Source organism: Bidens hawaiensis, unplaced genomic scaffold, assembly GCF_021521415.1.
Source record: "Bidens hawaiensis isolate Kalapana, Puna unplaced genomic scaffold, B.hawaiensis_p1.1 tig00001035_1, whole genome shotgun sequence".
Classification (NCBI taxonomy): domain Eukaryota; kingdom Viridiplantae; phylum Streptophyta; class Magnoliopsida; order Asterales; family Asteraceae; genus Bidens; species Bidens hawaiensis.
Window position 1 is genome coordinate 393,010 of NW_027491061.1, and position 72,089 is coordinate 465,098.

The 72,089-nt window shown below is 39.5% G+C and overlaps 2 protein-coding genes across 4 annotated transcripts; both read right to left on the minus strand.

Annotated features, from left to right (window-relative positions):
* Positions 1–4,755: 4,755 nt before the first annotated feature.
* On the minus strand, positions 4,756–24,405 carry LOC143556706 (uncharacterized). Of its 3 annotated transcripts, XM_077045969.1 has the most exons (25): positions 24,014–24,405; positions 21,817–22,001; positions 20,018–21,730; positions 19,267–19,342; positions 18,801–18,923; positions 18,414–18,669; positions 16,974–17,405; positions 16,700–16,885; positions 15,878–16,171; positions 15,122–15,766; positions 14,172–14,568; positions 13,942–14,084; positions 13,600–13,767; positions 13,283–13,498; positions 12,637–13,185; positions 12,492–12,551; positions 11,221–11,546; positions 10,718–11,147; positions 9,573–10,037; positions 9,385–9,501; positions 8,736–8,857; positions 7,988–8,657; positions 7,153–7,407; positions 6,239–6,421; positions 4,756–6,157 (listed from the first exon to the last, which is right to left on the minus strand). In XM_077045969.1, the coding sequence occupies exons 2-25, from the start codon at positions 21,989–21,991 to the stop codon at positions 5,066–5,068; spliced, it is 9,093 nt and encodes a 3,030-aa protein (XP_076902084.1). In that variant the 5' UTR covers positions 21,992–22,001; positions 24,014–24,405; the 3' UTR covers positions 4,756–5,065. The 3 variants fall into 3 exon arrangements, with proteins under 3 accessions (XP_076902084.1, XP_076902087.1, XP_076902096.1); XM_077045972.1 differs by lacking the exon at positions 24,014–24,405 and having other exon boundaries at positions 21,817–24,001; XM_077045981.1 differs by lacking the exons at positions 19,267–19,342; positions 21,817–22,001; positions 24,014–24,405 and having other exon boundaries at positions 20,018–20,222.
* Positions 24,406–40,291: 15,886 nt separating this feature from the next.
* Positions 40,292–45,268, minus strand: LOC143556359 (3-phosphoinositide-dependent protein kinase 2-like). The gene is made up of 11 exons (XM_077045696.1): positions 44,840–45,268; positions 43,695–43,875; positions 43,490–43,542; positions 42,845–42,946; positions 42,338–42,446; positions 42,179–42,257; positions 41,901–42,066; positions 41,653–41,784; positions 41,294–41,466; positions 40,938–41,166; positions 40,292–40,413 (listed from the first exon to the last, which is right to left on the minus strand). Exons 1-11 carry the CDS (start codon positions 45,005–45,007, stop codon positions 40,330–40,332), a joined length of 1,476 nt encoding a protein of 491 aa, XP_076901811.1. The 5' UTR covers positions 45,008–45,268; the 3' UTR covers positions 40,292–40,329.
* Between the last annotated feature and the right edge of the window lie 26,821 nt (positions 45,269–72,089).

Below are 72,089 nucleotides of genomic sequence, written 5' to 3' on the forward strand. Positions count from 1 at the left end.
TACCAACTCATTGATTTCAGAGACAATTTTATCAAATTCCTCTAACTTGTTGTCCATTTCTTTATTCCAATTCTGCAATAAATATTTTTGTTAATTTTTTTACAAAAATATGTTTTTGTATGTTTATAACTGTTAACCTTCGTCTTTGGTGAAACGTTCTTTTGGCATATATGCAGACAATCCAGACAACTCAGGTTGGGTATTGTAGTAGTCTATTATTTCTTGAGTTGATGTTCCTATAGGCATCTGGAAATAATCTTCATAATTTTTTTCATTTCGTTCTTTTTCTTTGGCATTTTCATTTTCTTCTTTTTCATTATCCTTGCCATCGCTAGTGTTCAACATACCATTATCCTCTTCAGTCACATTTTTCCCACCTTTTTGAACACTGCTTGTCGCACGTTCACTTACTTGATCATATATTATTTCTTTTTCATTGCAAGCTCCAGTGATCATCAGAACCTTACCTTTTTCAGTTGGTTCAATATTTGATGGAATATCGTTCACTATTTTTGGTTTTTTCAATGATAAAATTAATATAGCATCAGTAGTAATATTTTTAACATTATAAAGTTATAGTTACTTACCATGATCAATTTCAACTATTTCATTCTCGTTTGCAGCAACAGTGTTCATCATAGCATTATCCACTTCAGTCACATTTTTTTGCACTAATTGAGCATGGCTTGTTCTATGTTCACTCACTTTTTCATTGCAAGATACCTTACCCTTTTCAGTTGGTTCAATATTTGAAGGACCATGATTCACTGTTTAGGTATTTTCAAAGATTAAATTATTATAGCATTAGTAGTCATATTTTTAAAATTAGAAAGCTATAGTTACTTACTTGAGTCTTCGTTGTTCTCCTCGGTATCAGTTAATGGACCGTTATTATACACGTAGCTATCCATGCTCACAAGAGTTGCTGTGGTAATGTAACTAATTGCTGGTGTTCTGATTGGCTTCTCAAACGCTCCATGACGTTTCTGATACTCATGTGTGTAAATCATTGCAATCAATGTTGTTGGACCATTGAATTGTTCTTGTTTTCCATTTTCTTTTATACCTTTCCATTCATTTTTTGATCTCTTTAAATTATGAATCATGTAGCTACACCAATTCATATTTGAGATTTTTGAAAAGTCATCAATCGATCCGACGAACATTAAATTGACTGTTATTGATTTTGTTATCAACTCAATGCATGTGTTGAACAACACAATGAAATTCAATTTAAACTCATCCCTTTTTACATTATGTTTTTTTCATTCTATCCAAGACATTTTGAATACTTATCCTTAAATGGTCAAATTGTTTTAAAAACATGTCTGCACAAATGCTTGAGTCTAATCTTGGTCTGTTTTTTTCTACCACTGTTTCTTCACCAATTGGTATCCCAAAAGCCTCATAAACTAATTGTGGTGTTATCTTAATAATATGGTTTCCCATATTTAATTCATTCAGATCAGTATCATAGTTAATAACCAACCAATATGCCAATCGACCAGGTATTGAGGTAATCTTCATTGTTAACAGTGACCCAAATCCTATTTCTTCAATCCATTTTTTTTATTTTTCATTCATCACTTTAATTGTTTCATGAATATTACCTGGTGCACACCTCATCCAAAGCTTTTTATCTACAAATTTTTGAAAAGGTTTTCTACAGCGTGTTGGTTGAAGGTTTGGCCTTTTGGCTTTTTTCTTTGGTGTTTCAAAGTCTGAATCAGAATTGTGAAACTCGGCTTCTGATTTTCCTTTCTTTTTTTCTTTTTATCATGTTGCTTGTGTTCCGCCTTTCTGTGTTTGAATTTCAATGATTTGATTGGTGTTTCAAAGTCGGAGTCGGAATTTCTTTCTTCGGCTTGTTTTGTTTTAACTTTCTTATTTGCACGTTCATGCTCATTTTCATCACTTGGTTCTGCATTTCTTTTTTTTTCTTTTCAACATCTTCATTACAAAAAAATATGATCAGTGTTTCTAATCAAAAAGATCTTAGTAACATCTTATGCTAATTTGTTTGTTGTTACAAATCAAAACAACAAACACAATTCACACCTAATTAGTAACAGCTTAACACGTTCTCATGATTTCAACCTCTATTATTCCAAGCTTAAAACACCTATACATTTTTTAAACGTTCTAACACGTTCTGCTGATAATTCACATTAACCACCCTCGTTTTTTTTACTAAACAAAATTGAACATTAAACACGTTCAGTTTCAAAGTCAAAAAAATTTATTAACAGCTCATGCTAATTTGTTTATTGTTACAAATCAAAACAACAAACAAATTCACAACTAATTCAATATACGTTGTAGGGTAACAATTTAGAAATGTATTACCTGATTTTTGTACGTTTAGATGTCTGTCGTTGTTCGCTTTGGACCTTCGTTCTTTATTCTTAACAACAAGCTTCGTTGAATTAGGATTTCCGGCCGAGCTCGCATTCAACTCCATGGTTTTTCGAGGTACTCCGTTTACTTCAAAAACGTATTAACGAACAAATTGGGGGTGTTTGATAACTAATTTGGGGGAAACTGGAGAACTGATTCGCGTAGTGGGAGGTTAAATTGAAATATTATCTGGACGGAATTGCCCTTTTGATAACCGGTTTGTTGTCAATTTCCTTTTAATTGCAACTTTTCCACCGCGTTCTATTGTACGCACCAGATCCTCTCGTACGTCTTGTATGATAGTATATTAGTGTACATTAACCACCCCCTATATATATATATATATATATATATATATATATATATATATATATATATATATATATATATATATATATATAAAACTCATATACATATAAAAAATAATGATAACCAAAAATAATAATAATAAGAGTGAACTGCGATTTTTGTCCCTGTGATTTGTCCAAATACGTGGTTTTAGTCCAATAGTTTCAAATTTGCGATTTTAGTCCCTGTGGTTTCATTTCACTTGCAGTTAAACCCAAATTCACTAATCCCTTTAAGTCTGGTCGTTAAACCCAACAACGTGCCCATCACTTGAGAGACAGTTTTGTCCTTTTTTTTCCCAAATACATCCCAAACCTGTAGGGGGCTTGTGAATTAAGACTGAGGTTTATTTTGGGAGAAAAAGGACAAAATTGTCCCTCACGTGAGGGGCACGCTAATGGGTTTAATGACCAAACTTAACGGGGTTAGTGAATTCGGATTTAATTGCAAGTGAAATGAAACCATAGGGACGAAAATCGCAAATTTAAAACTATTGGACTAAAACCGTAGATTTGGACAAACCACAGGGACGAAAACCACATTTTACTCTAATAATAATAATAACAAACTTTAATGTTAATCTATGCTTTATACATTGTTTTTTAAATATGCATGATTTATGTTTGATCAATAAAGACATCAATGAGCTTGTTTGGTTGGCTCGTAGGTAATTATTAAAGTTTCTATCTCCGAAATGACCCAAGTTCGAATCCTGGCATACGCATTTCATTTTGGATTTAATGAAAAAATGGGCTTTACCGGGTCAACCGGTCCGGGCCCACCGCTCACCCGCAAAATCGGCCGGGTTTTTCGAAAACGGCCCAAATACACTGACCCGAACCGGTATAGGGACCGGGTCCCGGTCCGACCGGCCGGGCCGGGTTTTAAAACACTGCAAAATTATCATTTCATACCAATTTATGTGAAAAAGTTTATTGAGAGTTCTAAGAATTCAAATATTATTATGGGCAATGATGTCATATGGTAAAATATAAATATTTTAGGCGTTATAGGTTATTCTATAAAAAAAAAGGTATTATATACATTTTCTGTTTCTTTTATCTCTTAAGTCATCAACTTAGAGAGTGTTTGGGATTCCTTATTTTCTTTTAACTTATGAAGGATGGATATGTTTTTCTTATGTTTAGTTGGTGTTTGGGAACCAATAAGTCTTTATAACTTTCTCCTTATTGATAAGGCTAAAAAATGAGTTTTGAATAAGTTAGGATATATCTCCATATAGGTTTAAGATACCCTTTCCACCCTTCCATTCCACCAGCTCCCTTTAACACATCCGCCCACCCCCTGTCATGGATCATTATTCCACCCAGCTAGCTCTCCCAGCTCTCTTCAAACATAAACTCTACTTTGATCATTGAATTCGCTCCCCTAAAACACACCCAACTCATCAATTAATAAAATTCAAGTATCTGTCACTCTCAACTACCCCTGGTAACATTGAATTCACTCCTATAATCTCCTTATTAATATGAACCTTCTTCATCTCCTTCCATCATAAAAACACACACAGTGGTTTCCAATTTCAAAAACACTTCCACTAATCAATGCAACTATCTTGCTGGAATGTCAGCTGCAACTATCTTTATTATAACGTTTTAACTTAACGGTAAGCTATTAGATCTACCAATCATCAATACCTAAGTTTGAACCATGAAACAGAATTTCAGCCGCTCATTATTGGTTTGGCGCTTCAAAGATTGAAACCGAAGACCTCCCATGGAAAAAAGTCCCCAAGGGGCGCCTGCAACTATCTAACCATCAAAGTTATGGGGCTCCCACACAAGACCAATGATATCTGCCCATTAATCCAAGACTTTATGGCCTAATAAGCTGGTTATTTGTCCTTGATTCCTTAGGATACTAGAGAGCTGAGTTGACCTCAAACTTAGATCCGACCTGGCCCGAAAGCTTGAAATCTACTTGATAGCTTTGAATTTGTCTTGATTTATTTTCACTTATATAACCAAAATAAAAGGAAAGTGATTCATACACCATCAAATAGGCTATCTTGGTATTGCACTATATGTTGTAATTTAGCAAGTACCAAGGCAAAATGGTGTCTATGGAAGCATCAAAAATGGTATATTCAACATTACTACTGTGATGTACAAGAGCAACTTATGTTTTTAAAGTCCTACAAACACAAAAAATACAGAATATGCTACATTTCAACCGTTACAAAAAGAATTACACCAACCAAACACAGCCACTTAACCATATAACCACACGAAAACCAATTATCACAAACATTCCGATCTATCTCCTACATCTGTCTGTGTTTTCCGTCCCGTTTACATCTTTACATTAAAGGAAGGTAGGCCCCACCATGCCCTTTCCTCAACACAAGCGGCCCACCATTATCAGGAACCCGATCCAACGCCTTCACGCAGCCCGCAATGACATCAGCAAAGCCTGTTGCAATTGTCGCCAACTGCAACCTCAGCCGCAAATCCCTTGTCCTCCTTAACAGACACCTAAACGACCGTTCCAAATACTTGGCCCATTCAGCAGGTAATCCACCACCAGTCAACCAAACCGAAAACTGAGACTGGTCCCCACGTGCCGCAACCTCAGCTCGGTAAAACCGCGCGATTTCCGCCAGCATAGTTGGGTGGAGAGGTAGGACTGCCACAAACTCCGCCACAAACTGTTCGGTGAGCTCAGGTTTCAACATTTGATTCCAAAGCACCAGGGCCCATTCGCCAGGCTGGTTGAGACCATATGCTTCAGCAACAATTAGGGCTTCTTGAAACCGGGATTGTTCAACAAGGGCCCGTCGGGCGTTCGTGGCGGATAAACTAAGCCATTGGAAATCAGGCATTCGGATTTGAAGTGAAACGAGAGACGCGCTCGCACACGCAGCACGCGTTTTGTTACCAGCATCGATTGAAGAATGAACTTCAGCAGCTTCTATGAAGTATCTCATAGCTTCTAGAAGGTCTTCGGTATGATCCTTGTTGTAACGAAGGAACCACATGTGATATGATTGTTCAGCACGTGACTCCAGAAGTGAAGCTGTTTCATGCTTCATATCAAAATGGTTATACACCATGGCAAATGCATCAAGGTCATTTGGGTTGAATTGTTTTAGTGATGTAAGAACCGCCATACGGAATCCTCTAACAGCCTGTGCAGTGCCCGTGTGAGTGTCGGTGACGGCTGAGTATTTTTGAAGAAGCAGTTCCAACTGCCCGTTTTCGATAAGAATCCCAAGTATGAAATTAAGGGCGTGGAAGTTTCCGACACCGGTTATTAAACGAGCTAAACATGGGAAATCGCCTTCGGAAACGTACGCCTCTACTCGGGTTGCTGCTAGGGCCACGAGAACATCAACACCATCAAGGCAAGCGGATGATTTGTAGAAGTGGTGTGAGAGAATAAGAAGCTCAACCTGAAAAGGAATGTATTTGTTTTTTAAATAGATTAATCAATTATTGGGCGACTTTTTTCATGATTAAGATGATAATGGTACCTCACAGGCATGTGGGATTTCCTGTCCGGTAATTACTAAACGCATTAACGCGTGCCCGATTTCTGATTCTGATGGACAGAGCTCAGCCCACTTTAGGAAGTCTGAAAATCTCCATAATAAAGGAGCAGGGCCTTCTTCTTTCTGAGAATCAATATAGCCGCCACGATGTGCTGCTAATAAGCCCTGAAATTGATTACAAAAAATTGTGGGTCAATCTCATTTATGAAAACCAACTAAACAACTTTATTTTGAAAATTATATTATCATTGTAATAAAATTAGTTTATAAAATGTATTTAATACATTTATTACTTATAAGGTAAAAAAATACTAAAGGGTGTCAGCCCGACCCGCACTGCCGTTTTACCACCTCTGTTAATAAGGAGTTTTAATCGTGTCGGGTTGTGGGCTAACGAGTTGGTGAGTTGAATCGCTCAACCTAAACATGACCCCTGTTATCATCCGAGTAAAAAAGATCATCCCTAACTTGCACACACTTAAAAATCATATAACCCAAACACGGCCTGTTAACGCCTTTCTCTAAATTTGTCAAACAGGTTGCCAGATAATAATGTGTTAATCAAGTTGGTGGGTTGTAAATAATTGGTTGACCGGGTTAATGGGTCAACCTGTTTAACTAAAATGTTTGGTGGGTCGACATGTTTAACTAAAGGACTAAACAGGTCACCCAAACACAATCCATTTAATTAAACTGGTCAACCCAAACACGACCCGTTTAATTAACAGGTCAACCTGAACATGACCCGTTTTATAATTGTGTTAAATATGCTAACCCAAAACCTGATTATTCTCGTGCCGTGTCGTTAATTGCCACCCCTACCTCAGTATCAGGTTACAATCTAATATTGACTAATTTAAGACTGAAAATAAAAGACTAATATATGAAATGTGCACCTTTAAAAAGGATTCTGCAAGAATCTGAGCAATACTAGCAGCTGGCATGGAATGAGTTTGAATTAAAAGATGTGCTTCCTCAAATGAATCTTGAGCTTTGAGAGATAGCAGCTGTAGCAATTCAACTGGCTGTTTATCAAATGCCTCTGAAAATGTAAGACCCAATACATTTGCAGCTTTCACAACAGATATCAATCTGTTACACATTCCACGCCCTCTACCATCGATGAAAAAGGTCGTTAAACTCTCCAATACCTAAAATTTAATAAAATTATTTGTAAATATTAATGCCAAAGTGAATCACATATTTGTATGTATCCATTATCAGTCAAACAGCCTAAGAAACACATGCACACACTCACAGAAAGGGGAAAACAGATAAATATTAATAACATAAACGTACTTTTTTGCAAAATTAAATCCTTGGACTTCTCACAATTGAAAAAAAAGGGTTCATATCATAAGAAATAACATACTTTATCATTGAACACGAAAAGTCCCTCAACAAAATTTTTGTATAAAAGAGGATTTGTTATTGTTAATTTTATAAGGCAAGAGATTTAATCATGCAAAAATAGTCAGGGACTTGCGTGTGAATTCAACAAAAGTCTATTGAACTTTTCCTCTTTTTCACAATTTCCCTAAAAGAAAAGTAAAGAACTGAAGATCTCCCAATCTCTAATCTCATGTTGCCACCTAATACCCTATAACTGTATCACCACTACAGATGATGTTAATAAGTAAACATTTTCGAATAGCTTCAGTATAATTGATTATTAATTCAAATTTGAAACATTATCTCATTGGTTATGAAAACACAGACGAAAATTGATACCTGCATTGGATCCACAAAATGGTGGTCAGTTGGCAGGTTGTGTGTCTGAATCACTGAACGCACTTCATCATCTAACACAGAAATGGCTACTTTACTGCTAGGAGTTGAAATGGCAGCAAGCTTCAAAGCTGCATCCACAAGAGTGAATTCAGATGGAACATGAGACGGAGACAGCTTATGCTGGAGCTGCCTCGCAGCAGATATTTGCCCAAACTCCAACAGAGAAAGAACAGCCCTCTCCAGCTCAGTAGGTCCAATGCTTTCTTCCCACCTTGAAAATGATAAATTCACACGAGAACTTTCTTCTGTTGACTTTGAGTCAACTTCCAGATTATTAGAAACAGAAACATCTTCAGATTCAAAAGGCTTTCTTGATGTCACTATGGCTTTAGCTCTGCGTTTTGACTTCGTGGTATTTGACGCCGTTGCATCTATGACATGTGGCGTTCTGTGATGCTCGTTCTTTGTTCTCATTGTGTTAATATGAGTGTCCATTTTTGTTATAATACTTGCAGTATGGTCAACAATACTTGATCCCTTTCCATATCCGGCTTCTCTACTGGTATTGTTTAGGGTTAAATCCCCTTCGTTTTTAACCTGAGCTTCTGATTCTACTGCCAGAAGCCACACTCTAGTTTCAAGTTCCCTCAGAAGATGCAACGGGTACACACTAAAAGTAGTTACAAAAAATATTTAAAAAGTTAAAAACAAACAAGATGTTAAGAACTTATGAAATGACTGTACTTACGGAGCAGACTGAGTTATCATCCCACTTAGCCACTGGAGAGAAAGAAGCAACATTTCATGGAGTTCCTTTGGTGGAAGATCTTTGTCCACAGCTTCTGCATGTTTCAGGAAGAATAATCCAGCCTACAACGCAAAAGACAACCTTTATTAGACCACAAAAATAAGAAAAAATAACGTGTCAAGCAGGTCTCTCTAGGATTTAAGTTCTATCGTTTACGTTCATTTATGTTTGTTGTTCATGTCAGTTCGTTTGTATATTCATTTAAATTATCTTAAACTTGTTTCAATTAGTTTAGTTTTACGAAGTTACAATAACACTCACTACAATTTAGGTTAGTTTTATCAATAGATTGATGTTCACATTTACTTTTAATTGATGTTTGCTAAGTTATGTCCGTTTATATTCACTCACCCATGTTATTAATGGTAATTTGTTTACGTTTGTGAACCATCTGTTAACGAACAAACACGAACAGAAGGGGTCTGTTTAATTGTTCGTGTTTGATCGTTTGTTCAGTTAAAGTTAAACGAACCCGCTCGTTTAATTGTTCAAGTTTGATAGTTTGTTCAGTTAAAGTTTAATGAATGAACATAAACATGTCTAGTTCATGTTCTTTTAATTTGTTTACAGGCCTACTGGACAGAGATACCTGTAATGGAGGAAAAGCATATCTGACAAAAAGCATCTGGCAGTGGCCCCACAAAGCAACTCTCTCTTCAGGGACATCCCAAAGAAATTCTTTCCACTCAGCCACCATTGATTCAGCCTATAAAATGGAGATTTACTTTTAGATAACATTAAATTATACATATAAAATAAAACTAACTGTAAAAATACCTGTGTTTCAGTTACATGATGTACAGCTGACTTCCAAGGTCCACCACTAGTTTCCAACTGTCTGGCCCAATTGCGAGCCTGTTCCCAGTACCCATTCGTTTCCAAGGCGGTTAAAAGTGAAGCATCATCCAAAGATTCATTTCCTAGATGTAAAACATCATCTTTGCGTAACAAAGGCTCTGCTAAACTGATTTTGTAATACAGTCTTCGGTAGTGTGACATGGCAGATCCACCATCACCAAAATCAGTAGCGGATAATAATTGCAATAAGCATCTTTTTTCATAAGGTGATGGACATGTCATCAGCATTGCATCAGAAGCTTTTTGTGCAACCGAAACCAGTGAACTCCCAATTGGCCCATCTTTCACTGGAGTTGTTTGTATATTGATATGTTCTTCCTTGATTCCAACAGAAAATGAACCTAGATGAGCAGAAGCTTCTGATAAACGCATCTGAGAGAAGGCCTGCATACCACATATTGTTTTTTTAATCAGAAGAATTAGAGTGAGAAAAAAGGCGCACAACAAGCAATTCATGAGTAAAAACTAAAATCAAAGTGATAACTTAATGTAGATGTGGCAATTTTGACCCATTTACTTACAAATGGGTTCGGGTATGTTCTTATCTCTAATGAATCAATGGGTAAACGTAAAAGAATTATAAGATAAAGGGCTAAACGGCTAATAGTTTCCCAACGTGTACGTTCGTCACATAAAACCTTCTAAATCATGTCACTAAAAAATACGATACCTTTTAAAACTAGTAAGGCGTGTTGCCGCAGAAAAGCACACTTTGTAACCAAAAGATCCAAACTGACTTTGTCGTGGAAAACTAACCGTATTGATTATGGTGGTAAAACACTGGTTCGGTACCCGTGCAAGAATACCGAATAATACAGAAACTGGCTCATATTGAAATCGAAAACAATAAAACTGAACACCGGTACCAGAATGTTGTTCGGTCGGTACCGTAATGGCAATTAGTTTGCGATACGAAAAAAATACTTTATTTTGAATACAACTCCGTTTGACACACTAACTGCAGATAAAAATCAATCATTTTGGACAAAAGGCGTGATGGTTTAACCCATACGGCCTGCCCATCTTTTCACCTCTAAAATTGAAGTTCAAGATTTAGAACTAACCTGAAGAGCACGGATGAAAGGCAATAGTGAGCATGATGGAAGAAACATTTCAAAAGCTCTCAGCAAAGGAAGAAATAGACGTTGCTCACAAAGAACAGCAACCATTTTAGACAATGAATCAAACACTTTATCAGATTCTGTGGAAACTTTATTCTCATCAGTGATCTCTTTACTTTCTCCTCCAAGAATAATTCCTTGATCAAAGAATATGCTAGTGTTACTGGAAGCAGTAGATGCATCAGACCCCTTTGAAGTTAATGTATCAATGGGCCCAGACTCCATAAGCCGCCTTCGTTTAGGGTTCCTCCGGTTGTAATGAAGTGTTTGGGATCTAGCAGTCACTGGCAATAAATTATTAGCATCCACAGCTGCTGCAACATTACTAGATATTTGAGAGGCAATATCGTTCACTTTGATGGATGTTATCTCCCTGTGAAAGAAAATAAAACAATATACATTTATCTTATATGAACGCTATAAAAATTTAAAAGTAGGTGGCTAACCTTGCTGCTGTTATCTCAAGCCAAACTGTTAGGCAGCATAATGGAGATACATCTGGAAAGCATGCAGCAACCATTGCTAAAACTGACCAACATAAATCCTTTGCTTTTAACAAAAGGGTCTCTCCGGGATTTTTCTGTTTTTCACAATCAGCTATTATACCAAAGAGTTCCACAGGGATGTAATTGTTATCCTCCAAAAACGAAGATTCATTCTTTTTATTTGTGGTGTTGAAGTTTGAGGAAGGGGTGTTTTTCCTTGACTGCATTCCTTTGAGAACTGTTGTAATATGAACCTTTAGACAAGGATCACTGAACTCCTTTGAAGCCTGCAATACAGCATATATGGTTAAAAGGTTGGCAACATGGCTCATTGTTGTGGCATATAATAACAACAAACCACAATAGTCATAGTAATAGTAACAAACTAACATATAACAGGTTGTAGAGAGATGGCAATTTCGACTAATTTGCCTATGATCAGGTCAATTTGGTTAATGTTTTAACTATAACTAGGCTTCTAAACAAACCGAACGAACACGAAAGGAGCATGTTTTGAGTTCATTCGTTTACCTTTAATGGAACAAATTATCAAAAACAAACATGTTCATGTTCTTTCGTTAACAGTATAAAAGAACAAACATAACTGAACACAGACTAACGAACATAACTGAGCTACAACCAACTAATGTAATGTGAAGAACAATGTTTTGGGCCTAAAAAGTTATTAAAACTTGACTAAGTTGTAATGTGTCTAAAAATTTTAAATGAATATATAAAAAGAGGTGAACTAACAAATGTAAAAGAAGATAAACGAACGAACATAAACAAATTTAAAGGAACGAACGTAAACGGACCTTCATGAACATAATTGAAAGTTCATGTTCGTTCTTCTAACTAAATGAACAAAAATGTTTTCTTCATGATCGTTCGTTTATTAAATAAGCAAACTTCCCACATAACGGTTCACTAACTGTCCAGGTTTAATTACAGGCCTAATTCTAACAGGTCAATCAAGTTGAAAGTTGACCAAACTGTAATAAAAATGCCAAAAACCTCCTTAAATCATTTCATTTAGAAAGTCAGATTATCACTGCAAGGAGACAAAGTGCGTAATCTTTTACCCAATCTGACCCGACCCCATAAAGAAATTACTCGTTTGACCCCCCCCCCCCTTTCACCCACCCACCCAAATACTTGTAGCGAAAACTACAGTTAAAAATACAAATGCTAAAACGGTAAAGCAACAAAAGAGAAATGAACAAGAAGCCTACCACTTGGATCACCGTGTCAAAAGGATGCCCTTCAACCTGAGCCTCTGACAGAAATCCAACCTAAAAACAATAATGTCGGTTTATATGTTGAGGGACATAGGTTAGATAACAATTTTAAAACATGTTAGCATAGATAATAATGTACCCAGTCATTGTCCTTAGCTAAAACCGCCAAATACTTGGTGCTCAAGGGTATCTGATGCATTTTACAGAACTCTGTTACCAAACTCCAATGCTGACTTGCAGCTTTCTGCTGTGCCCTCAAATCTGCCCCATCACCATTTCCACTCATCAACCAAGATCCACATGTTTCTCCACTAACCAATGACGGGAGACTTGCTTTTTCCAGATTCTGAAGAACAAGCACAAGTGCTCGACTGGCTTGTTTACCATTAGTGCTACTATATTTATCTTTTTCCCTCGTAACACCAGTGTTGTAGTTTTTTAAATAGTATTCGGCCAATGCTCGAGCCATTGAACCAGTAATATCACCTTCAAGAAACGCAGAGCCCTTAAATGAAGTTTGCACAGAGTTATCTGTGTGATCAATAGATTTAAAGAAAGAAGATATTCGCCTCAGAGCAGCTATATCCACTTGAAGCATACTAGGAGATAATCCACATAGCTCTAAAAGGAAAGCACATGAAGCCACTAACACTGAATCCTCAAAATGCATGACTGCAAGGGGCATGACCTGCATGCAAATCACCACCAGAAGATTATGTAAGTAATTAAGTGAGAATAATCAATAATGGACTTGTTATACAGATAATAAGAGCAGTGAATCTCACAGATGAAAGAAGAGATTCTTCGTCTGGCGTTATTGGAGAAAGCAGAGTATGAACATCGGATTGAATATTTGATTGACCATTTACTGATGTGTCTGAATGCATTCTGCGTGTTTCATATTCCAATTTTAGCTTTTTAACTCTTAAAGATAGAAGATGTATAAAAGCTGCCAAGGCACGTCCACGATGCAAGTGATGCTCAAGCCCGAGTCTAGATCCCTGAAACCAATTATTAAAAAGTGTGAACATAAGAAACTGATTCTCAAGTGTCGAGTGACAAGGCAGGTCATAATTGAGATTCACGTAACAATATCACTAACCTCTAATGAAGGACCATATAATTCTTCAACATGTCTTTGGATGGCAGCTTCCCAAGATAATGCGGTGATCTTAACTTGCTCATTACCATTATCTACATAATCAACATCCCTAATGAGAAAAGATTCCTCCACTGGCATCCCTGGAATGGATTGCCAACCAAGAGGACCCTGCAGTGAATGCAAGAAAACAAACTATTATCATCTATTGTCAAAACTGAAGATATCAGTGTGATGTTAATATGTGAGTTATGAGCAAAAAAAGTAACGTCTCTGGAAACTTTGTAAAAAAATGCAATGTTGTGTTTATTGTCAGATGAAAGGAGTAATAACAATCAGTAAAACCTGCACATAAAGTTGAACCAGTCTCCGAACAGCCTTAGAGAACCATCCCGGGAGCATTTGTTCAAGTGAAGTATCAAGTCCAGCAGAGTAAAAGATATTGTCACGCCAGTTCAAATAGTCGGATAAATAAGAATTTCCAAAGACTGTGTTTACAAATAATTGGAGTCAGAAACATTTCACATATAATAAATAAAGAAGCAAACAAAACGAATAAATATAGAAACACTTACCTTTTGATCTGGAACTAAAATAATTGCAAGTTGGATCTTGCCCAAAACATGCTGCAACTAACGTGCGCCATAGTGTAGGAAACCGTTGTACAGCTGGCCTAAGGTTTTCTAATGTGCACTGAGCTGAGGAGCTTCGGTTCCTATCTACACTACCGGTACTCAAGCAATCTTGAATAGGAACTGGTGCATACATTAATGTGGCTATAGCTGCCATTTCACCTGCTCCTTCAGCAATGTCATCAACTGTATGAATTATATCATCGATTTCAACCGCGCCAAGGGTATTTCCGGGAGAGAAATTGTGCGATGCAATTGCACGAGCGTTTGAGAATGATGCCTCATATTCACTCCCTTTGACTCTTGATAAAAGTAACCATTTTGCCCATTGACAATCTCCCTGTGCAGACAGGAATCACAATGCATAAACATAATACTGAGCACAGGCCAGTAAACGAACCGAACGTTCAGTGAACTGTTCGTAAAATGTTCGGTGGGAATTTCGTTTATGTTGTTTCTATATTAAAACGAACGAACATGAACAACAACTTTGATCAATTAGTTAAACAAACAAACATGAACATATGTCCCATTCATTTATGTTCGTTAGTTTACGCGTGTTTAAGTCCATTAGTCTACAAATTAGTGTAGTTTAAATAGCTTTTTAGGCCCAACATTCATTTATGTTCGTTAGTTTACGTGTGTTTAAGTCCATTAGTCTAGAAATAAATGTAGTTTAAATAGCTTTTTAGGCCCAAGAAATTGTTGTTCACATTTACTTTTGATTGGTTGTAGCTCAGTTATGTTTGTTCATCTATGTTCATTTGTTTACGTACATGAACAAACATAAACGAACACGAACATGCCCGTTCGTGTTCGTTCAATACGTTTACAAGCGTAATTGAGAATAGAATAGAAATGAAAACTGGAAAGAACATATAATGTTAACTTACAGCAGCTTCAAGCAAGGGAGAAAGATGTTCACGACCTATAGCCAACTTATGGTGATCGAGGTAAAGATCAAGTAGGAATGGCAAGTTAAGTTGAATACACTGCTGCAGAAAAAGCTTGTGCAGACCCAGGAAAGAAGCATTGCTGATGTCATTATCAACATTTACTAAATACAGATCAGTTGACTCGTTTGTTGACTCCTCAGGAAGAGATACATCACTGTAATTGGTAACAAAGCCTGACCGTGCTAAAAGACATACTAATTCCTCAGTACCCTCCCAGAATTCTTTAAGGAATATGAATTTCTTAGCGAGTTGAGATTCCACAAGTGATTTCAACCACGCGGAGGATGTATTAATGGATGGGAATCTTAGTATTTTGATATCTGGGACATCCATGTACACAGCATCCAAATCTTGTATAGAATACATGTAGTTTCCATAATCGCCAAACTCACTTTTGGTTCCAACAGATGTACTTGGTAAACCATCCAAACTCACTCTAAGATTTCCATGTGATGATGAAAATGATGGAATTATATCTATGAGTTTGGAAGCTTCCTCCCAGTTACTGTGGGATATGTGGTACTCAAATTGTGATTCCCATGACACATTAAGATCCATAAGAGAAAGTCTGTCTAGCACTATCTGCAAATAAGAAACATATAAACTATTTTAGTTGGATTAATAAATATGTATTGTTGTGTCAGTTTATAACATCAAGAAAGAATTATACTTGCATGCTAGATACAAACTTACACGATCAATAATTCTCTGATCCCAAGTATCAGACCAGACGGCGGCTGCAGCCCAGTAAGAATCATGGGTGTCATCATCATCATCAATCACAGAAACATCTGGATATTTGCTGACATGTCTCCATAAACCTAGCACAACTCCATCAACTTCACCACACTCAATTGCAAGTTTATTAGATAGTGAATTCAACAAAGAAAGCTTGATTTCTTCTGGTGAATTAACATCACAAACTGCCATCAACTCCTTTTGCCTGGCACGGAATGTTCCAGAAAAACTACTGCAAGGGTACACCCTCTATCACAAAACAATCAAGTATCAGGATCAGAATGAGGCAACTGGATAAAAAAGAAAGGGAATATCTCTGAGAATAGTAATCAAGTTTCAAAAGTGTTTCAATTAGATCACTCATGCATATTTTTCTCAAATCTGGTCACTAAATCTTCAAATAGAGTCTCACCGATTTTTTTGTGCGTCGAGAAAGAAATGAAGGATAAGATGTGGGGGTCGAAATTTCCAATATATGTAGGTAAATTTAGAAAAATTTTAAAAACGTTAATTATATTCAAATTTAAAAATAAAAAATAAAATTTACGTCGCCACTCAACGTCAACATAAAAAAAAAGATAAAAAGATTTCCTATGTGAGACAAAAAAGAAAAAGGCTAAAAATACATGTTAAAACCTTTAATTTAATAAAATATGAAAGTTGAGTAACTTAAATGGAACACTTTTTAAAGTTGAGTGACCTAATTGGAACACTTTTGAAACTTGGTTACTATTCTATGAAATTGCCCCTAAAAGAAAACATAAACATGACAAATACCTCAATAAATGATATCCCTTCAAGTATCTTTGACTCATATGGTCCAAGATATCTATAAATCTTCATCACTTCAGTTATTTGCTTTCTGAGAGATCTCCTTACAGTGCCAAAAACCAGCTGTCTCAGACAACTTTCCAGATCCTCTCCTAGCTTTTGAAGTGTGGCTACACCAGCTTCAGTTTCACCCTTTTGAGTATAACAGGTAATGAATGCATTAGAGTTAAAAAAAAGCATTAAAAAAAAGTTTACATTTAAAATGTGGTATAACAAGCACCTTAAGAAACAGATCATAAGCAATAGCCCTTCCAATATCACGAACTTTCTCAAAGGTATCGTTAAGCTCTTGGTTAGCATCTCTTCCTTCTTGATTATGAAGATGCAATTTAAGGACGGCTAATGGAAGACGACCAGAAAGTAAGGCATCTTTCACAACATCTTTTTGGTCCAAATGATCTGCATCCCAACGACTAATCATCTCTTTAGGATTTTCATATAAAACGCCTCTCCTTCCGAGGAAACTTGTCTCTGTTTGAGAAATAGATGCTCCACCTAAACTCTCCAAATCTGAATATGATCTAGAGTCAAATGATTCCATTCCTTTCAAAGCATGTCTTTCCTGCTCATTTGTTGTTTCCATTGATGAGACGTTTGGATCATCTTGTGATAACTCTGATTCCACAAATTCCAACGACTTTAAACCATCCCCCTGTGACACCACCCATTTGATTTCATAATTGAGTATTAAAAAAAATAGTAATAACGATAAGAGCAAATTACAGTCTCGACCTTTACGCATACAGCAAATTTCAACTTTTCGTCCTTAAACTAAGGAAGTAACAGAAATCGTCCTTTCCACTAACTGGCGTTAGTTTTCTGTTATATAGTCTTTTTAACTCATTTACTCAACAAAACATTTCCAAAATAAAATTTATAATAATTCTGATTAAAAATAAACATGCACACACACACACACACACAAAGATGAGGTTGTATCTTAGCTCTCCCCTAGCCATATTTGTTTTTGGTAGAAGCTGGGGGGGGGTAAGATACAGTAGAGATACAACCCTAGTTATTATTATTATTGTCTGTGCGTAAATTAATTTATTTTGGATTTTTATTTGTTGGGTAAATGAGCTAACAGAAATCGTCCTTTCCACTAACTGGCGTTAGTTTTCTGTTATATAGTCTTTTTAACTCATTTACTCAACAAAACATTTCCAAAATAAAATTTATAATAATTCTGATTAAAAATAAACATGCACACACACACACAAAGATGAGGTTGTATCTTAGCTCTCTCCTAGCCATATTTGTTTTTGGTAGAAGCTGGGGTGTGTGTGTGTGGGGGGGGGGGGTAAGATACAGTAGAGATACAACCCTAGTTATTATTATTATTATTGTCTGTGCGTAAATTAATTTATTTTTTTTTTATTTTGGATTTTTATTTGTTGGGTAAATGAGCTAAAAAGACCATATTACTCACACATGCAAGGCACATGACTAGACGTCTAGACTTAACAGAAAAAACTAAAGCCCATTAGTGGAAATGACGTAAACTGTGACAATATACAAATATAATGGACGACTTCTGTTATTTCCATAGTTTTAAGGATGAAAGAGAAATTTGCTATATATCTAAGGAAAGGAAAATGTAATTTGTTAAATGTAATTTGTTATAATAAATAATAATCATAATAATAATAATAGAACATACCAATCGTGTAACAGATTTTTTAAATTTGGTAGCAAGACGACATTGCATGTTTCTTATAATCTCCAGCAAGCTAGCCATTTCCTGAAGCCTTCTTGAATTTTCAGTTTCATTATGCTCTTTATCTGCTAAAAGAAACAGAAGAGAAGAATCTTTTATTCCTGGGTTACTTGTAGACATAACCCCATTTTGAATATGCTGCAATGATCCATAGCTACGTATCATTTTGGTAGAAAAGCGAGTGCCCAAAGACAGAAGCCTGATCACAAATGTAAACAGCGCAAGACAAGAAGATAAGAGAAGAAAATGATATGACACTACAACCTACTTATAACAAAATGGACATCAACATAAATAATATATCAATTAAAATTAAAAAAAGAATCATACCTTGATGCAGCAGATACATCATTATCATTTCCACCTTTGTTCAACATTAAATAAACAGCAGCAAAGACCAATCTTATAACGCCTTCTTCTGCTAAACTCACACCAGCAAGCATCTCTAATGAACTGATTATCCATGAAAAAGCACAAGACAATTACATATTTATACCTTTATGCATCCTGTAAATTAACAATCAAGTATTTTCTATTATACTAAATTATTTTTTCAATATCGGTCTGTTAGTTACAGACTTGGAGAAAAATGTGATACTGATGAAATAAAAGGCCCACTATGCATTACTTTATAGTAGGTACTCCCATTTATAGAAGATTATAAATTGAATTTATTAGTTCCTTATTGGTACTAAAATGTATTTCTATTTTGTAAATGCTTGACTGCTTGAGTCAATCAAATGACCCAAAGAGAAACTAATAGCAAAAGGTTGCAAAGAAATGTTACAAATCTTACATCTCTATTTCTTGAAAGTTCAAGTAATCCAGTGCCAGTTGCAAGCGGCGTATCCGAGAAATTTTCAAGTCCCACCCTGACAGATACAGATATGAATCTTATGTTAAAGTGATATGTTATATTTGGATGTCCTAGAAATTATATTTGTGTATCACGTCTGCAACATAAGCTAAGCATACGGCTAAATAATCTTAAACTGGAGCATGGAAGATTTCTTAACCAGGTAGAAAATGAGTCTTGAATTTGGGTCAACAATTGTCAGGGTACTTAACTGATGCTTAGATTAATAATCCAATTAACAAGGTGAAGTCAACTAAGCCCATGCATAGTTCTGTTTTAGATGCTAATATGGTCAACGTTAAACTGGGTCAACAATTATCAGGTTTGATTTTTCTTCTCCCAGGCCATGGAGAAATTCAAGGTAACATGAAGTTTCTATGATTACTTGATTATTCAAGCAACATAAGAGAGGATTGTTCTGGTACTATATTTTGACAGGAGCATTATTATAATAAATGATTCACAGAATTGCAGCATTGGGACTCTTCATAAGAAAAAAATGAATGTAAATGGGTGAAAGAAAATCTAAGTACAAAAAACACTTGATACAAAATTACTACAGAGGCAAATACTTAAAGAGTGTGCGTACCGATAACACATAAGCATTCAAATAACTCAGCTACAGTGAAGCACCTAAAGATTTATAGGCACTTATATTAATAATAAAAATTAAAATAAATAAAAAGCTTACCATTTTCCGAGCATAAATGATCTGCCTCTTCATGACCTTCATATAAAAGAACTCTATCTAAAACCTCCAATTTCCAAGTTAGCCAGGGCTGTTTCAACCCTTTTACTTCAATGAGATTTACACTTTGATCCATTAAACTACAATTAACCTGGCGAAATCCAATGGCTTCAACAGGAATACAACCAGAAGCTACTGAAATAGAAGGGAGAACTACTGAAAGAGAATCGTCTGTGACCAAATAAAAACATCCATGAAACATGCAACCAACTGCATCAGCGATAGTAACTTCCCGACCTCCATTTGAGCCTTTATCATCATTACTACCCGAGTTTAAATGCAAGCTGAAATGGATAATTCGGGAAATCTTATTATTTCTACGAAGCCGGGTGATTCCAAATGGAGAAAGGCATATAACATCATCTTTGCTATATTTATCTGGTGGAAGAAATATACTTCTCGAAGCACTGTGGGTGGATTTATGTCTTGTTATCTGTGAAGCAGCAGAGAAACCGGCAATAACTGACTCTTTACTTTCCATTTTATCCTTAAATGTTGTATTTGGAGAAAGATAATCATATAGCCTTTGGTGGCTGATGTCAGCTCCACCAACCTCCCAACCAACCAATGTCCTGTACTTTAACTGTTCAAATTGTGGCAGTGATTTTTCAACTGTGTTATTTATGTCTGAAAGAAGATCACTGACACGAGTTACATAAACTATACCATAGTCATCAACTGCAGCCAACAATGAGGCACGTGAAGCAACAAGAAGTGTCCTAAACACACTTTTACCAACAAAATCATTGTTTTGATCAGATACCTTTTTCAATCCATATATCTCTAAAAGATTAACACACCCCATGTATTCACCAGTTACATCACCAAAAAAATGTATCTGGCCAGTAGAATTAAGGCATATAAGATATTTATCTAAGAACTTGAAGTCCGTCCATTGATCTACAGGAACCATATATACATCCTCATCAAGATTCACTGAGCAGACCCATTGTATGCCCCAGCTAACTATCTTACCAACAAGTACATGTTTTCTCTTCTTTCTTTCAGATTCATCATTAACCCATGTTAAAACAAACCCAATTAGGTCATGTGAATTATTAACAAACACTCCACAACATTTGTATGATATGTTCATTTCATCCCCCTCAGGATCTAAATCACTATTTTTGTTTAATATGAACCTCAGAAGTGTAGAATCATTTTCAAAAATGTTAGAGGAAACAACTTTAATGGAGGATGGGAACTGTGACTTGTCTGGAAATCTGCTATAAAGTTTGCCTTCAGATTCGACTGTTATGACCTTAGTAAGAAAAGTTTTCAGCCACTTTTTTGGTTCAGCAATCTCTAACAGATCATCTCCAGACCCCACGAAAGTGTCTACTATTACATCTCCTGAGGTAGATGGACCCCACTCCACCCATATCCCTTCTCCATTCTGGCCATCTGGCATAGGTTCGATGGACTCATAGCATTGACTCGGTTGACAAAATGCATGGACGGTCAACCCACGGTCTCCAATCACAAATAAAAGTTCTCTAAATGAAGCTCTGTCATGCTCACTATTTGAATCCTCACATATACCCCAAGCAAGTGAATTTATATCAGAAAGCATAGGGTAGCTATTAGATCTTACAATATCTGCTTGGGGAGCATGTGTTACTGGATCGGAATTGATTTGATCATCCACCCTTACATCTGCAGATAAAAGAGAACTTGCATTTTCAGATCAACAAAAACCAGATTTGAACATATAACATGAGCAATAAAGTATGGATGTTGACCTTTTACTATAGGAAGAAGCAGCCCTTCATGGTGATATGAAAGTAACAGTATAAGTTCTCTGGTTGGGGAAAGGAAAGCTTCACGGAACTGTTTCAGGTTCACTTGTAAACAAGAAGGTTCCCACTTTTGCAATTGCACAATAGCGGGGCCCTCTTCACCAAAGCTAGAAGTCATGTCGCTACTACTAAAGAAGCAAAAGAGAAACAAATCAAAATAAAGAAGAAGATGTAGACCATGTTATGATCTTTTTTAATACCTCTGAAATTCAACAAAGACAGAACTTTAAGGTAAAGGTGACCTCAGCAAAAGCATACCAAGCTTCTTCTATTGAAATTTAGCAATATCACATAAGTCAGAAGAATTTCATTTTCAAATGTTCAGTTATAGCATATCTATCCTTGAGAACTGTCTACGGGTGCTAATTACTCTAGGAAATATCTAACTCCAGCTTCAGATAGAATGAATTGTTGAGGCTTAATTTATTTTCCTTTTTTAATGAGACAAAGTGAGATAGTCAAACTGCATACAGGCCGCTGACACCCAACCTAATTATTAAGGCTTAACGATTGCAGCGTCAAACTCTCAATCTAAGAGAAGCTGAAGATTAATGATCCACTTATGAAACAATAAGGCATCAGTGATCAAACATTCAAACTGAAGGCCATAGGTTGGATCCTACAGTGTTTAGTTGGTAACTCCTAGGGGGTCCCTAACAAACTGGTGGCCAACATGAAAGAGGTAAATCAAGTAAACTTCAAATAAAGGACACGGGGCCATGATTTGGGCCCTGCCTCCCTGGGCCACCACTTTATGCTGCATGTCACTGAATCCTACTGTGTTACATTTGTTTCTCCTGGCTTGTACTTCTATGGGCAAAAGGATAAGAACATTTAATATTTGGATTCAAATTTGCAACTATCAGGTAAGGACATTGGCTTAATTAAAAGGTGTAACTATATGTGCTGGTCATTAGGTTTTATCTCTTAAATACGTCGCAATGGATATCGAAAATAAAAACCAATACAAGTATTATTGACATGATTATATGATATGTTGCGTAAAATTAATAAACTGAACCACGAGAAACATATGACACATTTTAAAATAACTTGATATAGATAATGAGGTCATTGGCCTCTAGATGTCCCTTTACACTAACATTGCCTAAAAATCGCGCATGAAACGCAAGAAACACACAGAACAAACTGACGTATATATATGAGGATATATGAGGTTATATGAGGTTTACTTCTACTGTAAGAATAGTATCAATTATTTATTACCTCCTTCACACAAATTCAACACAAGCTATGTGATACAATACTCTTGTAAATTGAAAAAAAAGCAGCCATCCGATTTCTGAGACGCGGAGTTGTTAAAAACCGGAAAAAAAAAACAAATCTAACTTTACTCAAATTTATGAAACAGTTAATCCATTATTTGCATAACTTCAATTTCTTCAAATTTAATGTGCTAGCATGCCAGATTAGGTAACATAGAAACCAACACTAGACTAAACAATAACAAACAGTCATCATACATGCACTAAATTCAGCATCAAGCATAAATAAATCCAAAAACCACACCATTAGTATCCAAAACAGCACGAGTCAGTAGTCAAACAGATTAATTAAAAATTATCTATAGAAAGAATCGCACACTACATGTAAATCTGCTTAATACTAAACCTAACATCAATATGCAATCCGAAATGTCCTAGGTTTAACAAACTGTATCGAATCACAGCTCTATTTCCAGTTAGATGTATTAGACAGGCACTTTACACTAACTTCTGAAAGAGTGAAATCAATTATACGCATAAGCTCAATTCCTTCAAATGTTTAGCATGCCAGATTAGGTAACACAGAAACCAACACTAGACTAACAATAACAAATAGTCATCACACATGCACTAAATAGTCAATCAATTAAAGGTCAAACAGGTTAATTAACATTTTCTATGCAGATGACTGTAATCCTGTATACTACACATAACTTAAATATCTGCTTAATAATAAACCTAAATTCAACATCAACACCTAATCCAGAAACCCTAGGTTTAACAAATTACATCAAATTACACCTCTAATTTCGATTATACAGATTGCACATATCACACATCTACTTTCAAACTGAGAATCGAAATCGAACGTATAAATAAAATTCATCATAATTTTGCAAAAATTAAACAGATACCTGCCGTTCGTTGTCGGATGACGTCACGAATTAGAAAAATTAAACTTATCGGATTCAATTGGAAATAGGATGAATTTGGATTGGAGAGCATGAGGCGATAGATGAAGATGATTTTGATGAAACAGGAGATATATGTATATATATGTGTGTGTGTATATATATATGTGTATAATATATATATGTGCAGAGAGAGCTAGATGAATATTGCTTTGATTTTGATGTTGTTGATTCCATTTCATAAGGTTGGTAGATTTATTTTTTATTTTAATTATTTACCTAAGTATGTTTTTACAGTCAAAATCAATGATAATGATGATTATTGTTATGTTAATTGTAATTATTAAGTGAATTAAATGTGATTAAAGGGATGTTTTTATACTCATTTATGATTTATGATGATTTTATTATTGATTGTAATAGCAATATATTTATGTTATGTTATACTTTAATATATATTGAAAATGAAAATGTTATTTGTGGTTTAAAAGTATTAAGCCGTTTAAACAAGAAACAATGAAATTAGTAGATTTGAGATTCATATAATTTGGGTGATGCTTTGCAGTTTGAAGGGTCGGATATAACGAACGTCGAACGGTTAGATTTATAGTTTAAAAGCGAGTGATCGTTAACACGTTTATCCACATGTGTTCGTAATTAAATGATATGAATTTAATTTATTATATTCTGTAACACGTGATAAGAAAATATAATATATTATTTGTATTTATCAGCAATAACTTTTTATTTATTAATAAAACTCTTTTTAAGTAAGTGTTTTATTTACCACATAGCAACTTTTAAAATTGAAAAATCAATCACTATCTCCAAATTCCATATACCTACCTCTCAATAATAAAACAAGACTTTATTGTTTCAAGTTGCTGAAAGTTAGGGACAACATATGTGAAGCTTATTTGCATAGTTATTACATATCAAAGTGAAAGGTAGACGATGCTAATGTCCACTATATACAATAGAGGAATGTGGTGAAGGATAAAAAAAACTCAAGTTTAACATATTTTGAAACCAACACATTGCGACAACAACATTACTTACGTCGTTATGTTTCAAATTCAACATTGGAAACCAAAACAGTAAATTATATCCCAAAAACACATACTAGCCACAAGTGGATTGACAAGCATCTTACAAACCCCAATTAATGTCTGGATATACAGTAAGACGGAAAAATGCATGATACATGAATTGATTTTTATTTCTATTTTTTTTATGTTTTTTTGAATGGCACAAAACTCAAATATTGATAGGTAAATATCAAAAAACTATTAATATAAAATTCAACTGTGTTTTAGTGTATTTAATAACAAGATGTTTAGCGATATGTAACTGATCGTTTGATTGTATATGAGTGAAGAGGTAGGTCCCAGCAGGGCTCAGTTGGTCCCGCATGACTCACCTTGAACAGGGATGTCTGCGCAAAGACCATCTACTCCCGCAGGACCCACCATGCTCAGAGAAGCCTACGCGCAGTATGCAAGCTGCATACGCAGGGAAAAGCCTCCCAATGGTGAAGTAACCCGCCTGTTCCCGCAGTTGCGGATACAAGCCATCAGGGAAGGCTACCCGCACAGCATAGCTACACGCATAAGGCTTAACACTTACAAATATTCAGTGTCACCTGAAAGAATGAGCAAAGGCGGGAGGGGGAAAACTCCCGCCAAAATGGGCCAGTCCGTATGGAGGATCTTTTGCGTGATACCTGACGAGGTAAAGACAAAAGATCTGACCAAGAATGCGACAGCTCACTGACAGCAGCGTGGCAGACAGCACGCCACAGCACTGTGACCAATAGCCGCCGCCTGCCCACCAACTCCTGCCAGACCACGTGCCTAGCCTGCAGTTGGTAGAAGACGAAGAGTGCACGGCACGCCTGCTCTGTGTCAGCCGCTACCTATCCACCACTCACAGGTAGGGCACGTGCATAGGTTACAGTTGGTAGCGTGTTGGGCCGGCTAAACCCCTTGGAAACCCACATTCGGCTATAAAAGACAGCAAATGGTATTATCATTTCATCATCTACTATCTCGTATAACTTACTTGATAATTGCTATAATAGTATTCATATACTTTTATATTTAAAGAGCGATATAGACTGATTCTCACGCCGGAGGGTGGTCACAAGGAGGAACCCCCCCCCCCCCTTCTCAGTGACGAGCTCACGGTGTCTGTTTTGCAGGTTCCCTGAAGTACAACTTACTCTGCTGGACCTAACCTTCGTGGGAAACAATACTTAGCCCCCAGATTACCCATAATCTGCCCGGGGTCACTTAGTGTTTCTTCATTGGCGCCATCCGTGCATAAAGCTAGAACTACATCTTTCTCCAGTTTTTCAAAACTTCCAAGATGACTAGAGAAATTCCGGTAACCACAACCCCAGCCACTGGGGTAAACACCGGCAACACAATGTTTACAAACACTACCCCAGCCACCCAAGCTGGGGCAAGTGAAGTACATTTTACGAACACTACCCCAGTCACTCATGTAGGGGCAAGTGGAGTAAATATTCCACTGGGATTCACTGATGCCCAGCTGGAAAAACGAACTCGAGCCCCTCGCCAAACACTTGATCAAGTGAAGGCATGGGCCGAGGCACGTCAAAGAGAATTTCAGGCTGAGTTGGACGAACGCTTGCGTTCAGTCCAACAAGCTGAGGAATTCGGTAGTACTCGCCAGCACCTCAACATGAGTAGTGAGTACGAGTACTCAGACGACGAGAAGGAAGACTCCGACACCGACGCGAACCCTCGCCATAGGGCGAAAGGGAAGCGTAAGGAAACGGATCCCCAGCCAAAAAGGAATTTTGGGGAAGCATTCCAACCAGTCACGGAAAAAAGCCCGCGTGACTTCTCCAAGGCCTTTAGACCTACTGCCACAAACGCAGGAAGGTCAAAATTTGCAAGGGACATTGCAGAAGCAATCGCCCCGAGGAGTGCCAAACAAATGTCCAACATTGGCACATACGATGGCCTATCCGACCCAGATGACCATCTGAACAGGTTCATTGCGGGGGCAACCGTCAGTAACTGGACGGAACCCACGTGGTGCTACATGTTCCAGATGACTCTGGTAGGAGCAGCCAGAGCATGGTTCGACCGTTTACCGGTCCACCACATTTATGACTGGGCAGACTTCCAGAACAAGTTCAGTCAACAGTTTAGTCAACAGAGGAAGCACACTGAGGAGCAGTGGACGATCCTCAACTGTGTGAGAGAAGAGGATGAATCCTTACTGGACTTCATCACCCGCTTCAACTCCAAGAAGCTGAGTCTGGGCAACATCAGCGAAGACCTCGTTCGCGCCGCTTTCATTCAGGGCGCTGAGTACCCAGAACTTATCCGCACTCTGACAGGTAAAGACGGCATGCCATCCACATGGGATGCCATAATGACGGCAGCCAAACGCTTTGCCGAAACGGAGAAACAGCTGGGAAGAGATCTCCCCCAGAATACAAACCTCTACACACAGAGGACAAGGGAGAACAATGTGAGAACCGCCCGGCTAAACAAAAAGAGGCGGCAAGGTATTTGGCAGTCAAGGATAAACTTTGACACCCCCTCAAGCTCTCGCCCTCTGGTTGGCGGAAGGGACAACACGCACCCTTCGAACCGGAAAAACCGTTGGACGCCACTCACCAAGAGCGTCACGGAGATATTTGCCACGGAAAAACTGCCATGGCCAAAAGCCCCAGCGATCCGACAGAAACCCAATGCGGATCAAAGCAAGTCTTGTGACTTCCATGGGACAAAGGGCCATAGCACTGAGGAGTGCACATCCTTGAGGGACATCGTCGAGACATTCGTCAAGGATGGGAGGCTCGCACACCTCGTGGCATCTATCAAGAAGGGAGGAAGGAACGACAACAGGTACAGGGGTAACGGACGAAAGCCCGTCGACATCAGCATCAACATGGTCCATGGTAAGGTCAGAGGAAGAAAGAGACCGATGACCGAACCATGCGCATGGAAGGAAGCAGAAGTGCGCTTCCCGCGAGTGCCGGGAGGCCCAAACAAAGAAGGCCCCATTGTCATTAAAAGCCAGCTGGGGCACTACATCACCTCCCGCACCCTCGTTGACAATGGCGCATCGTCGACAGTGATGTACAGGCAGTTCTTCGACAAGCTAGACGATGAAGACAAGGAACGCCTGGAGACGGTCTACGCTTCAATGGAAGGGTTTGACGGCAGCATGAACACTCCCTTGGGCACCCTATCTTTCCCCGTCACTCTCACCGATGGGAATTATTCACGCACGGAGGATGTGGATTTTGTTGTAATGAAAAAACCACATCATACGTATGACATCCTATTCGGGAGAGACGGGATGGCAAGATTCAACGCCGTGGTATCCTCAGTCCACGGCATGATGGGATGGCCAACAACTGAAGGCGTAGCGATGATCACGGGCATTCCCCAGGTATGCATCGCATCCGTCTCCTCTAAACCCAAACCGAAGATGGCCAAACAAACCATCACTGAACCTGAAAAGTGGGCATTCAATGGGAAATATCCCGATCAGGCCGTTACCATTGGCCCGACAATTGTTGATCCAACACGCACCTTACTCAAGCGCTTACTGCAGCGAAACGCAGACATCTTTGCGTGGACACCAGCCGACATGACTGGTGTACCCCGGAGTAAGGCAGAGCATAAGCTCAAATGCGATCCGGCCGTTACGCCGATCGTACAAAAGCGCAGAGTAATGGGGCCCGAGCAAACCAACGCGTGCAGAACCCAAGTCAAGGAACTCCTTGACGCGGGCATCGTGCGCGTTAGCAAATATCAAACATGGGTTGCAAATCCCGTAATGGTACCGAAGAATAACAATCAATGGCGCATGTGCATAGATTTCAAAGATTTGAATAAAGCATGCCCCAAAGATTGTTATCCGTTGCCAGAAATTGATCTCAAGGTGGATTCGGTGGCACCATTTCGCCTTAAATGCTTCTTGGATGCGTATAAGGGGTACCATCAAATCCACATGGCTGTAGATGACCAGGACAAAACCGCCTTTCGGACGCCCGATGGCACATTTTGTTATAAAATGATGCCATTCGGACTTAAGAACGCGGGGTCCACGTACCAACGACTAATGGACAAAGAGTTTCACGCCCAAATTGGGAGAAACTTGGAAGTCTATATGGATGATTTGGTCATCAAAAGCCCCGAGCCAGAGGCGATGTTGAAAGACATTAACGAAACTTTCAACACGCTCAGAAAGATAAACATGAAGCTCAACCCGAGCAAGTGTTCATTTGGGGTGGAAGAAGGGAAGTTCTTGGGAGTCATTATTACTAAAGATGGCTTCAGAGCGAACCCTGAAAAGGTCGAAGCCATTGTCAAAATGGAATCACCTACCACCATAAAACAGGCTCAAACACTGAATGGACGACTAGTCGCGCTTAACCGCTTTTTGGCAAACCATGCGGATAGGTCGTTCCCTTTTGTGTCAACGCTAAGAAATTGTTTAAAGAAGACGCACTTCCGCTGGACACCAGAAGCGGAAGCAGCTTTTCAGGAGATTCGATCACGCCTGATCGAACTCCCAACACTCACAGCACCACAAGCGGGGGAGGAGTTAATCCTATACCTCTCCGCAACAGACAGAGCAACCGGGGCAGTCCTGCTTGTAGAACGAAAAGGCATCCAGATGCCAATCTATTATGTTAGCCGCGTGCTGGCAGACGCGGAAACCCGGTACTCTACCCTGGAAAAACTAATCTTGGCACTTATACACGCTTCACGCAGGTTGAGACGATATTTCCAGGGTCACCCAATCACTATTCTCACCAACTTCAAACTCTCAAATGTTCTAGGCAAACCCGAGTTATCGGGACGTCTAGCCAAATGGGCAATTGAATTGGGAGAATATGCGATTCAATACAAGCCGAGACCAGCCATTAAAGGCCAGGTCCTGGCTGATTTTATTGCAGAAGTCCCCGCTTCAAGGGAGAAAGAGTGCCAGGAGGAGGTTCAACCCTCCCCAGCACACGAAATCGATGAGGTCTGGCGACTCTACACTGATGGAGCAGCTAGTAACGAGGGTTCAGGCGCAGGGTTAAAATTGACAAATCCAGCAGGCCAGGAATATACCTATGCTATTCGGCTGGATTTTCCAAGTACGAATAACGAAGCTGAATATGAAGCATTCCTGGCCGGATTGAGGATTGCGCGTAAAATGGGTGTAAAAAATTTGGAAGCCCATGTAGATTCCATGCTAGTGGCAAACCAAATAAACGGGACGTACACGGCTGTGAACGACACAATGGCCCTGTACCTTGCCCAGGCCAAAGCCATCATGCGCGATTTTAATGATTGTAAAGTGATACACGTCAAGCGCAGCGAAAACAAATCTGCGGATGCGTTAAGCAAGCTTGCATCACTGGCCTTCACCCACTTGGGAAAGGACATCCGCGTTGAACTCCTCGAAACACCATCAGTCCCGCACAAGGAAATTTGTGTCATCCAAACCGGTACAGAAACATGGATGACCCCAATAATAAAATACCTTGAAGCAGGAACGTTACCAGAGTCAAAGTCACAGGCAAGAAAACTACGCTGTAAAGCACTGAATTATCAGCTGGTCAATGACACCCTTTACAGACGTAACTTTCTTGGCCCATTGTTAAGATGCGTGGACAACCAAGATGCTGACTACCTCCTAAGGTAGGTTCACGAAGGCATCTGTGGAGTACACGCAGGCCCCCGCGCTGTGGTAGCCAAGCTAAACAACGCGGGATACTTCTGGCCGGGGATGCATATGGACGCGTTGGCATACATCAGAAAATGCAGATCTTGCCAGCTTTACGCACCCAACACGCATCGCCCGAAAAATGAACTTGTTCCTGTCACTTCCTCGTGGCCATTTCAGAAGTGGGCCATTGACGTGACAGGCCCATTTCCTACAGCAGCTGGGAATGTTCAGTTCCTAGTGGTAGCCATTGACTACTTCACCAAATGGATAGAAGCGAAACCTTTAGCCCAAACAACCGCAAAGCATATCAAAAAATTCATTTGGGAATTTATTATTTGTCGTTTTGGACTTCCACAGAATTTGGTAAGCGATAATGGCACCAACTTTGCTGACAAGAAGCTACAGCAGTGGCTGAAAGAACTTCAAATCACCCACACCTTTACCTCAGTGGCACACCCGCAAGGTAACGGTGAGGTGGAAAGAGCAAATAAGAGCATCGTCGAAGGCATAAAGAGAAGACTCTTGGAACATAGATCCGGTTGGGTGGACGAGCTTCCACACGTCCTTTGGGCAAACAGAACGCTGAAGAAGACCAGTACGGGAGAAACCCCGTTCAGTCTCACTTATGGCACTGAAGCCATGATCCCAGTCGAAATCGGTTTACCCTCACCAAGGGTCTTAATCCAACCAGAAGACAATGATGCGGAAAGACGGTTAGACCTTATGCTAACCGAAGAGCGCAGAGACTTAGCCGCCATGCGTGAAGAAAACTACAAACGACAAATGCAAAAATACTACAACACGCGGGTAAAACTCTGCAATTTCAATGAAGGAGACTACATACTGCGTAACAACGAGGCTTCGAACCAACAACGCCCAGGAAAGTTGGCCCCGATTTGGGAAGGGCCATACGTTATCAAAGAAGTTCTGGGAAAGGGCGCATACCGGCTCGAAAGGCTCGATGGCACTCCCATCCCTAGAACATGGAATGGAGCTCAATTACGCAAATGTTATATGTAGATCAATTCCAACTTGTAAAGAAAAGGCCTAGAGCCACTTCTAATGGAAATGATTCTCCTTTCATGATGTATTGATAGCTTGTAACCTATGAACTTCCCTTACGGGAAGAAGTAGTTGCGTGTGGAAGGCGGCAATACCCGCATAAACACAACGCCAAAATGTTAAAAAAGTTCTAAGGAAAACCTACACGCAGGTCAGATGTAGGTAAAGTTTAGCCATCCTTGTAAGTGCAAGTGACGGTCTTACCCGCACAATCACAAACAAGGAAGCCAAACTTAACTTACCATCTACCACGTTAAAAGGTTAACTTATGAACACTTAAAAAAGGATAAGAAAAACCTACACGCGGTCAGATGAAGGCAAAAGTTCAGCCATCCTACCAAGTGCAAGTGACGGTTATACCCGCACAATCACGAAGGAGGAAGCAAAACTCTAACCCATCATCAACCACGTTCACAGGTTAACTTATTCTAAACACTTGGAAAATTGCTAATTTAAACTAAGTATGCAAGTCATAAGTTTATAAAGCAAAGAATCCAATGAAAGGAATAACAATCGTATATTTCAATGATATATTACAACAGTGGTCGGGTAACTACCCGCCTAAAAGAAATCTATACAAAGCTAAGTTTATCCTAGCAGTGGGAAGGGATCTTCAGGATCAGGCTTCAGGACCACCTCCGCTTGGACCAGCACCGTCAGAGCGCGGCTGTCCAAGGAAAGTCTTAAGGATGTTTAGCCCATCATCAGCAGCAGCAGCTTCATTCACCTTCTCCACCACCGGATGCGGGAAGGCAGCGTACTGGTTCACTGCTTGGTCATAAGCAGCTGCAGTATTAACATTGAATAAAGGGAAGTTGGAGGGCGGAAAGCCTCTCTCAGCAAACCCTAGACCAAGCAGGAAGCCAGTCTTCTCCCCATCCTCATGAGAAGCGTTGAGGGCTGCGCTCATTGCATCGTCGTAAGAGGTCTCTGAAAGGACCCGACGCACAACCTACAAAAGAAGATTACAAGTTAGAACATTTTCTAATTACAAGTAGAAAGAGAAGAAAAAAAAAAAAAAAAAAAAAAAAGAGGATACCTGAGGCAACGCTTCTCGAAGTAGCCATTGGAGGGTAGCTTGCACTTCGTCACGGGCGCGTTCGGCTTCGCTTTGGTTCAGATTGGCAAGTAATACTTCTTTTGCGGCAGCCTCTTCGACGCCCTTAAGCTTCCGCTCGGTTTGGTCAAGCACCCCCCTCTGGTCAAGAATCTCTTGCAGCTTCTTGGCATCTTCCATTGCCAAGGCGTCATGAGCATGCTGAAGAGCCTTTAATTTGCATTTAAGCTGCTCATTCTCTTCGCGAAGTGGCTCAGCAACAGCTTCAGCCTTGGCAGCCCTCTCAGTTGAGTTTCGCGCAGTCTCCTTGGCCAGCCGAAGCTGTTCATTCACAGCTTGGGCAGCCTTGGAGCGGGCCTCGAGTCGCGCCTGGACTTCAACCTCGAGGGCCTTGAATGCCTTCTCCTTCTCGGCTGCGGCAGCGGCCAACTGCCGGTTCTCCTCCCGAAGAGCCCGCGCTTCAGATACATCTTTGGCGCGCGCTGCTTTTAACTTGTCGTTTTCACGACAAAGCAGCTCGACGCGGGGCTGCGTCCGGGCCTGGAGAACCTGAAGCTCATTGGTTAGCCTACCCTCTTGGTAGCTAGCCATGGCTTCCCCCAACGCACCATGAGGAGCAGCGTGGCGAGCCCAGTCCACGCACTCCACAGGGGTGCGAAGGGTTGTTCCTCGGCGTATGTTCCATCTTGGAACATACACTTCATTGGAATCCGACACTGCGAAAGAAACAAAGGCAGTTAGGAAAAGATGATAAAAATATACAAAGGAAAAAGAACCCTACGTACCTGTAGGGTCAATAACAGGCCGATAGCCGCCAAACCCATCACCTGAACCTAAAGGAAATCCATCCAACAGGTCAGGCAGACGGGAAGGTGGCATAGATCGGCGGGAAGCCCGGCGCGTACCTGATGGTCCGGCCGTCGGTGCCGGTGGCGCAGGTATAGTGGCAGCCGCTGTGGTAGCCATTGTTGGCGTTGCCTCAGCAACAGTAACCGCCGGCTCCGTGAAAGATGCTGTAAAAATTGCACTCACGGCCGGCGGAGACACCTTCTCAGCTGGAACAGCCTCAGGAAGGCTGGAACCAACGGAAGCAGGCGCAGACGCCTGGGTCGACGCCTCGGGAAGGCTGACCGAGCCTTCCCTCATCGGCGGGGGAATACTTGCTCCAACTCCACCCTGGAATGCGTCAACATCCACACCTGCACAAGCAAAAGTGTTAGAAAAATTTATTTGAAACAAATCTAGACAAGAATTATGGGGGTACTTACGGGGTTTCTTGAGCTTGAACGTACGGACGAGCGGGGGCGAACCCGATGGAGCCGGCCTCTTGACACCGGTAACCGTCGTCGTCGCTGCCTCCCCGGAGGTAACAGCTACAGCCTCCGGAGCGGTGGTCTCCTCACCACCGGGCTTCCCCGCCACCTCTGCGCTATCTGACTCCGAGTCAGATAGGACTACCGGGTCGGCCGTAGAGGCTACCTTCTCCTTGCCTTTCCCGACGGCAGCCTTTTTCTTCCGCACCAGTGGAGGACCTTCTGCGGATTCCTCAGAAGAAGAAATGTCAACTCCAGCAGCAGGCACAGCATTGAGAGGTTCAGGGTAGAAGATAGGCTTACCTGGCCGTCGGTGGCTCAGGATCTCTTGGCCTGGCGGGTAAACCTCCACGAACCGACCCGCGGTCTGCTCTAAGATGGGCAACTCGTTCTCGTCCAGAGCACGAGTACCCATCCGCGCGGGACCATCTTCCTCCCGCGGGTTCAGGAGCGACTGAAGATCGTTCCCCTCTGAAATCAACAAGAAAGTTAAAAAAAATCGAAGTCAGCAAAATGAAACAAGACGTACCATAAGGGACAGAGTTCGAACCATATTCAAGGACGATCGGAACCTTATCCGCATTCGCCGCCTTCCACACCCGGCTCATCCCCAGCATCACCATCGCCGACTCCGGAAAACGGAAAACCGGGGACTGGACCCGGGATATCTTCGAGAACCATTCCGCCTCCTCGTAGTTGAGGGCGGGAAGGTTCGGAAGCGCCTGGCCATTCTTGAACTTCATGGCGATGGGGATGGCGCGAGCGGATATGAAGAAGAACTCTCTTCTCCACGAGCGAAGACTCCGCTCGGTGGTACAAATCTTTAAACCCTTGATACGGGTTGTAAGAGTGTACCACCCCTGGATGCACCTCCAAGTGTAGAAGGTCATCAGACGGTCAACGAGGGGCTCAAGGCCCAGTATCCGGCACACCCACTCAAAGTGCCGGACCTTGGCAATGGCCATGGGGTGCACCTCTGTCAGGTGCACACCGTGCCTCTCCAGGACACGGTACACAAACTTTGTCAACGGAAACCTAAGGTTTCCGTAGACAAAGAATGCAGCATAAACCCCGATCTTGCCACTAGGGGCATCGTACACAGTATGGTGGGGCTCAGGAAACTCAGGCTCGAGAGACTCGAGCATGAACTTCCTGACGATATACTGGTACAGCTCGACAGGAAGAGAACACTGGCATTCGCCAGCAGTCTTCTGATCATCAGCATCGTGAGAAGACATGGTGGAAGAAAGAAGAAATTTCAGAGTAATGCTTTACCGAAAAAGAGAAATTCGCCGGAAATTACTGGAGAAGAAGAGATGAAAGTGGAAAGTGTGAATTGCAAATAACCCTCTCCCCCTTTATATAGTAATCGCAATTAATGCGATGAATTTAATACGGAAGAGAGAGAAATCAAAGGTGCAATGAAACTATGACGCGTGGCAAAGGCAAGCTGGCAACAGCTGTCAAAAGGACGTGTGCCAGAGATTTCGCGGCTACGCGCCCGAAATCCCGTGCCCACGCGCCTGAAAAAACAACTGGAATGACCACATAATGTCATGTCGCCATAACTTCTGGCACGTCCTGACACAGTCAGAAGAAACCGTCGCACGACGTTTGAGGTATTGGGTTGTTATCCATCCACCAACTCTTCAAATTTCAAAATTTAAAAATTTGAAGACTAAGGTTCAAAAAAGTAAGCGGGAAAATACCCCTTACCTTGGCAAACAAGTAACCATAAGCCGGGTGTGGGTACAGTGTAAAGGCAAAACCCTTCACATACCTAACACCCGCAGGGAATTGAAGCCAAAATATTTGGCAACCAAGTAACCATAAGACGGGTGCGGGTACAGTGTAAAGGCAAAACCCTTCACATACCTAGCACCCGCAGGGAATCGACGCCAGGAATACCTTGGAAGTAAAGTAACCGTAAGACGGATGCAGGTACAGTGTAAAGGCAAAACCCTTCACATACCTAGCACCCGCTGAGAATTGAAACCAGGAAGGATCTTCTGGGCAATGCTTGTGAAAACGGAAATAATATCCCCGCATAGCGGGAACATCGAGTACTACGTTGTTTGAGGCTCCAAGATGGAATTGGTGGTTTAAACATAATTGATCACTATGTTCAAAAACTACCAGAACCACAGGGAGAATCCGCACAACTAAGACTCAATGCTCCTGACTTGCGAGGAGGTTACAGACCTACCCGCATCATACCCAAAGACCAAGCAGGAAACTCGGGAATTTCTGCAAGTGACAAGGACTTCCGCGGGAAGAACCCCCATGGAAAACCTTACAAAAACCCCTTTTCAAAACCCTTTGCTTAAGTTCAAAAGTTCACCTCACTTTATTAGACATTCGTGAGAAGAACATTGGACTGGGGGGACTTGAAGAGGTAGGTCCCAGCAGGGCTCAGTTGGTCCCGCATGACTCACCTTGAACAGGGATGTCTGCGCAAAGACCATCTACTCCCGCAGGACCCACCATGCTCAGAGAAGCCTACGCGCAGTATGCAAGCTGCATACGCAGGGAAAAGCCTCCCAATGGTGAAGTAACCCGCCTGTTCCCGCAGTTGCGGATACAAGCCATCAGGGAAGGCTACCCGCACAGCATAGCTACACGCATAAGGCTTAACACTTACAAATATTCAGTGTCACCTGAAAGAATGAGCAAAGGCGGGAGGGGGAAAACTCCCGCCAAAATGGGCCAGTCCGTATGGAGGATCTTTTGCGTGATACCTGACGAGGTAAAGACAAAAGATCTGACCAAGAATGCAACAGCTCACTGACAGCAGCGTGGCAGACAGCACGCCACAGCACTGTGACCAATAGCCGCCGCCTGCCCACCAACTCCTGCCAGACCACGTGCCTAGCCTGCAGTTGGTAGAAGACGAAGAGTGCACGGCACGCCTGCTCTGTGTCAGCCGCTACCTATCCACCACTCACAGGTAGGGCACGTGCATAGGTTACAGTTGGTAGCGTGTTGGGCCGGCTAAACCCCTTGGAAACCCACCTTCGGCTATAAAAGACAGCAAATGGTATTATCATTTCATCATCTACTATCTCGTATAACTTACTTGATAATTGCTATAATAGTATTCATATACTTTTATATTTAAAGAGCGATATAGACTGATTCTCACGCCGGAGGGTGGTCACAAGGAGGAACCCCCCCCCCCTTCTCAGTGACGAGCTCACGGTGTCTGTTTTGCAGGTTCCCTGAAGTACAACTTACTCTGCTGGACCTAACCTTCGTGGGAAACAATACTTAGCCCCCAGATTACCCATAATCTGCCCGGGGTCACTTAGTGTTTCTTCAATGAGATATATGTATGATGTTAACACTCATACACAAACTACTATTGTTTGTTTCGCTAACAAGAGACCCGCATAGTTGTTTTTTATTGTTTTGAGTGGAGGCATCCCAAAAAATTATCATAGAATTGCTCACATCAAAGCAAAGCACATTTAATTGTGTGGTTTCTTCTTATTCATAAGCCTACCTGTGGTGGGCAACAAATCCTTCACTTTTGGGGTGATTATAGGTTGTAACCACCCCCACCCCACCCCACCCCCCCAACCAACCCAGGCGATTAGGGGGGGGGGGGGCAGGAATTTGCCGCTGGTGAATGTTAAAGGAATATTGTTATTTTACTAAGGCTATGTGTAGTGGAGGGGCTACAATTGGGGGTGAATTGTGACATGTGACGCCCAGTCAACAAGGAGTGGAAATTTGTTTTTGATGTGTAATGGTGTATGGGCCACAAGTTGGGTCCACAGTTTTTTTTTTATTATTTTTTTTATAACTAAACTAAACAAATAAAAACCAATTTATTTAAATAATTAGATAAAAATGCATTAAAATTAAAAAGAAATACAAAAAACTTAAAAAACATAACTAATAATGCATTAAAATTTAAAAAAAAAATTACATAACTAAAAATATTAAAAAACATAAAATACTAATATCCATAATATTCGCGCATTTTTTCCATTCGTTGTCGTTGCAATAATGCGGCCTCTTCGTGTAACCCAGCATCTTTGAGGGATTTGTATTATTCACTCATTTCCCGCAATTCCAACATTTGGGCAATCTTTTCGTGTTGTTTGTCGGTTTCTCTCATGGCATCGTTGAGTTCCTCGACACACTTTTTGTGTTTTTTGATGATTTCTTTCATGGAGCGGCGAGTTCCACGAGTGTCGGTTGGTTCGAGTTGTTTGTAGGATTCATTTTGTTAGATTTTTTGAAGAAGGTTTATGTTTATATAGATGTGAAATGAAGAAGAAGGATATGAAATGAAGAAGAATGTATATGTTTATATAGATATATAATATATTGTTTTAATTAATTTTTTTTTGTACCGTTGTCAAACGGTCAAAATAGTAAAATATTATTATTTTCTCAAGAGTTTAGGCGATAAAAAGAATCCGCCCCAAATCGCCCAAAAATTGACCGGGGGGGGGGGGGGGTGTTCTAGCCCCAAGGCGCCCTTTTGTCGCCCAATCTCGCTACGTTTGGCCTAAATGGACCAATGGCGAGTTTGGGGGGGGGGGGGTTAAGGTTGAGGTGTTTAAACCCGACATATCATCTGTCCACAACTGATATGAGATTTGTCTAGAGTGTTACAATCATCATTCTTGTTCATGAATGTGGGATTCAGTTGAGGTGTGTTTAAAACACCCCCTGGAACTCATCATTCTCCGGAATGAGGTTTAAAACTCAAAAACTAAAACCTGTCTGTTTTTCCCATAAGAAGCTCACCAACATATTTATGGTTGCTCAAGTAAAGAACTCCAACGAGAAGGTCACTCATCTTGGATTACCCTATTCGTGCACATCTAATTGCAGAGTTATCATTTCATTCGTAACCAATACGTTTATTTTAGATAGTGAGTCATAAGATTCCTTATGACACGATCTCTCTTATTTGGACAAAACAAAATGAGGTAAATTCACCTAATCCCTAACGTGTCATGTGGATAACGAATCAGACTCAATGCAACTAGGTAAATAGTAACTCACATTGATATTTTGACATGTATCAAGTTTATCAGTATTTTCTTTTAACTATTCATTTAGTATTTAATTGATTTTACTTTAATAACTTTGGTTCATTACCATTTTTTAATACTTAAAAAACACAGTTATGTTTATTCTTACTGGTCAACATTCCGGTATATATTTACAAAATAAACGGAGATGTATTCAAAATAAAGTTTTAATTATTATTGTAAACAGCTTTCGCACATGTATTGGATCGGTAACTTTGACGAAATATAATTACGAACTTCGACCACTAGGTGACCATAATTAGTTATATAATAACTGTTAATATTAATTGTATTAAAAAAACTTTAAATTGGTTGAGCTAAAAGTGGTTTGAGTAAACATTTTTAACAAAGTACCTATCATACAAATAATGTAATATATCCGCAGAAGAAACTTGGTACCGAAACTAATTTACTTCTATGGTTTTCGATTTTGGTACGAGTCAATCTGATATTTTAGGTATTTCTCACTAGCAGATTCGAACCGGTACCGTGCCACACGTCATGATCAGTGCATTGTTCGGTTTATGTTTTCAATCTTTCGGTACCTTGCCAAACCGATAACAACCGAACATTGGTACCAATACTGTTTTTCATTGTATTGTTCTCGGTTTCAACATGAGTTGGCTTCAGTATATTTCTTCACTACCATATCCGAACCGGTATCGGACAGATCAATAAGCTATTCGGTTTGCAGTTTTACTCACTTTTTTTTGTGTTTGTAGTTTCGGCATGTCTACTGTTTCAGTGCCATTCTCATCCCTATCTTTAGGGCTTGATTTTAAATATTTTTGTTGTTTCATTTATTTATGTTTATTTGTTTAGGTGTAAGCATGTATTGTGTTGTGGGGGTGCAAATTACAATATTTTGTGTTAGAAATTTTAGAAAAAGTCAATTAAATGTCACATAAACGGTCTGACCTCAAAGGTCAAAAGTAGTTGCTTTTCAAATTTCACCAATTGACACAAAAAAAAAAATCAAACCAAGAAAAAGAAACTTGTGAGATTGTTTTTTTTCCTTAAGAAAACAAATTCCTCAAGAGAATCCAACTGTTCTTAGGATTCCCAAGATACAACATTAATGTTACATGAAAAGAATGTGTTAAGTAAACAAACAAAACAAAATCACCGGTTTTGAAGAGCCTCGATTGCCTTTTTCCACTGATACGCTCTCTGTTTTGGATCCTCAAATGTCATAACTTTCTTTGGCTACATCAACAACCGGGAAAAAAATGAGAAACAAATTAGAAGAGAATTTCCAACAAGTCAGTTTATATGGTTTCTGTTAAATTTGAAACAAGTCCAACAGGTCAGATGAAAAATGTTCAACCAAAATCAAATTTTAATGCATACAAGTATCCAATCGTGTCATAGGGCTATTCAAAAAGTTCACGGCTCGCTTGAGGTCCACTCGCTTGTAAACGAACTGAGCCCGAGCCAGTGTCGGCTCAGCTTGTTTACAAACTTACCATATCATATAAAGATTTAGGTTATTACTGTAATTACATTGTTTTAAGTTTTAACCACATATTTGTTATTTATTTAAAATCTAAATATGGACAGAAAGTGTTTCCGGGTCAACACAACCTGACCCGTTTTGACAATTACCCCAACTCACCTTGACCCGTCCATATTGCGACCCTAGGGAGCAAATTTCTTGAGCATTTTAAAGTTTAATTAAATATTATGAATTAAACAACAATAAAATAGCAAGAGTGGAAAAATGGACTCACAATGCAAATTTTGAAACTTGTTGGGCTTGTAACTTGGACACTAAGTTCGTTGGGATGATCGGACCAGATCATAGTCCCTGTCCCTTTACCGGCTAGCTTTGAAGGGTCCACATATATCAAGTTTGGCTTGTTGGTTAGGATAAGTTGTACTTTCTTACTCGATAGTTTTTGCAGTTTCTTCACCATTGAGATCATAAGAATCGATTCACCTGGCTCCAAAAACTGTTGCCTGTTGAAGATTCATATCATCAGGTCATGAATCAAAACAGTATACTAGTTCAACAATAACCTAATTTGAAAACAAAATTATCATTAACATTATTATAAATAATATTCATTAGCATTACTGCTATTACCATTTTGAATCGAAGGAATCTATTGAAGCAAGTTTAGTTATATGGCTTGTATCGGAGGAAGATATGACATCAGCAGCTGTATTTACTGTTCCTGTGACATCACCGATATGTGTCGGGTTCCATAATGAATCTGATGTGTCATCACCTCCACTTGAGCGACTACTGGTGGGACCCTGTAGAAAATTGAAATGAAATTAAATGTATAACGTGTTAGGATAAGCTTACTTCTTTGGCCACTAGCAATCATCACAAAATAATAATTATGTTGAAGATATTTGGAAAGTAGCCAAAGATTTATATAATATAATATAATAATCAAAATATGAACTTCCATACATATCAAAGCATGATAGAGATACCTTCTCTGGTACAAGTCTTGGAGGGCTTTTTGACCGTATATTATGCCAATCAATTCCTCGAAAAAAAGGATGATTCTTTAGAGAATTATAGCCATCAGGGCTCGCGCCTGGTCTTTTCAACGGATCAATATCCTGCATTATTATTTTTGTCGAAATCTAAGTTAGTCTAAACTTGTAATAATATTGTTATTGTAATAAAACTGAACACATAACAGTAAGTCAAAAATTCAATGTAGTTGTTTGCTTACCAACAATTTATCAATCAGGTCTCTAGCATCTTTAGAAAAGTAATCGGGAAATTTGACATCTCGGGCTATAATTCGTTGAAAAATGAGCCACTCGCTTGCATCTTTAAATGGAGAAGTTCCCGATAACATCTGAAACAAGGTGCAACCAAGTGCCCATAGATCATTTCTGCACGCATTTTTTAAAATACCAAAAAAGAGTCATTATACAATCCAAAACCAATTAGAGTAATAATTACAGGTTAAGAATTAAATAGATAGAATAATAATATAATACTCACCCGATAGTTGCAGGTGAAGAATTTAATACCTCTGGAGGAACATATGCAGCGGTCCCCACAAACGTGCAGGCCTTTTCATCTGAATAAGAAGGATATCATGCTTAAATTCAAGACTATGGGATCCACACACTGATACGTAGAGAGTGAGAGAGAGAGTACCTGATTTGACATCGGGAAGGACAGTTATCTGACTATCTTGCATGGGCTTTACACTTCCAAAATCAGCAATTTTAATATGTCCATCTGATGTAAGAAGCAAGTTCTCTGGCTGTCATTATGATACTGTCAGCAATAGTTATTGTAGGCCATGTGGCGTCTGATGAAAACAATTAAATCATAAACATGCATTAATGGGCCCACCCGAGCAACCCAGTCAAACCAAAGCAATTTTACTAGTTTGCCCAGATTAAGAATGGTTAGCAATGAGCCACTCAGTTAATCTAGTAAAGCGGTTAGCTTTCCTATTCCTGTAAGGCTGTAATAGAGAAATTTTTTTTTCTTGCATTAACAAATTCATAAAATATGATAAAACTGATGCGGGCCAATAGCTAAATGTGTAAATAAAGTGTCTGATCTTTTTATGTGACCATTAATTAATGCATGTGATTATAAACTCTAATGGTACCATCGTAAGTCAAATGAATTAGATTGCAATACGGCTAATACCTTAATGTCTCGATGTATCAAACCCAATTTATGCATGTATTCAAGAGCATCTATGATTTCAGCCGCATAAAAGCGAGTTTCATCCTCTGTTAGACGACCTTTCTGTATAGATCAAATAAATACATATATTAGATATCTTGCAACAAACTTAATACAAATCAAAAGTAATAAACAAAAAAAAGATCAAATTAATAGTCATGCGAGTTTGTCTTGATTAAACATTTTTACAAATTACATGGATACAAATAACAATATGCCTCTAAAGTTCATCTAGTATTGACATAATCATACAAACTTAAAACTATATACAGATACAAACCATTTAGGCTTGAAAAAACTTAAGTCTGTTCAAGGTGACATTTAGGACGAAAGGTTTTATTTCAAAACTTGGACTGTTGATTGCTCATTCACCAGGAAAACTTAGCAGGTGTAAAAACATATCATATATAACAAGAATTGACATACATGCAATGATTAATAATCCAATATGACAATTTGTGCATCTTCTACAAAATTCAAAAGTTTCTAGATGAATACATAAATATAGCATATCTTTTAAAAGGCATTATATGAAGCACAAGGAGTCATAAACTAAGAATAAGACGTGGTTGGAAGTTGAAACTTGAAACTATGCATTTCACTTACCCTGGTTATTTGATCAAATAGTTCTCCACCTTCACAAGACTCGAGTGCCATGTCTGCATTATATATAACCAAATGCAAGAGTCAATAATATATTAATATCATAACAGAAAATATCGGAACAAAAACATATAAAATAAAGTCTTTTTAGCCTACTAGTACTTAGAAGACTAACAAAATCCATAAACTATATACATGATATACTTACATAGCGAATAAGTATCTTGGAATGTAAAGTGGAGCCGCACTATTCCAGGATGAGTCAGCTGATCCAATACAATCCTCTCCAACTTCACATAAGCAGTTTTGTTTTCTTTTGTTATAAATTTTTTATCCATGATCTTTAAGGCATACACTTTCCCAGTGTCTTTCTTTTTTGCTCGTACAACCTGATGATGTCAAACTTTAACTAATTAGAAAACACCAATGAGTAAGTAATTTGCAAGAAATAAGCAAACCGCCACATCTACAGACAAGAACAAACAGACATTATGAACTTAAAAAAGGCCAAATAACCCGATCTGGCCCTTTAGATCCGTCCTAAAATTCACCTTATCAGACTCTAATTAACCCATTACCTATAACCGCCCATGGGTGGCTAAAATGGTCAAGTGTATTCAGTTAGTTATTAGAGAATAGTTAAAATCACATGCCAAGTGTCATCATAAGATCATAATATATAGGGCATAACAATAACATACTTCTAATGTCTCAAACTACAATGTTTATAAACCACAAACTACAAAACAATCCACTTATGCAACATTACATAAACATATGCAAAAATAACAGTTAAAGAGCATAAACAGAATTCCAACGAACAAACCAAATTACCATAAAAAATTTAACAATAACCAACTGAAATAACAAACTAACAATTCAAAACAAACATATACAGAATCATAATATTAAAGTTATTTCAGATAAATTAGTTATAAAATGATCAAGATCATATTCCAAGTGTCATTATAAGATCATAATATTTATATAGTAATAGCATAGATTGCAAAGCAACCCAATTATGCAACAACATATAAACGAGCTATACATAACGCTATGTGTAGTGGAGGGCTACAAAATGAGGGGGATTTTCAACACGTGCCGCCACGTCAGCAAAGGGGCGATTTTTATTGGAGTGTAATGGTGTTCTAGCCCAACCCCCACCCCACCCATGTACAACGGTTGCCATTGGTCAATTGATTAAAATAATATTTTTTTAACCTCAAGCCACCCCCCCCCCCCCCCGACGCATTGTCTAAAAACCAGTTAAGATCATAAACAGAACTCCAAAAAATAAACCATGTTACCATAAATAAATTAACAATAACAAAGTAATAAACAGAATGAAACCACCTTAGAATAAGAACCAGCACCATAAATCTTGCCCATTTCAAAATCTTGGACAGTAAAATTCTCCTGTGGAGCCCTAAACTTAAAACTCTTAGGCTTCTGATCATCCTCAACATTTACATTAAGCTTAGACTCAAACTCCTTCTCCATTTCACCTCCAACCATTGCCATTAATCCATTACCAACTTTCCCCCAATTCCAAACCGTAGAAACTCAATCAATCAAACCCATTTATAAAATTGAATATAATAATAATATATCGATCTTAAATCGTCCGAAAATGCAATCAAGCATCAATTGAAGAAACCCAATAAGGCGATTGTGATGGGTGGTGAAATTAGGGCAATTTAAAACCCTAGAAAGCAAAATTGAAGGTGGGAATTGGGGATCGAAAATTGGGTTTCTTTCTTTTATGGGTTATTATTATTATTATAATTTGGGTTAAATTTCACTTTTTTTCTTTTTGGTGTTTTGTGAATGATTTGTTGTGAGCAATGAGGAGTGATGGAACAAAGTTAGAAAGATAAAAGAAAAGAAGAGACACGTGGATGCCTAAAAAGCATGAAAACGTATACATTGGAAATACAAATATGTATATTGTATACTATGTTATGAATCCGTGTGTTACACATATTGGACAATAAAAACGATATAATTTATAAATCTTTTTAAATACTTTATATGATTAAACTTAGGTATTACATATAATAATGAAATATGAAAAGTTCATAAATCATAAAACTTACAAATAAATTGCAAGTTTTATATATACAAATAAATTGTTACAGTTTTACTAAAACATTAACAAACCATGCTTTGTTATTTTGTATAGCAACAAAGCATATACAAATCATATACAATTTTTTTATCTGTACTAATTCCTAGTTTCCCTAACCATTGATGAGACCATCTGATGCCCAATTATTGCTTCTACTATTACCTGCAATTCACAACAAAAAATAACCAAACTAACCATGATTTAATACTCAACACTTGTCTAATTCATTCAGTTCAATTTGTACATTCATAATCAGTCAAATAGATCGAAAGAAAGAGAAAAAAAAGGAAATAAAGATTGGCTAAATTCATTTCAGCTCGATTTCAAAATAATAAGGCTTTTGTATTCACATGTGACACCCATATTGCTAATCAAAATATTGAACAAGGGGTGTTCCGGTTCCAACCGGTCCATACGAAATTAGTCACTTTGACCTTCTACCCAACCCGCTTATGTTTTTGATATTGTAAAAAAGGTTTTTCGGTCAAGATAACCTAGAATAATCTGATCAATTGGTTTCTACCCAACTCGCTAATGTTTCTGATCATGTTTTTATCATAGTAACATCCAAATTTGTCATTGATAAAGGGGATCTATTGCACACAACTTGGAACAAAATATAAACCAAGAGTCAATATACTTCAGGTCTGTGAGAAGAGTAAATAAGTCATTTGGGTAATCATAATCAATAAAAGGGGTGGTGCAATGAACATGACTTTATAATATGAATCAAACTCCTTTAGTTGTAATCCACAATAAGGCTAGATAAGGAATGGATAGGATAATGATAAGGCTAGATAAGGAATGTTTAAATCTTAATTAAATTTTATTTTTAAATTAATAAATTTAATTATAAATTATAGGTTAATACATGAGAGTGCCACTTGACAAACTATTAGGCCAATTTAGAGGTTTATGGTTCAACCAACATTTTTGTTTATTATAATAGCAGATTTTGACGATAAGATTTGGATGTTTTTTATTTTTATTTTTTATTTTTACTGTTTTTAGTAACGACTACAAATTACTATCTATTTATGTAAAACTCGTATCTTTTGAGAGCATGGTGTTGATGTGGAGCTAGTAGCTGACTTTTTTTTGGTGTTTTTTTATTAGAGATATTTTAAATGTTAATTATGAGATATGAAACGTTATCTTGTTGCATAGGTGACACGTAATACAGTACATAGGCAATATGGCTTTCACATTTCACACCAAGTTGATGTGTTATGAACATATGATGGGTGAAATGTAAAATATGATTGTAAACCGAGTTAAAATGGAATGAAATGTTTGTTAGTGTATTTTTTTTAAATATATATAAACAATAATAAATCATTTAACTTGCCCTATGTTAGCTGAGAACCTCACGCTTTCGCATAATGTTTTCAGACCTGGCCTAGATGTTTACCCGGACGCCTTACCGGGTCAAAGGTCGGACCGACCCGGGAGGGCGGGCCGGTTTTTTTACCGTTTGACCCGCCGGGTCACCGGGTCTGGGCCGACCACCACCCGCAAAACCCGGACGGGTTTTAAGAAAACGGCCAAAATAGCCTGACCTTACCCAGTTCAGAGGTTGGGTCTCGGTCGGACCAATCCAACCGGTCGAGCCGGGTTTCAAAACACTGCTTTTGCACTCACTACAATTTAGCGAGGGTGTGTGGTCGTCTTTAGGGGTGTTCATTAGTCTGGATATCGGATATTCAAATAGTTCATATCATTTTGTTCGAATTTGAAATTTTGTTTCCATGTTCAAAAATCCAAACCAATCAGAATTCGGAATTGTCTAACCGAATAGAATTCAACCGGAAAAAGATTTCACCATATAAATGAGTTGGCCTTGAGAATTTGACTCATAATACTAATAAACCCACATGGCAAAGATCGGGTTATTCGATTAACCGTACAAACCGAATTCAGAATTATTCTTATTCGACATCTGATCTGAAAACCAAATTGGTAATTTGGATTCGGTTAATATCAAAACCGAATTAACGATTCAGATGGTTTTTATTGGTTACGGGTATGTTTCGGTTTTCATTTTTTTTCACACCCCTAGTGGTCTTTGCGATTGATCATGCTACGTGGCCTTCCTCATGTCCTCCTTTTATGAATCATAACACATGGCCTCCGTAACACATGGCCTTCATTGGCAGTTGTTTTTGGAATAATTTGTTACAAGTTAGACTAGGAATAAAGTTTTGATAAAAGAGTAAAATCTGATAGAAAAAACTAAAACATTTTGGTAAAAAGAATTAGAGTATATTATATATGAGATTGGGTTTTTAAAAAAATGTGAGTTTTGGACATATATAAAATCAAATAAATAGATGAAACACAAAGACTACGCGTAGTGGTCGTTGGGGGCTCCAAAACAAGCTCAACATCGACCCCCTCGTTTTCTCCTTCGTTACGTCGTTGTGTAGACAATGACCGTTTTGCATGGTGGTGGTGTTGGGTTCCAGGGGTGATCAGTCAGCGGTTACAAATTAAACCCGGTTTTAATAATTGTTCATAATTATTAATAATATTAATAAATAAACAAAATGCAATGGAATAAAATCGAGTAATCATCACATTTAGGAATTGTATAGGATCTGATTACAAACAATACGAGTACGATACGAGACAACCAAAGAAACATAAATAATAACTGACAATATTTAAGTTTACCTCGGTTAATAAATAACTGGTTGAGACACCTAGGTTCAACAAACGTTGCTAGTTGACGAACCGAAATGAATGGCGGCTTTGCGATGGCACCAAACTGTAACAGCAGCGGCGACAGCGAACAAGTGCAGCGGTAGTTACAGACCTGATGGGCGAAACAAGCGGCACGATAGGTGGTGGCTGGTTTCCAACGAGTGGCTAATTGTTTATGGCGACGATATTTTATGCGGCCAAAACGTGAACGAAGTCATGTTGTGCGTGAGGCAGACTTCCCAATCATTAGGTCATCATTATAATCATAATATATATTCCTTATAATAACCCTTAAGCCCAATATCGTTAAACACTTGTTTAAAGCCCATCTCGTTTATTATAAGTAAACATTAGATATTGTTTATTATTTATATCTCATATAAATAATAAATATTTATGTTTGCCATTTACCGGTTAAACAATTTAAGCGGATTTGGTTCGTTGCCCAAGGTGTAACTCTCACGAGTCACAACCTGGTTGGCCATGTTGACTTACCCGAACCAGTCCATAATTCCAGCAATCTCCCACTTGGACGATTTTCGGTTATGTAACATTGTTAAAATATCGGATAAAAAATGTCAAGTTCCAAAAGTTCAAGGACTAAAATTGTAAAATTATGTTTTCCTGACCCATCGCGATACGCGATGGATCAGAGGGCAAGCCCACCGCGTATCGCGAAGGGCCTGTTTATAAACCCAAGAAGATAAGAGGAAAGCGATACGCGATCGCCTGAAAGCCAACGTCATCGTGTATCGCGATGACGTGTCTGACAGGCGTGACACGTGTCGAAACGTGTCAACAGGTTGCACTATGTGTTGCCACGTGTCACCACGTGGCACCGCGTCTGCCACGTGGCATCCCTAGTGGTGACTGTGCGAGCCTACGTCGCGATACGCGACGAGCTGATCAAGGGGCCATCGCATATCGCGATGGGACCCCTGATTTGCCTATAAATAGCAAGCTCGGGTTTTCTCATTTTCCACACCAAAATTCATACACCTCTCTTTCTATAACATCTCTCTAAAGGCCTCGTAAAGCGTGCCTTCGATCACCTCGATTTCCGTGCCCGATCCCTCGTATTCCGTACCACTAAACCATCAATATCGAAATATCGACGATGTTAGCTTAAAGAGCGTGCCATCCCGACGACCCATCTCGTAAAGTGTGCCAATGTGTGGAGAAGTATTGGTGTGCCTCGTTTTACGTGCAAAGGAAAAGGTGTCGAAAGGAAGGTGTTTGATCAATAAGATAAAGAAAACGAAGCGGCGTCGAAGTGGTGCTCGATTGTGTAGGGTTTTTATAAGCCAACCAAGGTACGCATAATGCCCGAATAAAATAATAATAAATTATTAAAAGGCTTAAAACCCAAGGTCGAGGATACACTCGATACCCCGATGAATAAAAGAAAACTTAACAAATAAAAGAAAAGAAAGAAATGTGAATATGATAAAAAGTGTTTCTTTATTATAATTGTTATTATTTAAGTTTATGATTATTCTTAGATAATAAGTAATAAAGAAAAGTATACGTCTCTTAAAGAAGAAGAAACGTAGGGTTTTAAAGAAAAGTAAAATAAGTTAAACTAGAGGTTTATCTTATAAAATAAAAGAAAAGAATAATAAGTTAATTCAAAGAAGTCTTAACTTATAAAGAAAGAAAGAAAAATATTTTAAACTAGAGGTTTAAAGGAAAATAATACTTTTAACTAAAGGTTTTAAAGTAAAGAATATATAATCGAGGTAACGATTATAAAAAGAGACTAGATGTCTTAAGCCAGATTGAATATCCGACTAACAAAAAGTTATACTCGTACTATAGTGCGAGATAACAAAGAAAGGGAAAGACCCTCGGACAGTGTATTGAAGCTGATTCAAAAGAAAAGGTGAATACGCCTCAACTTTACAAACTTGTTCAATCGAGTCAAAAAGTTAAATGAAAAGAATTACATGGGACTACGGGTCTCTAATACGTTATCAACAAAAGTAATCGCTAGCCTGTCGTGTACGTTTGTTTGAATCCTTACATATGTGGTAAAAATTCGGTGGGCACACCGCACCACATTTGGTCATGACCTCCTCCACGATATCTGGGCCTAAGTTACGCTCGAGTGAGACCGCCCATTTGTATACGTATGGTACCTAAATAATGTCGAACGCTGCGGTGTTTGTTGGGGTGTCTTGTGTAGAGATTTTAGTTTATAATTGTGTTTGTTTTAAAGCTTGATTATTCCTAAGCCACGATGGGCCGGACCTAAGTTATGTCTCGAGGGGTAATCAAGTAAAAGAAAATATTTTAGCGTCAGCATATTCACCAGCATGTGTTGCTGCCGTATTTTCTAAACATTTTGCAGGTAATCAAGAATAGGGCTTGGAAGCTCGAAGTGCTCAAGATATCCGATGGCTTGGATTGTTTGTTAAACTTTAAAAAAATATAAATGGTGGTTTTGTAATTAAACAAGTAATCTTTGTAAAACAATTAATGTGTGTTTGATAAAATCCCATCTTTTGTTAAATATATAAATCCACATAAATATAAGGCTTCCACTTTTAATACGTAACTTTGATTTATTTACAAATGTGGTACCAAAATATGTGTCACATGCCTAGGCCGTGGTCTGGGGTGTGACAAGTGTTGGTATCAGAGCCATCGATCTTAGCGAATTAGCTTCGATCCAAGTAAATAGGAAAAATATTTTATTACTTGTTTTATTTAATTAGGGATAAGATAGGTTGGTAAACCTTTTCTATCCCTCCTCAATCTAAACCACCCAACCTATAGATGTCGTTCAAGAAGATAATGGATGATTCATGAGAGATGCAAGAAGAGCTGGAATTCTCGAACCCTTGCCTAAGGACAACATGAGCGAGGACTACTACGAATCCTTCTTCAATCAAGATCACCCAATTGACCGAACCAAACCGGTGTACTTCCCTGGAACCGAACAATGTCCGATCAACTTACCCGATAGTCCACCAATGCAAAGGAACGATCCCCCAAGACACTCAAGTTATCATCCATCAAGCATACCGATGTACCACCCATCCGAGATCCCGACGTATCATCCATCTGAGATCCCAACGCACAATTTGTCTGATGTTCAGATGTATCAACCACCAAATCCTTATCCATCGTATGCATTCCTCTCCAACAAGTAAATCAAGAAGGAACCTATGTCTGATTCGTCCGACTGGATGCAATGCCACTCCGACCAAAAAAGATGTCATACTGGATCTTCTGCTTTTGACTCCGTTGACTCTCACCCCAACAACTATGAAGGACCTTCTCGAAAGCCGAAGATGAGGGTTATGATGCCGTATGAGAGTTTTCGTATGCACCCTATTGTAAAGGAGACTGCCCAGTTGATGGAAGAGGAAGATCCTTAAGAGGAGGAAGACCTGGAAGAGGAAGTGGACCCCGAGGAAGAAAATCCCAATGAAGTAACAACACCAATGGAGGATTGTCCGATTGTGACTGCCCGCCTGAACAAGGATGTGTGCAACCGTTTTTCCACAAAAATCCAAGCTATGGCTCCGTAGACCCATACATGCAATACCTCCAAGAACTCAAGAACAAGACATCATCAAGTTTCCCACCATATCAAGGCACGATTCCGTCAGTAGAAGAACAGACAAATGAGATCTGCGAGCAAAATGAAGCAGCTGAAGCTTTCTTCAACTATCCATCTGACGTGACATCATCACCATACCCCAAGAACCACTACGATATCGTCATGATGGGGTACCACGATCTGCCACCTCGATATAGATACCCAAATGAGATCCCGTACTCGCAGGAAGAACATCAAGATAGGGCTTTGCACGAAATGATGATTTGAGTAAGAAGATAGCCGTTGATAGGGCCAAGAAGAAGAAGATAGGAGACAAACTTTTTCGAAAGTGTAACAAGATGACAAAAATGGTGAAGAAATACCTGAAGGATTGAGAACCCCGAAGTGAATCAAGAATAATGTTGTGTGTTGTAATGTGTTTTGTGTTGTAAAACAATGTGTAATAAAGAACGTTGAATCTTTCTAAGAATAAGGATAGAAAAAATATATATATCAAAGTGATGATATATAGATATATATGTTTGTATTGTATGTCATTAATAAATATATATGTCCTTTGACATATATGTAAGTGAATAAATAAAATATGTATTTAAGAAAAGAATGTTATTTAAATTTCAGGAAATGTCAAATCAAAACGATGCTGAAGCTTCTCGAAAGGAAGCAGAAAATAGAAAATATAAAGATAAAGAACAAGAAAAAGAACAAGAAGAGAGAATACCTGATAAATACATGAATCAAATACAAAAAATGATAAAAGAAGCCGTTAGGGCTGAATCTCAAGCTAGAACTCAATCTAGGCAATCTCAATCTGTTGAACCCTCTTGTAAGTCCGTCAAATCTCGTCCGAAACCGTTTCATGTGAAAGAGAGTGTTCACGAATCCAATGCTGATGCTGATGTTAAGCAAAAGTTTAAAAGGTTGAAAATTGATAGTTGTTCATTTAAGGACTTTAAGTACTTTGGACCCAAGGAGTTTATGGCGATAAAGGCGCCATCGCGACCGTAAGATGGCTTGAAGAGATGGAGTCGATTGTGATCATAAGCAAGTGTTCTAAACAAGAAAAGTTTAATATTTGGCCCAAATGTTCAAGGGCGAAGCGTTAGAGTGGTGGAATACTCTGATAATGAGAAATGGAAGGCAAGTGTCGTACAACTTATCATGGGAAGAGTTTAAGGAGACGATGATGGCGAAATTCCGCCCGATGCATGAAACCGATCAAATCCAAAAAAAATTTCTCAATCATAGAGTTGTAGGAACAAATCTCCACGAATATAACACCAAGTTCCATGAGTACTACCGACTCGTGCCTCAGCTGGTAACCCCTGAGTCCAGCAAAGTCACCGGTTACATTTGATGACTCCCGCGGGAAATCCGCGATATGGTAAGGTCACACCTTCCACAAACCGCCGACTCCGCGATGGAATTGGCTGGTTATCTGATAAGCGGCCTAGTCCGCAATAAGGAAGAAGATAAGAAAGTTGTGTCATCTCACGACCAAAAGAAGATAGGAGGAAATGCCCGATTCAAGGGCAAGGGCATAAATCAAAACAAATCTGGATTCAATCCCAACAATCCTCAATGCAAAACATGTAAGAAATATCACAAGGGTCGCTGTCACTTCGCTCCGTCCTCTCCGCAACTGTCGGTGACTCATACCCGGCCAAGCAACAGCTGATTGCTTGGAAGAAGACAATGACCTGTTACAACTACAAAGAAATGGGTCATCTGAGCTTTAAATGCCCTAAAAACAAACCCGCGACTGGTGGTGCGGGTGGAAGTGGTCAAACGAAAAAGAATAATGAAAGAGTCTTCGTCCTTGACACCAAAAAGGGGGCCGACATGCTGGAAACCATCACCGGTACGTTCCTAGTCTATGACACATATGCTAGAGTTTTGTTTGATTCGGGTGCCAACTTAAGTTCTATAGATTGTAGCTTTTGTAGTCTATTAAACGAACCGTTAACAAAGCCGATGGTCCGTTTATTTGTACATATTTTAGTTTGTTTATTATTTAGTTTTAATCGTTTATTCTAGAAATTTCGATACTTCATACGTGTATTATTGGATTTCAGGTCACAGGCGTTAAAGTACTCAATATGGATCTATTGTGACACGGAATGAAGACCCGGGATGTCCAGCACGCAAAACGAGGAACATTATGGATTTTTGCTGGTAACAAGTCCCATCGCGATACGCGATGGACTTGGCTGAAGGCCCATAACGTATCGCTATGGGTTTAAAAGTTAGGTTGACTTTCTGGTCCAACGTGATACGTGATGGACCATTGAAGACCCCATCGCGTATCGCGATGGGGTGCTCAGACGGGAGTTAGGGTTTTATATCAAACTTTTCATAAAACATAACCTCAACTCCGTTTTGACGACCAAGAGGCGATTCCAGCAGTTCAAGAAGGCGATTTTCACCACCTTAGCTTGTGTTAAGGTCCTATACATGATACACATCATCCGTATCGAAGATTCAATGATGTCAAGGCTCGGCTAATATCCTAGAATCGCACCCGGGATGTATAGTTTGTAATCTTTATAGTTTTTCTCATGTGACTAAGAATATTATTGTGTTATTATTGATTATTGATATATGATTATTGATGTTTGGTATTCTGAGTGTTCGGTCGGTTTAGGTTTACGTTAGTCTGAACGATCTGTTACCAGTTGCAAGATAATTGATCACATGACTGTTTGGTTAGATTGAATACAATAAAACATACAATTACCCTTAACTGAGTCACACTGGCAAGGACTGTTTGATAACCAGTGCCGTGTGTAAAGTGATTGTTGATGTCTAAGGTTTTGTCTGATTAATCAGTCTTTAGTTAATCGTTTATAATTAATCTGATAGGTTGCATGAGATAACTGTAGGTTGCTTACTTGAATTCCCGGGTGTGATTTGCTTTGTTAACTGCTTAAAACCCGTTTACTTGCTTGTTGCTTAGTTCTCTAAATTCATTTCAATTGCTTGTGTGATCAGCATTAAACACTAGTTACTTCATAATATTAAATATGTACACGGATTATATTGACCACATACTCCTTGTGATACGATACCCTACTTGCTCTAACTATTTAGTTTAAATTGGGTTTTTGATTGACTTGAACGATGGTCATCAAAATGGCGTCGTTGCCGGGGAGTTAGTGCGCTTAGTGTTTTCGTGTTATTTGATTTTTGTGTTTATTTTTAATTTTAGTCTTAATTTTTGTTTTCAATTTTTAGTTTAAATTTTATTTTTCGTTATTTTACGCGGGCTGTGTTAGTTGTGTAGATAACAGGTTTATGCGCACCCGCCATTCGGGCCGACAATCTCCGTTAATTTATGAGCCCGAAATCGAGAGGTTAGCTCGGCAGAATCGAGTTCAGAACATAAATTCAGAGATGGAGGATCAGAACCAGAACCAGAACCAGAACCTAAACGAAAATAAGAACCTGAACCAAAACCAAAATCACGACCCACTCCCACAAAACAATGTGTTTCACCCCGATAACATACCTCACCCACCAATTTTCAATAACCAAAATGAACAAAGTAACCAAAACGCCTAAAATAACTCAGCTCGTGCCTCCAGAACCCGACATCGAAACCGCAACCTAAACCGAAACCTAAACTTAAACTTTGACCAAGCCGGACCATCAGCTCCATATAATAACCCCAATCGCAGAGTTCGGATAAATATTGACAATGTTCAACCGAGTATTCTGATAGAAGATGAAGAAGAAGGGAAAAATATTAATGATGGGAACGAGGGTTTTGAAGTTGAGGATGAGGTAGATCGGTTGGTTAGGAGAAATTGGGCGTTTGAGCCCGAGAACGAGGTTGTGGAGCCGGAAGAAGTGGGTGATGATAGTGGGGATGAAGAGGTAGAAGAGCCAGTTAATCGAAGACGGGCTGAAGCAGTTAACAGAAACGAAAGGGGTCGAGATAGGGCGAATCGTGCGAAAAGGACCGAAAGAGTTCGGGGTATTCAGGTTAACCGGGGCGGTTTGGGAAACCCCGGGGGGCTTAGGAGGAATCATGTGGCCCTGGTTCAGGGTGTTAACAGTCGGTTCAGACTGGCTATTTCGGATGGAGCATCCCCGTTGGTCCCACATGATTGAGTGCCGGGACAACCGACTTTTAACTCCCGACCGTCATACATCAAAATCGTACCTCATTTTCACGGGATGGCTTCTGAAGACCCGTATTCTCATTTGACTGACCTTTCAGCTATCTGCGGGTCGATTGGGGATGGTACTTATGATCAAGATGAGGTTTGGTTGTGGTTGTTCCAGTTTTCATTAAAAGACAAGGCAAAGAACTGGTTTAACTCGCTACCGATGCACAGTGTCGGGAACTGGGCCGAGATGCAGCAGTTGTTTTTAAACGAGTATTATTCGCAATCAAAGACAAGTGAAGCCCGAATGGAGATCCGAAACTTTTCACAGTTATCGGGTGAATTATTTCACAAAGCCTTTACCAGGTATAAAGATATGATCAGAAAATACCCACATCATCAAATCGATCTGTGGGAACTGGTGAAGTGTTTTGTTGATGGTTTGACATATGAGGATCGGAAGCATCTTAAGGCCTCGTGTGACGGTCAGTTGCTGAATCAGCCTGAGGAGGATGATTGGGATTTTTTGGAGTTTATGTGCAAAGATTCCAAGGCAGAAGCAACAGCTGAAAGACGAAGACGTGGTAATTCTTCCAGGTCAGTTAAGTCAGTCACGAGTGAGTCTGAAAGAATTGCTGAGTTAGAACGTGAACTGGCTGGGTATAGAAAGTGTAAAAAGAAAGAAGTCGGGAAAGTTGGTGTTAAATTCTCGGTTTGTGATGACTGTGGTGAGCTCGGGCATAAAGCAGAAAATTGCCCCGACTTTTATGATGATGAGGAAGATGATACCGAGGAGGTTAACTATGCTTAAGGGGATTCCAAAGGCCAAGGGTTCAATTCAAACACATATCACCCGAGCTTGAGGAATCGCCCGAACTTTCGCTACGGGGACGCGTCTTCTTAGTTGAACCCGAACTTTCAGGGAACGAGCCAGAACAGGTCGCAAGGTAATTACTGCTAGGGCGGTTATCAGCAGCAACATGGTTCATATAACCAGAATCGGGGATATAACAGAGACAGTAACCGGGATGGTAATTCTTCGGGTAATCAGGATCAGCAGAAAGGGTCTTCGGGGAATTCAGATGAGTCGGTGCACTCAAAGTTGGATGCGTTGCTGAAAGTCATAACTGATCAGAAAATCGAGACGACACAACAGTTCGAGTTACGGGATAAGTCGTCAGAAGCAATGATGAAGCAGATCGGTCAGCTCGCTTCAGGTGTGGCAAAGTTACAGAAGAACACGAGCCAACTCCCGAGCGACACCACAGTAAACCCGAATCACTACAGTTCCAATTCGAAAAAGCACGTCAATCAGGTAAGTATTTTACGTAGTGGTAAAAAGTATGATAATAAAGTTGGGGTTCCACCACCATTGGTTGAGGGGGTGGTGGAAGAGATTGATGAAAATCTAATCAGTGATGACGATCCGGAACCGATAAAATTAACGGAATCTAATAAAAATGAAACTAAAATTAATAAATCGGTTCTGAAAGACGACACCAATAACTCTAAGGACAAGGAGAAGGTGAAAACCGTTCCCTATCCCGATGCTTTGTTGGCGCCATCGAAGGCGAAGATGGCATCAAGACGAGGCCCACAACAAGAAGAAATGTGGGAAAAATTTAAACAAGTTATAATTAACATTCCTCTTTTAGATGCCATAAAACAAATTCCCGCCTATGCTAAGTACTTGAAAGAGTTGTGCACACAGAAAAGGAGTCATAAGATCCCTAAACAAATTGATTTTACCGATTATGTGAGTGCAATTCTTTCGGGTTCGCTTCCACCGAAGCTACAAGATCTGGGAACGCCCATTATACCCATTCAAGTGGGTGATTTTAAAATAACTCAAGCGCTTCTAGATCTTGGAGCTAGCATCAGTATTCTCCCGGGAAGTCTATACGATGACTTTGGCCTGCTTCGTGCGGCTGCCACCACGGTTGTCTTGGCTGACCAGACACCGAAACTTCCCCGAGGAATATTGACCGATGTTATTGTTAAGGTGGAAGACTTTTATTTTCTAGTTAACTTTTTGGTCCTCGATTATGTTTCGGGTGAACGAACCAAACAGCCTACGGTTATCCTCGTTAGACCATTTTTGGCTACCGCAAATGCAAACATTAATTGCAGAAATGGTACTGTTGATATGGCAGTGGGTAACCGTAAGCTGAGGATTAATGTTTTCACACGTGGAGATAATTCTCCGGTGATGACGAGTGCTTCATGGCCGATGTCATTGACGAGTGCATCCCGCTTTACGACTCTGTCGTCAGCACGGATGGCACAACGGAGACGTGTTTTTTGTTTGACAGGTTATAGGTGGAAACAGACAGGTTGCTGGAAGAGGAGGAGAAAAAAATGGAGATCACAGCTATGCAGGGAGACCGTCCACCATGGTCAGTTCAGGTAGAACCACTTCCCGAGAAGATTGATACCGGGTTGAAACCGTCAATGCTGGAAGCACCGAAAGTCGAGCTGAAAGAGCTCCCAAAGCATTTAAAATATGCTTTTCTTGTTAAGAATAATACATTTCCTCTTATTATAGCTTCTAACTTATCTATTGAACAGGAAAATGCTTTGATGGCGGTGCTGGTTGAGCATAAGGAAGCAATCGGGTAGACGATAGCGGATTTAAAGGGGATCAGTCCCTCAATTGTGATGCACAAAATTTTAACAGATCCGGCTGTCAAACCAGCACATGTGCTCAGCGGAGGTTGAATCCGAACATGAGGGAAGTGGTGAAGAAGGAAGTGCTGAAGTGGTTGGATGCTGGCATTATCTTTGCCATATCTGACAGCACGTGGGTGAGCCCGACTCAGACAGTACCTAAAAAAGCGGGCATCCAAGTCGTCAAGGACGACTCAAGTAACGAGGTCGCCACCCGGTTAGTAACCGGGTGGCGCATTTGTATTGATTATCGTAAACTGAACGCGGCAACATCGAAAGATCATTTTCCGCTTCCGTTTATCGAACAAATTGTTGAAAAGTTATCTGGTAAAAAATTTTATTGTTTTTTAGATGGGTATTCCGGGTATAACCAGATAGCTATTCATCCTGAGAATCAGGAGAAGACTACGCTTACATACCCGTATGGCACATTCGCGTTTAGGCGAATGCCATTCGGATTATGTAACGCCCCCGCCACCTTTCAAAGGTGAATGATGAGTATCTTTTCCGATATGGTGGGTGAGTCTTTAGAAATCTTTATGGATGATTTTTCGATTTTTGGCACATCTTCTTAGTCATGTTTAAGTCAACCCGAAAGAGTTTTGAAAAGATGTGTTGAAACGAACTTGGTTCTTAGTTGAGAAAAGAGCCATTTTATGGTCCAAGAGGGAATTGTATTGGGCCATGTTGTGTCGAGTCGTGGGATCGAGGTGGACCGAGCTAAGGTCCAAGTCATTTCTACTCTACCTTATCCTACCAATGTCAAAGGCATTAGATCATTCCTGGGGAATGCCGATTTTTATAGACGGTTTATTAAGGGTTTTAGTGACATTGCCAAACCCTTATGTAATTTATTACTTAAGGATGCCCCGTTTGATTTTAACAATGAATGTGCTAAGGCCTTTGATATTCTGAAATTGAAATTAGTTGAAGCCCCGATCTTGCAATCACCCGACTGGAGTTTACCTTTTGAAATAATGTGTGATGCAAGCGATTATGCGGTCGGGGCTGTTTTGGGTCAACGGGTGGACAAGAAACCCGTTGCTATATAATATGCAAGTAAAACCCTCTCGGATGCTTAATTGAATTATACCACAACCGAGAAGGTGTTAGTAGCAGTAGTATATGCTCTAGATAAATTCCGGTCTTATAATTGGGGTAGTAAAGTCATTATATATTCTGACCATTCTGCTGTCAGGTATCTCATGGACAAAAAGGATTCAAAACCAAGGCTTATCAGATGGGTTTTGTTGTTACAGGAATTTGATTTAGAGATTCGGGACAAGAAAGGGAGTGAAAATGTTGTTACAGATCACTTGTCCTGGATCATTGTGGAAGATGGAAACTTGGACGGGCCCATTAACGAGTCTTTCCCGGATGAGCATATCTTGTGAGTTTTACAAAATCCTTGGTTTGCTCATATTGTTAATTTTAAAGTTTCAGGTGATTTACCAGAGCATTGGTCAAGAAGAAAGAAGAAACAATTGATTTCACAGGCCAAACAGTATATTTGGGATGATCCAGACCTGTTCAAGATTGGTGCCGGTCAGATGATCAGACGATGCATACCTGAGGAGGATGTCAGATCAGTGTTGGAACACGCACATTCGTCTGCATGTGGTGGTCATTTTAGTAACCAGAAAACCGGTCGAAAAGTTTTAACGAGTGGTTTCTTTTGGCCATCCTTGTTTAAGGATGCTCACGAGTTTGCGACACACTGTTTAAAGTGTCAACAACTCGAGAGCATTTCTAAGAGGGACGAGATGCCCTTGAACCCGATCCTAGTTGATATTTTTGATGTTTGGGGGATCGATTTCATGGCCCCGTTTCCTAATTCGCATGATAATTTGTATACCCTAGTGGCCGTTGACTATGTGTCTAAATGGGCCGAGGCAATAGCCACTAGGATAAATGATCATACAGTCGTTTGCAATTTCATTCAAAGTAATATTTTTTCGAGATTTGGAATCCCCCGAACTATCATAAGTGATGGGGGATCTCATTTTAAGAATTTTAAATTCGGGAAATTGCTTAAACGATATGGTGTTGATCATAGAATAACAACTCCTTACCATCCACAAACTAGTGGACAAGTGGAGGTTTTTAATAGGCAAAGTAAACAAATTTTGCAGAAAACCGTTCGGGCGGACCGAAAGGATTGGTCAACTAAGTTGACCGATGCTCTATGGGCCTACCGAACCACATATAAAACGCCAATTGGAACCACACCCAATAGACTTGTGTATGGAAAGGATTGTCATTTACCGGTTGAAATTGCAGAAAAAGCATTTTGGGCCACTAAACATGTTAATATGGATTATGATGATGCAGGTAAGGCGAGAAAATTGGCTTTGTGCGGGATCGAGGAGTTGAGAGATGAGGCATACGATTGCGCGTCCGCTTACAAGGCAAAGATGAAGAAAGTTCATGATGCTAATATCCGGTTGAAGAATTTTGAAGTTGGTCAACGAGTGTGGTTGTACAACACAAGGAAGAAGCTCTTCCCGGGTAAGTTAAGAAGTAAGTGGACTGGCCCGTATTCGATTGTAAGAGTCGGGAATCATGGTCAGTACGAGATTGAAGATTTTGATGATCATTTAAGACAAGTGGTAAATGGCTATAGACTGAAGCCATATTTGGAGATGAAGGACATACACGAGCTGGATGAGGAATCGGTGAATTTCGTTGTGATTTCACCGGTTTACGAAGATAACTGAGTTCGAGGCATTGTCAAGCTGTAGACTTTAAATCCAGCGCTTACGGGAGGCAACCCAGGGTTTGTAAGTGTCTGTCCAGTTTGTTTTATATTATTGAGTCTTGTACTAATTGTCGTCTCGAGTTTTGTGTAGTAAACGCAAAGTGTGGGGAAGTTCGTTGAAGAGTGGGAAAATAGAGAAGTTCGATAAGCATTTGTCAAATTATACATCTTTTCAGGTACGTAAAGATATTTTGAGTTTGGAAATGTGTGCCGGGTAATGTCGGGATGTCGAAAGCTGCATTTTTATAAAATTTTGATTCTGTAACAGAGCCCATCGCGTATTATTACCTCCATAGCGTATCGCTAGGGAGGTTGGCATCCATGACGTCATCGCGATACGCGATGACGTTATAAACTACCCTATCCCGGGTAATGTCGGGATGTCGAAAGCTGCATTTTTATAAAATTTTGATTCTGTAACAGAGCCCATCGCGTATTATTACCTCCATAGCGTATCGCTAGGGAGGTTGGCATCCATGACGTCATCGCGATACGCGATGACGTCATAAACTACCCTATCCCGGGTAATGTCGGGATGTCGAAAGCTGCATTTTTATAAAATTTTGATTCTGTAACAGAGCCCATCGCGTATTATTACCTCCATAGCGTATCGCTAGGGAGGTTGGCATCCATGACGTCATCGCGATACGCGATGACGTCATAAACTACCCTATCGCGATAGGGTCAAACCCTAATTGTAAATCAATTGGGCGGCGATACGCGATCGCTACCCATTTGACCTATCGCGTATCGCGATGGGTCATGGTTGACCTGGATTTTTTTATATAATAACCGCCTGTTCTTCCTCTTCTTTTCTCTTTTTTTTTTCTTTTTCCGTCTCCGTTCTTCTTCCCGTCTTCATCTTTTTCCGACCACCCTACCATCTACCATTATCGATCCTCTCCACCCATCACCCCGCCGTCCACCACTGTCACCACCACTCACCCCACCGTCCACCCTATCCACATCCTTAAACCTACCCACCACCATACCATCACCGATAACCACCGTCGTCTCCGTACAACACCATCCTCATCACCACAGTCACCCACCATCAACCACCACCGCCGCTGCTACTAGTCACTATCACAGTCCACTGTCTCCATTATTGTTATTATTTTCATTACACACCGACATTCATGTATTGTTTCCATTGTTGTTATGGTTTTCATTATTGTTGTCGATTTGAATTTGGGGGTTCGGACTCAACTGAGTTTCTTGCTGGGTTGTTGGGTAGCGAGTGGTTATTGACGGGTTTGTCGAGATAATTGTGTGGTTTCTTAGTTTGCCATTATGAGATGATTGTCGTTGGGATTGTTGCTTGGTGTGATTCGAAAATATGTCGGGTTGGATTAGTTTGATAATTGGGTTGTGATGTCGGTTTTTGGTAAATGTGATTATGTGGCAAAAACGGGTTTTTAAAATTCAAAACTTCAAATCATTTACTAATATTTTGTTTTCCAAACCCAATTTGCCACATTATCTTTGTTGCCGACGTGTTGGTTGCACTTTAATCGAGACAGTCTGGCAGTTTAGTTAGTTCGTGTCAGTTTGTTAATTAGTGGTTGTTTGTTGTGTGTCGGATCATGTCCATTGTGTTTGTTAATCGAGTCGCGGGGACACTTCCTTAGTTTGAACTTGATGGTTTTAAATTTTTAATTGATTACCCGTCCGTACTCAATCTCCATTCTGGCGGGATAATCTGGTTTTGAGAAATATGCACAGGGTGTCCACGAATTTTTTAATTTTTATTTTATTTTATTTTATTTTATTATTTTTATATTATTTTAATATTATTTTGTTAAGTGGGACGATCGCGACCGAAATGCTATACGGTCGTCGCCATATTGACCATTGATAGATCTAATTTGCATGTTTGATTTTGCAGATATGTCTGATGCACCAGAGTCCTCGCGCACCCGGCGCAAGAGACAGTAGACTGGGCCCCGCACCATACGGTATGATGGTGACGAGGTGCCGATTATTGCTGGAGTTGAGCGTGCGGATATCATGGGTGATGGACGCCACACTCCGCATCAGGTCCTCCGATTTCGGATTACGTCCGAGGAGTACGCCAGGTACACGCGGATTAGAGGTATGCAGCAGCTTTTACGTATGAGGACGTTTGATTGGGTTTTATTAGGTACTCTGGAGACAGATACCAGACTCCAGGGATTGATGTCGGGTCGGTGGCGGGCAAGACTCGAGTGTGACTCGATTTCATATGTCGAGCTCACACGCGAGTTTTACTCGACATTTTCATACACCGCCCCCGACTTCGACGAGCCACATGTCGTGTCGTTCTCACTTGGACGACATGTGTATGAGATGTCGGTCCTGATTTTGCTGTTGCGACGGGATTCTACACTCAGGAGTATGTTCGGACTTCTGAGTTCTTATAGAGCTTTCGCGGTTATACGCAGCATCAGCAAGCGGACCGACAGTTTTGGCTCACTGAGCCTGATCTTGCTCAGTTTTTGGGGCAGATCGCGGACGGGGCCCACTCGAGTTCTGTGGTGGCATCTGCTATCAGGGACCCCGTCCACCGATACTTACACCGCATCGTTGCTTACACTATCGCTGGCCGTCATTCGAGCCGCGATAAGTGTAGCAACCTAGATTTGTTGCGCCTCCTGTCCATGATTACTAGCAGGAAGGCCAACATCGCGATGCTGCTCCTTACATCTTTTGCACGAGGCCTGAGTTTACATGGTGCATCGGCCCAGTTAGAATTGGGGCCGTATATTACCAGGATTGCCAAGAGTTTGGGCGTATTTGATAGATATCCGGTAGGGTACTTCACTCCGGGCCCGGCTACAGAGCCGTTTGCGTTGGCAGATACTCATAGGATCGGGATCTGTACTTATGACGATCCACCGGTGCTCATCCCGGTCCGACAGGGACCATATGTACTACCACCCGAAGGTACTGCAGCTGACGTGGCCATGTAGCAGGGGATTCCGACTCATCGTCAGCGCATTCGGATCCCGCGCATTGAGCGGCCTCAGCAGCAGCATCCGCTGAGACAGGCATCGGCATTATCATCTTCGCAGCCACCACCGCCGCAGCCGCCTGTCACACTAGCGATGATCTATTAGAGGCAGCGGCAGATATTGGACGAGGCTCAAGCCCATCGACAGGAGGTTTGGGCCGAGATGGAGGAGGCCCGAGCACATAGACTGGAGAAGTGGGCCCATCTGGCCCGCCATGATGCGTATTTTCGTTTGTTATTTGTCTCTTCGCAGGTACCGCTCCCGCAGTCACTGATTATCATAGTGGAGCAGCCTGTGGATCTGTTAGAGGACATTGCTGACGATCAGCAACAGCAGTAGATTTTTGGGTTAGCCTTTTACTTTATTTTGTTTTTATTATTCTCATGGTTTGTATTATATTAATATTATATTTGTGGGAATACTCTATGGGTATCCGATTGGGTGTATATGTTTATATATCTTTTGATTGCTGTTGTGTTTGATTTATTTGTATAGTTTGTTGTAATAGAACTTTGTGGGTGTTGTTCGCTATAAACCCTCACGAGACCCCACTCGTCCTCCCGGGCTACCGGGAGGTTTACAGGGCTTGTTGCATACGCTAAATGCAATCGTGATTCCTACGAAAGTGAGTTAGGTCTTTTAATGTATTTAACTAATTTAACAGAATTCATTATGAAACGACTTAATTTGGCTCGGTAATTATTTTAATAAAATTAACAAATATTCATTTTCATAACTCTTAAAAGACCTATGTCTTACACTTGTGAGAAGCTTGCTTCTACACGCCTCGAGATTTTGCAGGTTCGATTGTTAGTTTGGTAATTGGATGAGACGAGATTATACGAGTGTTTTTGAGAGTTCACGAGCTGATTGGTCCTTCTCCAGTCCCGTTGATGTCAGGTGATTTCAGTTTCATAATTTATTTTTGTTTTTATTACATTAAATGTTAAAAGTGTAATTGTATAAGTGTTAGTTGAACCGCCACATTTGAGCCCTGAATTTTAAAATTGCTTAATAGTCAAAAAGTCTATTTCAACCCCGTCCCTCAAATGTCATTAATCGTTTTATCTATTTTAACCTTGAGGACAATGTTTAAGTATTCTTACATTGAGGACAATGTAAACCTCAAGTGTGGGAATGAGGGAAATTTGAAAAATTTTAGTCCGATAGTACCTCGAAGAGTGTTCAGAAACCAAAGTTGTTAACTGTTAATTATTGCCATTAATGCCAAGTCATAGGTTTCTGGTCATGGTTGGTTTTTCAGCTTCTCATTAGTCTTACTCAGAAATGTTTTTATAACGAGAAGTTGAAAATTGGCTCGTTTAGGCGGGGATAACGAGTAATGGGAACATGTACACATGTTTATATCGTCAAACCTATTCCTCCGGTATGTGTGTGAGTTGACCCAAATATATATAATACACATATAATATATAGTACACACATGTCATTTGAGTGCTTTCATTGGTGTTCAAGGATTACGGGATCGTAGTTGGCAAAATGCAAAAGTGATAGAGGAAATTAGGTTAAGCCTCGTCTGGGTGAGCGAGAGTGTGGGTACTGGGGGGATTGGGCCTCATACATTATACATATGAGTGTGGGTAATGTGAGGGGCGGGGGGTTGGGTCCCTTAGAAAACCTTTCTTGGACTTATTTTTCCTTTGCTTAACCCCAACATTATGTTACGAGACGATCCGACTTACTAGGTTTATCTGTAATTGTATTTGTTTTTGATTTTGTATTTGTATTTGTTCCAGTATTAAGCATCACGTTATTATGTTTAAAAAAAGGTTTGAGGAAAAAGCCAAAAATATGTCTGTGTATATTCAGTTATGTATTCAGTAGTTCATTTAAGTTCGTTTATGTAAAAAAAAATGAAAAAATGAAATCAGTATGTATGTTAGTTTTCTTATTTAGAGGTTATATAATAAGTCAGTCAGTTTGTATAGTAGTTTCGTTTATTTAGATATTTTGTAATAAGCCGGGTCTGATCGTTTGAGCTACTTAAATATTTCCATTCCATACCCTTACACCTGGACCCGTTACAACCCTTTTAAGACCTCTTGATTTGCATTTGTGTCAAAGCAGCTTTATGGATGAATATTTGCTTATGAGTGATAGTGAGAGCAGAGTGATACTGGCACATCTTTTGCTAGTCCGTATATTAAACCGAGAGGAGAGATGTTATATTACGAGGGGTATGAGCATGTGTGCCTTAACCGGAAACAAAGTACACTTGTCTGGGCGGCTCTATTGTTTTTAGTATGGCACTTAACTTTATTTGTGGGATGTTAATCTTTAAAAAGTGTCAGTCTGGGAAACTGGGTATGACCTTAAACCTTACTAGTATTAACGGTGATAATCTACATACTTATGATGGAGGTTGAGGTTTGCTTCAGAGTTTGCTTGAGGGCAAGCAAAAGATAAGTGTGGGGATGTGATGGTCGGTTAATTTGTACATATTTTAGTTTGTTTATTATTTAGTTTTAATCGTTTATTCTAGAACTTTCGATACTTCATACGTGTACTATTGGATTTCAGGTCACAGGTGTTAAAGTACTCAATATGGACCTGTTGTGACACGGAATGAAGACCCGGGATGTCCAGCATGCAAAACGAGGAACATTATGGATTTTTGCTGGTAACAAGTCCCATCGTGATACGCGATGGGCTTGGCTGAAGGCCCATTGCGTATCGCTATGGGCTTAAAAGTTAGGTTGACTTTCTGGTCCATCGCGATACGCGATGGACCATTGAAGACCCCATCGCGTATCGCGATGGGGTGCTCAGGCGGAAGTTAGGGTTTTATATCAAACTTTTCATAAAACATAACATCAACTCCGTTTTGATGAACAAGAGGCGATTCCAGCATTTCAAGAAGGCGATTTTCACCACATAGCTTGTGTCAAGGTCCTATACATGATACACATCATCCGTATCGAAGATTCAATGATATCAAGGCTCGGCTAATCTCCTAGAATCGCACCCGGGATGTATAGTTTGTAATCTTTATAGTTTTTCTCATGTGACTAAGAATATTAAGTGTTATTATTGATGATTGATATATGATTATTGATGTTTGGTATTTCTAAGTGTTCGGTTGGTTTAGGTTTACGTTAGTCTGAACGATCTGTTACCAGTTTCTAGATAATTGATCATATGACTGTTTGGTTAGATTGAATATAATAAACATACAATTACCCTTAACTGAGTCACACTGGCAAGGACTGTTTGATAATCAGTGCCGTGTGTAAAGTGATTATTGATGTCTAAGGTTTTGTCTGATTAACCGGTCTTTAGTTAATCGTTTATAATTAATCTGATAGGTTGCATGAGATAACTGTATGTTGCTTACTTGAATTCCCGGGTGTGATTTGCTTTGTTAACTGCTTAAAACTCGTTTACTTGCTTGTTGCTTAGTTCTCTAAATTCATTTCAATTGCTTGTGTGATCAGCACTAAACACTAGTTACTTCATAATATTAAATCTTTACACTAATTATATTGACCACATACTCCTTGTGATACGATACCCTACTTGCTCTAATTATTTAGTTTAAATTGGGTTTTTTATTGACTTGAACGATGGTCATCAAAAGCTAAATAAAACTCTAAGCGTCGAGACCTCTAGTGCTAAAATTGTCAAAATCTCCGAAGCCCTAGATAACGGAAAAATCTTATTAGCTGGATACGTTCTACCTATGCAATTGCTACCAATGACTCTTTCTGGTTTTGACTTTGTACTTGGTATGGATTGGTTATCTAACAACCATGCTCGTATCATTTGCAATAGCAAAACTGTTGAAATCCAAGCCCCCGATAAACGAACCATTCGAATTGAAGGGGGAAAAGATGCTGGCCAAGTTAGCATAATTTCCATGATTAGGGCTAATAAATGTTTAAATCAAGGATGCTTAGAATTCACGGCCTATGTCACCGAAGAATCCAAACCGAAGGAGATAAAAGACGTACCTATTGTCTCCGAATTCTCTGACGTCTTTCCTGATGAACTTCCTGGAATCCCTCCCGATAGAGAAGTCGAATTTAGGATTGATATTATGCCTGTAACTGCTCCAATCGCCAAAGCTCCATATCGTTTAGCGCCAACCGAAATGAAGGAGTTAAAGAAACAACTTGACGAACTACTCAAGAAAGGTTTTATCCGACCAAGTTTATCACCATGGGGAACGCCAATACTTTTCGTCAAGAAGAAAGATGGATCAATGCGCATGTGTATCAACTACCGAACCTTAAACAAAGTCACTACCAAGAATCGATATCCAATTCCTCAAATCGACGATCTTTTCGACCAAATCCAAGGTGCAAGATTTTTCTCGAAAATCGATCTGCGTTCTGGTAATCACCAACTTAAGGTTCAATCCGAAGACATTCCGAAAACTGCGTTCCGAACAAGGTATGGGCATTATGAGTTCACGGTTATGCCGTTTGGTCTCACTAATGCTCCAGCCGCGTTTATGGACATGATGAATCGAATATGTAAACCTTACTTAGATAAATTTGTTATTGTATTCACCGACAACATACTTATTTACTCTAAGTTTAAGGACGATCATGAAACTCACATTCGAACCTTACTTGAATTACTAAGTACCTAGAAGTTGTATGCCAAGTTCTCAAAGTGTGAGTTCTGGCTACACGAAGTGCAATTTCTTGGACACATCATAAACGTAAATGGTATTCAAGTGGACCCCGCTAAGATTGAAGCTATCTCTAAGTGGGAGATTCCAAAGTCGCCAAACGAGATCCGAAGTTTCTTAGGTTTGGCCGGATACAATCGTAGGTTCATTGAAAATTTCTCTCGTATAGCTGTTTCCCTAACCACGTTGACTCGTAAAAATATCAAGTATGAATGGGGAACCAAACAGCAAGAGGCGTTCGATATAATTAAACAAAAACTCACCCAAGCACCTATACTGGCCTTGCTAGAAGGAACCGAGGATTTTGTTGTCTTTAGTGACGCGTCTCATTCTGGATTAGGATGCGTACTAATGCAACGAAAGAAAGTAATCGCTTACACCTATCGTCAACTCAAGGTACACGAAAAGAACTACACAACTCACGATCTAGAGTTAGGCGCCATAATTTTTGCTTTAAATTCATGGAGGCAGTATCTCTATGGAGTAAGATTTATCGTGTATACCGACTATAAAAGCTTGAAACACATCTTTGAACAAAAAGAGCTCAACATGCGTCAAAGGCGCTGGATGGAAACATTGAATGACTACGACTGTGAGATCGTCTATCACAAAGGTAAAACCAACGTTGTGGCTGACGCCTTGAGTCGTAAGGAACATGAGAAACCGAGAAGAGTCCAAGCATTAAGACTAGAACTCCAAGTAGATCTCATCGAACAAATTAAATTCATTCAGCTCCAAGCTATCAACGAAAAAAATATCTCCGATGAAAAACGTTACGGCACCATTGACTCGTTAGTCAAGGGTGACGATGGTATACTTAGAATTAGAAATCGAATTTGGGTACCAATCGTTGGAGACTTGCGTGAAAAGATCATGAGCGAAGCTCACAAGTCCAAATACATGATGCACCCCGGTAATGATAAGTTGTACCAAAATCTTATGCCAAATTACTGGTGGAACGGAATGAAAAAGGACATCGCTTCTCATGTTGCGAAATGTCTAACTTGTTTGAAAGTCAAGGCTGAACATCAAATGCCATCGGGATTGCTTCAACAACCCGAGCTCCCCCTTTGGAAGTAGGAGGTAATAACCATTGACTTCATTACAAAACTCTCGAAAACGACTCGTCAACATAATGCTATTTAGGTCATAGTTGATAGGTTAACAAAATCTGCGCATTTCATACTAATTAACGAATCATATTCAATGGATAGATTAGCGCATATCTATGTGAACAACATCGTTGCTTTGCATGGAGTACCGTTGTCTATAATTTCTGATCGAGACAGCCGATTCACGTCTCATTTCTGGAAGAGCTTCCAACAAGCGTTAGGCACAAAGTTAAACCTTAGCACCGCCTATCATCCATAAACCGATGGGCAAAGCAAAGGGACAATTCAAATGTTGGAAGATATGCTCCGCGCTTGTGTGATTGACTTTGGTGGAAGTTGGGATGACCATCTACCCCTAATGGAAATCTCGTATAACAACAGCTATCACACGAGTATTCAAGCCGCACCGTTCGAAGCGTTATATGGCCGTAAATGTAGAATGCCCATGTGCTGGTCTGAAACCGGAGATAATCAATTCTCAGGACCCGAGATAGTCCAAGAAACCACCGACAAAGTCTTACAAATCCGAGAACGACTTAAGACGGAATGTGATCGCCAAAAGAATTGCGCTGATATCTGTCGAAAGCCGTTAGAATTCAACGTCGGTGATAGTCCAAGAAACCATCGACAAAGTCTCTAATCTACGCAAATGTCTAGCTGACGACTCTTTGTCTATGCCTCTAGGAGATGTCGAAATAAATGGAAATTTATAATTTGTAGAAAAACCAATTCAAATCAAAGATTTGAAAACAAAAATTAAAGAGACGAAACATTGAAAATTGTGAAAGTAAAGTGGGACTCACAAAGTGGCCCCGAATACACCTGGGAACTTGAATCCGAAATGAAGAAAAAGTACCCCCACTTGTTCTAAAGAGCAAATCTCAAGGACGAGATTTATTCCAAGGTGGGGAGGATGTAACATCGTGAAAATATCAGATCAAAAATGTCAAGTTCCAAAAGTTCAAGGACTAAAATTGTAATATTCTGTTTTCTCGACCCATCGCGATACGCGAAGGATCAGAGGTAGGGCTGTGCAAATTGGAAAGCCCGACCCGACCCGTTAGAGGACCGACCCGACCCGGTAACCGATATAAAAGGAATTCAGAGACCGAGTCTGACCCGACAAACATAATCGGTTATCGGTCTTTATATAATCCGGTGTCTCGGTGTTTTTTGAACCAGACCGAACCTGATGATTAACCCCCCTCCCCAATTCAATTCAATTCAATTCAATTGCAAACTTAGATTAAGGTAAATTTTCTCATCTATATTTTCAATTTTTCAAAAATTTGAAGTGTATGCTGAACTAGATGAACGATTCTTCCTTATTACTTGTTTAATACTACATGATTTCATAAGTTTGGTGCTTAATAGATCATCAGTGGCTTGATTTAATGTTTGATTTATTACGCACGCCAAGTGTTTGATGAAATGTCTTAATGAACTTTTAATTCACTAATGCAATCAATTATAATTCAGATTACTTAATGAAAGTATTTAATCAATGAAACTTAAAAAAGTAATTGAAATTGAACATAAAGAAACCATAAAACTAATCCAATAGAAATAAGCAATCAAAGATGTTCTTTAAAACGTCTGCAGCCACCGACTAATTGATCTCCGGATTACCTGGGCGTATTGGACATATTTTATGATGTCTTATGAACAAGCGTATTCCGTTCTTCCTCCCATCTGCATTGAAAACTGTAGAACAATGCTTGCATCTTGCTTTTTGCATCCCGTCCTCATCAACTAACTTCTCGAAGTCCGTCCAAACATTATAACATCGTTTTCTATTAACATTCAATGGATCCATCTATGTATAACATCAACATAAAAAATAATGGATTAAATTAAAATAAATACTTGTTTAGAATGTAATACAAACATACCCTTGTAATCTCTGCA

Bases quoted from the DNA above. Each gene is read 5' to 3' on its own strand.
- LOC143556359 (XM_077045696.1), bottom strand. From the start codon at position 45,007: ATGGCAATGGTTGGAGGTGAAATGGAGAAGGAGTTTGAGTCTAAGCTT. The intron at 42,947-43,489 runs GTAAGTGAAATG...TGATCTATACAG, and splicing joins TATTTGATCAAATAACCAGG to AAAGGTCGTCTAACAGAGGA. The intron at 42,067-42,178 runs GTGAGTATTATA...AAATGCGTGCAG, and splicing joins TCTTCACCTGCAACTATCGG to AAATGATCTATGGGCACTTG.
- LOC143556706 (XM_077045969.1), bottom strand. From the start codon at position 21,991: ATGACTTCTAGCTTTGGTGAAGAGGGCCCCGCTATTGTGCAATTGCAA. The intron at 16,886-16,973 runs GTGCTTGTTATA...TATACTCAAAAG, and splicing joins CTTATGATCTGTTTCTTAAG to GGTGAAACTGAAGCTGGTGT. The intron at 6,158-6,238 runs GTACCATTATCA...ATTCCTTTTCAG, and splicing joins AAATCCCACATGCCTGTGAG to GTTGAGCTTCTTATTCTCTC.